We start from the raw sequence: 72,089 nt of genomic DNA, 5'->3' as shown, positions 1-72,089 counted from the left end.
ATGTTTTATTTACTTTTTAAATATGGTAACTTTCTGTGTCCTCAGTCCCGCATCATCAATAACATGACGGGATTCTATATCTTCATCCTAACTGACAAGTGGCACACCTTAAGAATTACCAAAGACATTGTGATAATAGGAATGTCGAACAAAATCTCTGACAGTTGGTAGACAAAACACGACAATTGCTGGGAAAGCAGACAGCATTTCACACTGAAATAGCAGGGAAGCAGAGCCATAACCGACATCCGATGAAACTGCAGCTGGACTGGACAGCAAAGTGTTCCTTTGCTGAACTGTTACCTCTGCTGTATATGTAACTTAGTTTTTCTATGGTGCCACACTGCATACACGTACTAAACATTTAACAATTAACAGCAAGGAAAGGAATATATTCATGGCGGAGAGTTCAGCAATCCACCTGTGGTTCTCCACTGTCTGATTCTCTTGCAAGAAAAGTTGAGCCAAATTCAAATTCTGTTCTGTTCAATTGAGCCACACACACCACTGAATCTGATGTCTCTGAACTGAACTTTTCCTTGAAACAAAGAAACATTTGGTCACCCTTTGCAAAAAAAAAAAATGCATTTTGCCTTCACAACCTTCAGAAAACTGAATGCAGTTGAGCTCTGCCTCTGGAGTAGGAACATTTTTGCGAAAGAAAATATCATTGCTGATATAGATTGGGTAAATATTGCCATTCATGATCAATTTATAATTTATTCACGACATAACTCAATCGTGATGATATTGTGGATGCTGCTCTAGAAGTGATATGCATTCAACAGATGTGTTTAGAAAAGCGACAGCACAATCCACTCACATATATTCAGATATGTTTTCTGGAGGAATCCCAGTAGAACAAGAATATCAGTACAGCTGGGTATATGTTGTCAAGTTAATGATCGAACCATATGACCGAGCATTGGGAGGTTGCGGAACTAATGTTGATGTAATTCATATATGATTATTGCAATTCCAATAGGATGCTTCCAAGCTTAGAGGCATGTGGTAGAATGAGCTATGGCTCAGATAGGAATTGGCATGGAAGGTAGGGTCAGGTTTCCCTGTTAATTGACATTAGCTAAGTTGCCATCACTTCCCACATCCAATATTTTTTTAAGATAATCATACTTAATGAAGCTACAGACTAATACAACTGATAAAAAAAAAGCATTTAGTGATACCTGTTAATGGCCCAATTTCATCATCATACGTTTGACTCTGAGTCTCTGAGTGAAGCACTGGTCCTCGACACCCCTGGTCACTCTCCCCTTTCTCCCACAGAGGCTCGACGTTTAGCCGTGTCCACTGCCCACCCACTGCCCTCCTAATAAGACTACTATGGGTTTAGCTCCAACCAAGGAAGAGCTAGCCGGCCCTAACAAAGCCATCCCCCTAGAAGTGAGTGAGAGCTCTGAGTATCTTGCTCTGGGAAATTCTTAGGTATGATCATCACAGAACAAGATTTAACATTGCATATGCTTTTAAGACCTCAGAAATCCCTTTTGCAGATGTAAACATATCTTGTGTAAAATAAATAAAATATTCTGGCCAACTATTAGACGTCACTGCAATCATATCTTCTCTCGGACCAATACAGTACTATCCATTTTTATTATTCACTGAAATAAACTGGCCTGTTCAGAAAAAGAAGATCAGTTCCCAATATATTCTGCATTGTCTGCCTAGCTCTATTATCTTATGTTATTGCCGTCATATTGTAACTAGTGCAGACCACATTTATACTCCATCTAATTTTACAGAGACGCATTAAATTTCTGGAGCCTTCGGTATGCTAAACCTTTTCCTCTCCTGCTCTTTTCGCTTCCTAGTGCAATTTCCTTTCATTTGTTCATTTATATTTTACAATATTCTTTCTTATTTTCAAGTCCCAGAGCCGAGGAGAGCCTTGCCTTCATGTGAGCAGCTAGTATTAAAAGTACCGGTAAGACACCGGCTCAATGAAATACAAAAGATGTTCTGCACTACATTTTTTAACCATATTTTATTACTTATTTATCTGTCTCGATTCATCTTTCATTTTTCTTCTTCCCATTTGGTAAATCACGTGATTTTCTTGCACCATGTCTCCCCATTTTTTTTGTTTACTCTTCCATGCCTTTGTTTTCCTCCTTATCGATATTTCTTTCCTTTCTGCTTTTTTTCTTCCGTTCTCCTCCCCACTCTCCAGCAGCCTCATTCCCCTGGTCAGGCTCAGCTCTGACAGCTTTAAGCTGCTCTGTGCACTGAGCGTCTGGCTGTGTTAATATGATTTATAAGGACAGTATAATACCAGGCACATTGCAGTCTGTCACTGCAGTCTCTCTGATTAAAATTCTGCTCCCTCCCCGACTGCAGCAAGCCACAAATGGAATATTCTACATAATTTTGGCAAATGCTTGTTTTTATCACCCATTTCTCCGGCATCAGGTGACCCTCGGATTCAAAGCTAGTGACTCCCATGCTGTCTTTTAGCTTTTACTGGGTCACGTTTAGTATGCCCCCAGACCATTTTATAGCCTTCCTCTTAGCAATTGTGATGCTGAATGAGGCTTTGCACTAGCTTATTCTGCCAATTCTGCATTGAAAAGCTACACTACAGAGCCGTAGACAACATTAGACATAAGGCGTGATAAAATACAGAGTGACCGAACACGTCGATATAATTACTTTGTAAGGAAGAGGTTTAAAATATATATATTGTTTGACAAGTCCAGTAATTATAGCCATTCTTCTAAGGATTCCCTTCAAAACACTATAAACTGCTGCTTGTAAAATATTATCATTGGTTTCCACTGCAGGTTAAAAGACCGTGGAACACCACGTTTGATCGATGTAAAATGGCCGGTTTGGCAAACATATGCTTTGGAATTAATTTAAATATTATTTCTCACTATCATCTCTCACCTGTGTTGATGCATGGATTTTAGGAGACATTATTATATAATTTTGCATACATTCTGATGTTTTGCAGATACCCCGTTTGGTGGGTTGACTATCTAGCCTACATTTTACAGACTGACCACTACAAATTTAAACAAGGATCAATAATTATGCTATAGCATGTGTGGAATAAGACAAACACTGCTAATTATTTAATGCTTTGTTACCTGCCACCATCTTTAAAGATTTTTAACTTAGCCCTGAATCCAAAAGGTGTTTTTTTTATTTTTGAGAATCACACAATATTTCTGCAATATATATCACCCAAGTCTTTAGGTTTTCTTTTTTCATCAATAATTCAGTCTAATTTATTTATGTATTATTGAGGGCTTCTCAAATATATTTTATACAAGTTTTGCAAGAGATATTTTTGGAATAGCTACCATTTTTCGTGATCATCATCCAGAAGGTAAGAACATTTTATTCATTTATAGAACACAATACTATACTTGGGAAGGTTACTAGGACTTCTCCTTTTAAACTTTCAGAGCAAATAAAAGAGTTGTGGTAGCAAGAACCAACACCATCTAAATTTTAAATTAAAACTTCTCAAGAAACACATTTAAGCCTCTGCTCGCATCTGGAAATGGTGGCTCCTATGAAAATTTAAAGGGACCGCATAGCTATTAAATGCTTTAAAATGCACGTGATGGCTGGAATGTTTCTCTAATACACAATGTTTCCAGACAGATGCATATTGGTCATTTGTATGTGTATTGTATCTTACCTCAATCTACTAGACGAACACCCTGACTCCTTATCATACTGCCTGTGGTAGTAGAAACGCTCATTGGTGATCACCTAGCCGGAGACTCTCAAGGTCAATGGAGGAAAGGACTTCATTGGGCAGGAAAAAGACACCCAAAATGTCATGACTGATAACAATATTTTTTCCATGGAGCTTCTCCTTTAAAAGAAGCAGAAGTGCTGTGTCCTAAGATCATCACACTATATAAGTTAAATAAAGGAACTACAAATACCGGAAACATTTTATCTGTTTAATGCTTTATCTAAGACAATGAAACATTTCACCTAAGAGCCAGGGATCCAGTCAGATATAGTGTGTTCACCACACCCTGAAACTTAGTTGACAAAAAGGCATTGGACAACAGTTTTAATCATTCAATTTGATGATTAGAACAAAGGAGCCATCAGACGTGATTTTGACTGGACACCTTTGTCCACCTGCTTGGCAATCCAACAAACAAGTTTCTAAAGATCCTTCTGCAGTTTTGTTGAGCATTGGAGGTTTTATCAAATTAGATCAAACTCATTTTCAGATCCACTAAGACCTAATTAGTGATACCGTTTAAGAAACTACTGGTTTCTGGAATGGATGAATTACCATTTGTAGCCTTTGATCAAGGTCTCCAGGGCCTTCTTCATTATCAGACAAGTAATGCTATGTGCATTAGAAATAAAATAGAACAGAAACAAAATGCTCCGTAGAATTTTCTTCCGCACGTAAACACATAAACTAATGTGTTTTCACAGGTATCTACAGTTTACAATCCATCCAGATTAATAATCTGCAATATTTATTGTGTCATAATTATTTTGTTTTGATGGCTTTTACTATCACTCTAGACATGGCATGGACATGTAAGTGCACGTTACACGTTGTTGCTGTAATTTATATATGGGGTGGCAGGAGACTGCTTAAGTCTTTGAATATAGTAATCCATTCAGAGAGCAGATTTGTTGATACAGCAGATTTGTAGACGACCTTCTGCTTATCTGGACTGAACTCAAGGATTTACTAGCACAGTATGTCCAGTATTTGAATAAAAATCAATCGAATTTACATATTACAGATAGGAAATTGTTTATCTTGATTTACAACTTCTACTGTACTTCAGAAAGTGGTCACATAAAATGAACCAACAGTAGTGGATACCCTGCCATGGCATCTAATTCTCACCAAAGATATATTTGTGGGAATCTTGATAAAAATGGCACTTAGCACCACGAATGTACAGTTTTAACAAAATATAGAAAGTTGTTATTGCCACATGAGTACCAATAGAAAAACAATGTAAACTTAGCACTCAAGAAGCCCCACTTTTCTTTACAGATTACAATAAAAGGCATAGCAGTATCACTTGCATACAGAGAAAGAATTAATCTGGCTCTGAAACTTTAAAAAACATCTATGTACTTTCTGAAATATATGGAATCTCCTTAAGCAACTGGAGGTGGCTGCTCAAACCTAAAGGCAGACACTCAATCTGGTAATCAAAAGTTACTGCAGGAACAGCCTCTTATTTCTACTTACAATTAAGAGACAGGATCCTAATTATACCTGAACTAGATGCCTCGTTTTATTATTGTTGAAAAAAGGAGTCTCTCATTGCAGGAGTGAGAAGATGTCCTTATCCTGCCTGCTGATCAGTCTAGGGGAGTTGGGCTCTTTCAGCACACTGACAACCTGGCCAGTTGTTCAGGGGCATACAGACATTGAGCACTGCTAGGACCATGTACCTTCCTTAAGATCCCAAAGGAGAGTAAAAAATGGCTTCTTTAAAAAGCTCTTGTCTGTTGTCACTCGATGTCTTCCTATACCATTGAGCATAGCTCACAGCTACCCAGATCTGCCCTGGATGCTGGTTTCACAGCTGCTTTACAAGCCCCTGGGCAGACTCTGGATTGCTGGATGCTGTTTATAATAGAGGGTAAGGGTCTGCCCAGCTGAAGCTTACTTTAGGTGCCAACAGCAGCAGGCCCCACCATCATGGGCGTAGGAACCCCTAAAAATCTGGGGGGGACAGCATTTCCCCCCATCAGATCCGCACTTTGTCCCCATCTCTCACACTATCTACCCCCTCTCCCCCTTCTCACACTATCTACCCCCTCTCCCCCTTTCTTACTATCTACCCCCCTCCCTACCCTCCCTTCTCACACTATCTACCCTCTCCCTACCCCCCTTCTCACTAGCTACCCTCTCCCTATCTCCCCCTTCTCACTAGCTACCCTCTCCCTACCACCCCCTTCTCACTAGCTACCCTCTCCCTACCGCCCCTTCTCACTAGCTACCCTCTCCCTACCGCCCCCTTCTCACCAGCTACCCTCTCCCTACCCCCCCCTTCTCACTAGCTACCCTCTCCCTACCCCCCCTTCTCACTAGCTACCCTCTCCCTACCCCCCTTTCTCACTGTCTACCCCAGGGGTAGTTTTTTTTTCTGCAGTGGGCCACTTCATCAGAATTGTATACGTGCGCGGGTCGTACTTATTTTTACTGTGAGAAAATATGGCCTTTAATAAAATATGCAGATTAAAATAAAGTAATTGATTACTTTTCCTCTCACTGATTTCTGGGCCTAGAAAGTTTTGTGACTACAAATTCAGGATTCTGGATAAGTAAAACTTAAATAGTTCTATTTATTCTAGGGATGCACTAAAATGAAAATTCTGGACCAAAACATTCACGGTTCACTTAGCCAAAACCGAAAATGACCCCCCGCCTTTAAAAATAATAATAAAAACTCACATTTTTTATAAAAGTAGGTAACACACCACAATTGGACAAAAAAATTAGCAATATGACTTGGCATGATAGGAGTGTGATTGCTAACAGCAATCACACTCCTATCATACGCAGACAGCCAATACATGCTGGTACAGGGTGGCTGTAAGTGATGTGCAGACCCCATACTGCTGGCAGCATCCATAGACAAGGGGGGCAGCTAGCTAGGTTTCAGCATGTACTGGCTGACTTGGCATGATAGGAGTGTGATTGCTAACAGTACAGAAGACCCTCCCACAGGTAAGTAGCAGGGCTCGAGGTGCGGACCGCGTAAGATCGGTTGCCCTGGCTGCCGGTCTTACGAGGGCCGCACCTTGAGGTCTCGCGGGCCGCATTTGCTGCGTTTTTATTGGGGGGGCTCCTACGGCCCTGGGGGGGGATTTCTTCATTATCTGTCCCCCCCACATGAGTTCCTACGCCCATGCCCACCATATAGGTGAAGTAGTCAGCCGTGTAGGGTGGACTGGGTAAGGGGAGGCTTGCCTAATGCCCTATGTTTAGTTTCACAGACTAGTTTCTGCGCACTTCATGCACCCATTCTCCCAATGGCTAGTCTGTTTAATTAGGTACATGGTACAGTTTCACTCAAAAACATAAGAAATGCATATGATAGGCTCTCTAGAACATATGTCACTGATAATATATCTGGCTCTCAAATGGTTACACACTAGCAAACGTTAACTAGTTTATAGGTACCCAGTAAGTAACAGGTTCAGCTCAGAAGGAGTTAATTTAACATTTATAGCATTCAACATTAATACACAAGGTCAAATCTATTCAGATGTTATTGGAAACATTAATGTTGCTGAGAAAAGAGTGCTTGAGAGGAGGGAAAGCTGGAATGGGAATCCTTTTGTCAAGCTTCAAAGCCCCGGGAGTGCTAGAAGATACGTACTCTCACACTGCATTGGTTTTTAATTAAGCTGTTAAGGTCATTGCCAACAAATGGTGCATAATATCAAAAGAAAAAAAGAAGAAAGAAAAAGTTAAAGGGCTTCGTGTTGGTAAAATACACCAGATTTTAAATATCTATACTCAATACAAGACATTATAGTTTGTTCTTCTATGCCACTCTTTCAGTAAATAGTGACCCATCTGTGGCCGCAAGACCCCAAAAGTATAATCCTTGCATGTGCCAGATGGGGTGCATAGCATACGATCTGTGGCACAAGTGGTAATGCTAGACATCAGCCAGTGCTTTGAAAAGACCCCTAATAATCAAGGTAAATATTTGAGTCTTGGATTTGAGCCTTAGATTTTCATGTCAATTTTTAGTCTTACTCCATTACTGCAGACAAATGACCATGGAATGACCACGCTTTACATTACATTTTCTTTATAAAGTGTCAGAAGTTTCTGTACCCTTATTACAACAAGTAACATTACAATTGACAATATACAATGTGAAGAACCCTGTCTGATCTTCACTGTTATTATTATTATTATTATATTTATGTGTACCTTGTTTGAATGTGGCTGCAGCTCCAGCCTTCAAAGAGACGATCCTATAATCTGGCTGGGGCTCTTAATCAGCCAGCACAGCCCTGTCTGCCCAGACGGCACCCGCACTACAGGGGGGATAACACAGGTGGGGGAACCCATTGTATCCCTTAATCCCCTCACTTGATACATCCCCTGTATACTGATGGGATTTGTGAGGGGATGTGGCTGATGGGATTTGTGATGGGATGTGGTTGATAGGATTGGGGGTTGGGTTCGGTGCACAGTGAATGTGTTTGCAATAAAGAGAGTTCTGTTTTTAACCTCAATGCATGAAGTCCTGTCTCATGATTGAGGGAAGTGCTGGTCTGTGACTGCTTTCTTACTGGGAGAGGGAAGGAGCTGACGGGCGGATGTGTCCAGTCTGGGGCACAGGACGATCCGTCACATACAACATTTACTATGCATGGTAGGACATACTGGTACAGATCCCGGTAGATGAGCTCCAACTTGTCTGCCTAACGTTTCATTGTACCAAACAAACCCATTTTATTTAAAATAAATACAGTCCCAACGTTTCTGCATAGTTTTCTATGATATCATAGCTATGATATCATAACTACGTAATGAGTCTTATTTGGAGCTCATCTACAGGGATCTGATTGGAGGGGCTTATTAGTATATTACCAGTCTATAGCAGTCAGCCCTTTATTAGAGGGTACCCTGTGACGACAGGAACTGACTGTATGGGACATATATCTAGCATTCTATTCTTTCCTCTATCACTATTTTAGTCTATGAAATAAAAGTTATGTATTATACTTGCAGGACTCCTACTATTATAATTTGATTGTAACAAGGTTCACAGAGTCTCAAAGGTTGGAAAGAACAGATGGTTTATTTCACAGTGCATGTTGTAGGCATTATGAGGATGGTTATATGCTTCTATGAACAGGTGGGATTTTAGTGAACATTTTAAATGAGAAAAAGTAGAAAAGAGTCTAAAAGAATAAAAGTCTCCAGCAGAGAGAGAAAAGAGAGTGGGTTAGGCTATAGTAGGTTAACCATTCCAGTTTGGAGGTCAGTGAGAGAGGGAGGATAGGACAAAAGTTGGACCTTAGGGGATGTAGGACCTAAGGGATGATTCTTCAAAATTACAGAAATGAAGGGGAGTGGGAAATAGATGGGGCAAAATAGATGGTTTAAGGGTGACAGAAATAAGCATCTGAGGGTGGCTGCTGACAAGGAGAGGGATTGAGGTACCGTATTAAGTAGCTTCATGAAGGAGAGAGTTATGCCTTATGTTTTCTATTCTGTTTTTAAAATGGTTGGCAAAGTCTTGGACAGAAAATCTGGAATGGGCAGGGGGAGGAGTGTTAAAAGTGGAAAACAGACTTAAGTTTGGGAGAAATTAATGAGATTTTGGAAACAAAGCTTTTTTACGCCGTCACAGCAATGGCAGTGTTTTGACTACGCAAAGCCTTCATCAAGTTGTATAGCTGAAATATAGCCATTTGTCTTTATGGTGTGATAAACAATGCAATAAAACTGTAGTATTGTAAAAGTTTTTCACTCTATTTGATGTTGGGGGAGTTGGCAGAGCTTTAGTCTGTATGAACCGCTTCACATGGTTCTAGTTTACATTTAATATTACTATTTTTGTTATGGTTTACATAATCATTATGTTTACATAAAATTTTGAAATGGCCAGTGGTATCAACCAGTTTGGTGTTTAGGTTCTCTGCATGAGTGGCTGTTACTTTAGCACAGGCAGATCCCTACATATGAAAAAGGTACTCACTTACCCACCATGATGTTGCTTCATTGGCAGTAAAATGCCTGAATGAGGCGAGATACATGTCGGCACCTTACTTTAATTCAAGAGTTATCAATTCCTATGTTATTACCTTTCAGGGGGGCAATGAGTTGTTACTGGCTAACACTACTTTCCCCCACAGTGTTGTATATATAAATTACAACAAGATATGTGACACATACAGGGTGAAAAACATGGGATTTTGAATGATGTTCACAAATGGCCATAGTTTAGAGAATAAGACTTACACTGGTAGTTAGTGACAATATGAATTAAATTGTAGTTACTGGTGAAATTAGCTAAAATGATTAGGATGATCTCATACAAGGATATGTGTTGTACAGAAAGGATAGAGAAGGCAGAAAAGGAGGAGCGGTTGCCCTTCATTAAGTAAAGGTAAGGAGGAGAGACTGGAGACAGTTTGGTAAACTTTAGAACCAAGAAATAAAGTAGTTGTTCACTGCTTGTTGAAAAAAAATAGCTAAAATGTCAATGAAAGGTGAAGTTATAGTTATGGTGGACAAACCAAAGACATCCTAAAGTCTTTACATGGATTGTGTCTTCGGCAATTCATAGAACTAAGGAAGGAGAATGTGCTAGATGTTCTACATAGAGTCCAGGAACAATAAAAATATTCAAGAGTAAGAGAAAAAGAAAAGCACTCTGGGACTCTGGAGATGTGGCACAAATATCGAAGCAGAAATGGGTAGCATTTAGGAACTATAAGCAAACTCAGAATGAAGATGAGAGCAAATATGAAGCTAAGCTTAAGGAGGGAAAGCACATTATTAGATGCACCAAAGCACATACAGAGGAGAATATTGCCAGGTTTTCAAAAAGGGTGATACAACATTTGTTTGTGGAAGGAGAAAATTAAGCAATAAATAATTAAATTAAAGATAAAGATCGAGGTGACTGTCTAAATAAATACTTCAGCTTAGTATTTACAGAAGAAGATGAAGGGGATGGACCTCAGTTAGAAAGGAGAAACAGTGGAATATGTAAAGCACGTGTGTTTATAGAGAAAATGGTTGAACTTGAACTCTCCAAAGTAAAAGTTATTAAAAGAGCTTCAGAGTGTCCTGGTAAAACTGTTAGCAGACCCTTCCAATTGAGGTGCCACATCATAAAAAAGGTAGCAGGGAAGACTCAGACAATTACAGACCAGTAAGTCGTGTGTCAGCAGTTGGGTAATTAATGGAAAATATTGTTACAGCATGGGATTTCTGCACTAATACCAACTTTTTCTCTTGTTATCTACATATTATTTCCAGTTGCATCAAACATAAGCCAAATCGGAATATGAGTATTTACAATACTCTATGTTCTGTAAGTACCATTTTGATTGTATTCAGAAATCTAGTTATTATTATCATGTATTCCTTGAATATAAACATATCAATGCCAATAGGTCAAGCAACACCACGATGTGTATATAAGTACTCTCTTACAGCATCTGAAACTAATTGAAGAAGTCCTAATCTACCAAGAAACTCCATTAGAATTACTTTTGACATTTCCTTTTAAGAGGAAGTATATAAATAAAGATTGCGTTTGGCTTCATTAAGTGTATAAAATGCATGGTCTTTCCCGACACTCTACTTTAATATACATAGTGTTAATCTTATAATATATGCAATATCTTCCCATAAAGTTCTGCTGGTTACTGGCATACCCAGGCTGTGCCGTAATCTAGCCTAGGCTGACAAGGCCCAGGGAGGCACGTCAAGTGGGACAGCAGTTCCTTTGCTACAAAATCAGGGGCTTAAGCCGATTGTAAGGGAGACCCAAAACGGACCCATTTACACTATGGAAGGCTGTGAGGAGCCACCAAAGCATCATATCCTGCAAGGACAGCAGCAGCGGAGTGGCACTGCCCTGGGTCAGGCCTAGGGTAGTTCCTATATGTCTCTGCACCGAGGGGCCGGGTAACGAGGGGAGAAAAGTTATAGATTTGTACTAAATGTGTCTAAAAGAATGTTAGTTTACCACTCATATTTCAACGTGACCCCAGTGACATAAATTCCTCACACGCAGCACGTTCCGTCATGTTACCCACGAGACGTATAACCGTACATAAAAAATCAACACTTGATAAACTACCAAGGTCGCCAAGTGAATATCTGTGGGATCCATTCCATTAGTGGGCACTAAAATTATTAACAAAATCAAGCTCTAAAGTAAAAATTCCCGACAAGCTACATCAATATGTAATTTGTGGTCTACAATTCCCATGGTCAATAGGCTTCCTCCTGTAGAGAAGCTGATCAGACCCTGCTGTATGAGAAATGTATGCAATAGGCTTTTCCAGTGTGTATAAATTACGTTTCTACCTCTCCAATACAATATACAAAATAATCCCAATCTATACACAGGACACAAAAGGGGGTATTACCCCAATACTACTATACAAAAACATATTGTGTCACCTAACCAAATCCCCATATATAGTTTTATTTAAAATAGAAAATTAAAATATAATGCAACAAAACAAAATAATTCAAAAGCCTTTTGGTCCAATAAACTTCCTTTATCTGCAGAAAGCTGCCATTTTCGCCAGTTGTGATATTTTGGTTCACTTCTCATGCTCACACATGATATTGAGCTGATTCTTCATGACAAGCTACATTTTTTAAAAACCGTAAACAACACAATATTTAATCTGATACTAGTTCACCTTTAACTTATTGGGTTTGATTTATTTATTTAAGAAAACTAACTATATAATTTGGTACTTGGAACTGTATAATAATGGTTAACAAAGCAAATTGGACTTCGATGCATGGAATGTTTCATCTACAATCGATTTTGTAAATCTAGGCTACTGCTATCCAATTTAATAAAATGTCAAATTAAATTAGAGATTTTACGGTCATGTATATAAATACTGTTTACTATACTGATGATCATTTATCCTTATTTAATACTAATTTGGGAAGTGTTGAAAATTTACCATGAAAGTCCATTAGGAATAATTGCAACATTTCACCCAAAGATAAAAAAATTATATAGATAAAAATAGATAGATATTTTCCTGGTATACCCTCTCGTGAAACATATTTCTAACCCACTGTACAGTGCTGCTGAATATGATGGCGCTATATAAATCAACAAATAATAACTGATTATAGCTACCTAATGTTAAGTCTACTTAAGTGGGAACAGAGCTGCAAGAAAAAACTATATCTTGTATTCTGTATATATCAAAATGGTTGCCTGCACACAGGTTGCCATAGAAAAATAACCATGTAAAGTCAAATTCTATTATAGCAATTTTGTGTATTCATGGGAACACAATTTGTTGGCAGAGCCAATCAGTCCATCTAATCTGCTCATGATTTCCCGCTGTAAAATCATTATTTTGTCCTTGGTCTATATGTTTAAATTCCTTCTATGTCATAATAAGGATTAGGCAAGTAGTACTACAGTGTGAACCCTTTACAGACAAAACATGTGCAACCAAATGATGCCCCCAAACCCAAAAGCAATTCTTTTTGAGACAGATTTTAGTTGCCTGGTTAGGTGTGCCTAATGTAGGTGGCCACTTGGTGGCAGTAGCAACAACTTTTTACCAATGGCTCTTAAAAATGAATGCATTTTTTTCCTTCCCTTCGAGTAAAAAAATACTAATATTTCCTTATCAGGGGTGACAGTGGCCTGGTTTTATAGTGCATCACTTAACTATGTATGTTCTATATATAGATTTTTTTCATCAATTTCACTGTCTACCAACACAGAAGAAAGGAAAAAAATGTTTTTGTTATTTCAAATTAAAAATTTCTAAATTGTTGTATCGTTATATTTTCCTACTTAAATAGAAGACAGAACTTCTATTTTGCACTAAGAATAAAGACCGCTAAATTCTAAATATGAAAAATAGCACAGCATGAGAACATGTCACATCATCTTCCTGGTAATACAGTTAATTGAGAGCAATTAGTATCTAGGCTTCTTATCAACAAGACAGTAGATCATATTTATAGAGTGCTTTAGAGCAACTGGGATAATGGAATATTTCTGATGAAGTAGCTCATCCTCTTCATTATATGTCCCAAGGGAGCCTTGTAGCCTAAATTTAAAGAGGAAATACCACAAAAATATATATATACGTCTCTATAAGTCTCCTTCTTATAATTCACTGTATAATTCACTAATGTGTTGAGTGTTATATAATTAAGCAAAATCTATTAGATTGCATCTTTCTGTTTTCTTTAAGCAAGGGTTATTGGGCTTCACTGTCATCATTGAAGAAAGTAGCGGTAACAATGAAGGGTCCTGAGTGCAGACAAACGCTTACTGAACAGCTCCAGACTGGGCAGTTTTCTGGGGGCATTAAACACATTTAGTGGCTTTAATGTATCCTATGCCTTAAGGGCAGACGACCAAGTGTTTCCTTCTCTAACATATTCAACACTTAGCTAAAAGACTGAAAAGCTGTCAATCTATCTTTCTGGATCGCATATCACTACACTGGGGCGTACCTAGAGTATTTGGTATCCGTGGCCGACCCTATATTTGAACCCCCATTAAAATATAAAAACACTCACGCTCTCTCGTTAACTCTCTCACACACTCACTCTTACTGACGCTCTCTCAAGTGCTCTTATTGTCACCAACGTATTGGGCCAATAAACAAGGACTAATAAGACTGCTTTTCAGATGTTTTACCAAAATCACTTTTTCAGTATAACCCCCATAATTATATTGTAGTTATCTAGTAAGTAGTTATACCCTAGTATACCTTGATGTGTTCTACCATTTTAATCTAACACCTGTTCTACACAATATTCCTGCATGGAACAGAAGGACATTGTTTAATTTTGCTGCAAATTTTTAAATGTCCAATCTTCCTACAGCTGTTTTTCTACACTTATTGGCGAATAACTGTGACATCTACAGCCAACACGCATGTCTCCAAATGAGACGTTGTAGAGACTAGTACAGTGAGGACATTTAAACATTCATGGGATAGGCATATGGCTCTCCTGAATCTAAGACAATACCAAGTACTGATTAGCATAGGCGTCACTACAGGTGGATTGGGGGTTCAATTGCTCCACCTAGATTATTCTTTGCCTCCCCATTTTGCCCCCCCCACCAGATTTAGGGGGGGAAAAACAGCTGCAGGACCAAATGGCAGAGTGTCATCTAAATGTATGGGCACACTGGGCAGTTGCCCAAAGGCCCCACATTCTGGGGGCCCCATGGGGAATCACATTGAAGCCCATAAAAAAACAGTGTATCTGGCGTGGCCTGACCGCGGAGCTGAATGGCGGCTTAAGTGAAGTGCTCTCCCTGCGTGTCGGCTAAAAAGCGGCGATACAAGCTTTCCACTGCGGATTTTTGTGCTTCTACAGGTGGGCTTGTTCCCTGGGACACCCCTGCGATGGCGTCTAAACATGCCAAGCGAGGTTCTAATCGCTTACCTCAATATTTTGAGAAGCGGGCGCGTGCTGGCCTTCCATCCCACGATGGTGACGAGGCCTCCCTCGTGTCTTCGCAGCCGGACCTTGCCACTGACGACCTCTCTTTGCGGGACGATCAGCAGGGAACCCCTGCACTTCTTCAACAAATGCTGGAGAATTTGAAGACTTCCATGACTGACTCTATCAAAGACATGCTTTCTGATTTTAAACAAGATCTAGTTCAACTTGGGTCACGGACCGATCACTTGGAGCACAAGTTTGAGGAGTACACTGGGGCCTATAACGAGCTGGTTGACCGCCATAATGATCTGGCTGACACCGTCCTCCAACTTCAACTTAAGATGGCTGATCTAGAGGACAGGTCGCGACGCAACAACTTACGGCTTCGTGGGATCCCTGAGGACGTCCCAAATAGCTCTCTTGAGGAGTTCGCTAAGGACTTTTTTCATTTTCTTGTGCCGGACCTACCTGCTGCTGATCTGCTTATGGATCGCATACACCGGCTCCCGAAACCGAAATCGCTCCCGGTGTCGGCGACCCGTGATGTGATCCTTCGGCTTCATTATTTTAAGGCGAAGGTGTCTATTTTGGCTGCTGCCAGGAAGAATCCATCCTTTCCTGCGCCATATGACAACATCCAGCTGTTTACGGATCTTTCCGCTGCGACATTATCTGCTCGCCGTAAGTTTACTTCACTTACCTCGCTCTTGCGCCAACACTCCATCCAATATCGTTGGGGCTATCCGACGAAGCTCATTTTGTTCCGGAATGGCGTCCAGTCGGTGGTGCTGTCTCCAGCGGATGGTTTCAGACTTCTCCGTTCGTGGAATGTCCTGTCTGCGGCTGATGATCTACCTGCGGCGGCTGTTTCATCTTCTCCACCGCGTCACACCTCCACGGACTGGGAATTGGTGAAGACTCGGCGCCCGAAGCCTGGACAGTCTCCGGCACCATGACTGCGTCTTTTGCTGTTCTGGTCTTTGTTGGAGCCCCCGGGTGCCTGTTGACTGCTCTGAGAATGCCTGGATTCCGTGAGTGCAGCCGCGGGGCTGCTTCGTGATCTGTTTTTTTTTTTTTTTATGTTTCTTGTTTATTGTTATACATTGTGCCTGTAGGTTTCCCGTGCCTTTGGCGTACCATGGGCATACAAGCTCTTTCTGCATTGCACACGCAGACATGTGGGGGGTTTTTTTGGTGTCTATCGACCCTTTGCCACATTATACACACACGTACACTTATCTATTTATTTATTTCTTTATTTATTTCTATTTTTATTTTATTTTTATTTTTTTTATTTTTTTTATTTTTATTTTTTTTTATTATTTGTTTCTTATGTGTCATGGCCCTTTCTTATGTGTTATATGCCTGCCCTGTGCCTTATGCTTTTCTTTTTGGCGGCTCTGGACGTACTGGTCCGTTAAGGTATCACTCACACACACGTACATCTTTTTATTTACTTTTTCTTACATATGTGATGGCTGGGTTCCCTTGGTGCTGGGGGCCTTTAGCGTGCTGGTTTTTCTGATTGTGTGCCCTGTGGGCTTCTTGATGCGGAGCTCCTTGCCTTCCACCTGATACCCTTTATTGGGCTTCTGCTCACTGCATTACACAATACACGTACACTTACTTTATTTTATTTTATTATTATTATTTGTTTCTTATATGTTGTGGCCCTTTTTTCTGTGTTGTATGCCTGCCCTGTGCCTTATAGTCTTCTTCCGTTTTTTGGCGGCTTTGCACATACTGGTCCATTAATGTATCACGCACACACGTAAACTTTATTTTTATTTTTATATATATATTTTTATTTTATTTTTATTTTTTTTATTTAATTTTTTTTTATTTTTTTTTTTTTTTTTTTATTTATATTTTTTTTTTGTTTGTTTGTTTTTTTTGTTTTTGTGCCTACCGGCCCTTGGCTATATTACACACACACATACACTTCCTTTCTTTTATTGTTGTTATTTGTTTCTCATGTGTAGGGGCCCCTTTTCTCTGTGTTGCATGCCTGCCCTGTGTCTTATCGTCCTCTTCTGGTTATTTTTTTTTTTTTTTTTATTTTTTTTTTTCTCCACATGTCTCTATTGTGTTTTTGCCCCTTTTTGGCATTTATGACTCAGGGATTTTTGCCTTATCTGATAGTTACCTTTCACTCAGGTTACGGATGCATCTCCATAATGTTTTCTTGTCACCTGTATTGTTACATCGCTGTTATTTATTTGTTTTTTTGCCGACACGCGGGCTGCCTTCTGTTGGTTTTGTTGCTCCCCCTTACCGGAGTGTACTGCGGCGATCCTTTTTCTTCGCCTGGCAGTTCACACCGTTTTGTGGCTCTCTGACGCCTTGTCTTTGACGGCTTGTCTGAGCCTTCTTCCTCTCCCGCTCTCTCCTTTTCCTCTCACCTTTCCTCTCTCTCTCTCCCTCTCTCTCTTTTTTCTTTCTTCTATTTTCTAAATGAGCCTTACCGTTCTCTCGGTTAATGCCAAGGGCCTCAACACTCCTCATAAACGGCGCATGTTTCTCTGTGAGCTTAAGTCTAGGAGGGCTGACGTTGTGATGGTTCAAGAGACACACCTTCTGAAATCTGGTGGCCGCTGTTTTAACTTTCCTGTATATCCTACTGAATACCATGCTATGTCTGATACCAAGACGGCCGGGGTGGCTATGCTTATCCACAAGAATGTCCATTTCCAGCTCCACTTTAAGCACTCTGACCCTAAAGGTCGTTCCCTCCTACTCACGGCTGACCTCAACGGGACTCCGTTCACGCTGCTCACTATTTATGCTCCTAATGACAACCAACTGTCTTTTTTGGAAAAAACCTTCTTGAAACTTCAAAAGGTCCGAGTGGGCCGCACAGTTGTTGGCGGGGATTTTAACCTTCCTCCTGTCCCGACGTTGGACTCCTCCGCTACCATGTCCTCCAGATATTTGAAGTCGCTTACATTGCAAGGCAACCGTTTTCACCATCTTCTTCACCGCTGTGGACTGTTTGATGCTTGGAGAGTTCTTCATCCCCTTGGAAGGGACTATACGTTTTACTCTAATCCTCACTCCAGCTACGCTCGCATCGATCTTCTTTTGGTGGATAAACTTACCTTACAGTCTGTTCGCACCGCCTCCATTGGCAATATCACGTGGTCCGACCATGCGCCGGTTTGGATATCCCTTTCACACGGGGGCCTCGACCTTCCACCACCCCTTTGGCGACTGAATGACAGCTTACTCCAGCAGTCCCCTGTCTGTGCGGAGACCGAAACCGCTTTGCTCCAGTATTTTGAATCCAACGCGACACCAGACCTGCAGCCTTCCACGCTCTGGTTGGCCCATAAAGCAGTGATCCGTGGCCACTTTCTCAGGATTGCCTCTCAACAAAAGAAGGCTCGGACGCATTCACTTTCCACTCTCACCGCCCAGCTTACGGCTCTCGAACTCATTGATAAATCTTCTTGGTCTCCTGCTACTCACGCTGAATTGCAATCATTGAAAGATGAAATTCATGCACTTAACCTTCAGCATACTGAACTTGCTTTGCGACGGCTTCATCAAACATATTACTCCAAGGGCAACAAGGCTGATACTCTGCTGGCGCGCAAGCTTCGTTTACAGTCGTCATCCTCGACGATTCACTACTTACAAACGCCAGATGCAGGTCGGATCTACAATCCTAAACATATTGCTGATCAGTTTGCGACTTACTATGAATCTCTCTACAACCTGGGGTCCCACCCATACGTGCCGCAGCCACAAGACCAACAGATTCGACGTTTCTTGGAATCTCTTCCTCTTCCCCAGCTTTCGGAAGACCATTGGGAGGATCTCACTAAGCCCCCTACAGTGGATGAAGTTACTTTAACGATTGCTGCTCTCAAGTCTCATAAAGCGCCTGGACCTGACGGTCTGCCTAATTCCTATTATCAAAAGTTTAAGCATATCTTGGCTCCTCACCTCTGTGATTTATTTACTCATTTGATGGGGCCTTCCCCGCTTCCCTCGGAGATGGCTGCTGCACATATTACTACGATACCCAAGCCGGGGAAGACTCCAACTGCCTGTGCAAATTATGGGCCGATTTCCCTTTTAAATACAGACACTAAATTGTATTCTAAGATTTTGGCTGACCGCCTGAACCGTCTCCTCCCGTCTCTGATTAGTAATGACCAAGTCGGCTTTGTCATGGGTCGCCAGTCATCGGATAATACGCGACGGATTACAAACATCATTCATCTTGCCTCCTCTCGTCGTCAACCGTGCCTTCTCCTCTCCTTGAATGCGGAGAAGGCCTTTGATAGGCTCCACTGGGGCTTCCTCATGGCCACTCTACGTGCGTTTCATCTCCCGGAGGCCTTCATCGCAGCGATTGACCGTTTATATGTTAGTCCTCATGCGAGTGTTCGTGTTGCTGGCTTCCTCTCCCGACCTTTCGACATCTCGAATGGAACTAGACAAGGCTGTCCCCTCTCGCCGTTACTTTTTGCGCTAGCCATGGAGCCTCTGGCTGTTGCGGTGCGATCGTCTCCGAATGTCAAGGGTTTTTCGTGCCATTCTGTCGAAACGAAGCTTGCCTTGTATGCTGACGACGTCCTGCTAACCATCACAGATCCGCTGCACTCTCTGCCGGCTCTGCATTCTCTCCTTGAGGAGTTTGGCACCGTTTCCTATTATAAAATCAATTGGGGCAAGTCCCAGGTTCTGAATCTTTGTTTCCCTGCGGCGGTGATTGCCCAAATATCGACGATGTTTCCGTATGACTGGAGATCCGATTACCTTACTTACCTGGGGATTCGTCTCACTAAATCTGTTCATACTTTGGCTAAAGTCAATTACCAACATATCTGGCGCACCGGTAGGATTGTCTCCTTCAAGATGAACTCTTTACCGAAGTTGCTCTACCTGTTCCGGACATTGCCGGTTCCTATATCGCCTACCCTCCTCCGTGAAATTCAGTCGACTGTTTCCGCGTTCATCTGGGCCGACAAGAAAGCCCGGCTCTCCATTCGTCTCCTTCAACGACCTAAAATGCTAGGAGGCTTGGGAGTCCCAGATGTTAAGAAATATTATCTGGCTGCTGCCCTCACACAGACTCTCCAGCTGTTCTCTGCTGCGGCGCGTGTGGCGTGGGTTGACCTTGAAAATGCTTTCGCTCGACCGTGGGCCCTGAGGGACTTACTTTGGCTTCCGAAGTCTGTCCGTCCACCGCTGCCACGTCTTTTACCCACCTCGAAATTGTCGCTATCCTTGTGGGATGAATACCGTACCACTCTTGGGTTTCCATCTACCTTATCTGCATATGCGCCCATTACGGTTTTACGCTCCTTACTGCCTCATGTCTCCGTTGACTCTTGGCTGCAGGCTGGTGTCCTGACCATTAACCATTTTCTTTCGCGAGGTCATGTCTGCTCTTTCCAGGAATTGAAGGCGGCCTATTCCCTCACCAATAAAGATTTCCTGCAGTTTCTACAATTCCGTCACGTCATTCAGAAATACTGGAAACCTACCCTATCTACGGCCTCCATGCCTCCTGTTGTTAAGCTTTGCCTTCAGGCTCCCGTTGTCCCGCATGCCATCTCCGTCTGCTATGCTGCTTTGCTGGACTGTGCGCCCGATAGTAAGCTTCCGTATATGGAGGCTTGGGAAAAAGAGCTTCAATGTTCCTTTGATGTTCAGGATTGGTATACGGCCTTGGATCAGATTCGTGGTGTGTCCAGAAATGCTACCCATTTTGAAACAGATCGTAAAGTCATATTTCGCTGGTATTATGTCCCTGCCAAGCTCTCCAAGATTTTTCTGTCTACCTCCCCTTTGTGCTGGAGATTGTGTGGCCACAGGGGGACGATGGCTCATATATGGTGGGACTGTCCTCAGTTGTCTACTTTTTGGTCTGAAGTCTTCGCACTCATTAATCATTTGCTCCCAGTTTCTATTGTCTCCTCCGTCTCGGTCGCCCTCCTAGACATGCTCCCTTCTGACCTAGATTCACCATGTCGTAAACTCCTCATGCATCTCCTCCTGGCTGCTAAGAGTTGTATTGCTAGGAAGTGGAAGAACCCTTCGCCTCCATCCATACGTGAGGTACTCTACTCTGTAGCCACTACCCGTACGTACGAATGTATGGCCCACTCGGCCATGGGTACCTCTCATGTTTTCCAAGCTACTTGGGATAGGTGGGATGATTTCTATCTTACCTCTTTTCGTGGTACCCCTCCTGGTTTTCTGCTCCACGACATGCGTACTCCATGGAGCTTGAAGGCTGTTCGTTCGTTTTAGGCTCTTCTCTCTCTTTTCTTTTCTTTCTTCTTCCTTTCTACTCCCTCCCTTCCCTTCTTTCCTGTTTTCCCTTGCCCCTCCTTACCATGGACAGGTCATACGAGGTCCTTATTCCGGTGCAGCTTGCCACTGACGGTATACTCCTTCCGTGTATATGGCTGCTTTGTTGTTTATTGCATTTACTGTTGCTCCTTTGATCATCGACTATGTATTTGTATTGCGCTACGTTTTCCTAGCTACCTGGCCAGGTTATGTTACTCCGCTCGGTGGTACGTTATACTGTATTGGTCTGATGTTTGCGGATTTCTTTACAGTCTTATCTTTTGTTTTTGTCCATGTATTTTCTTTTGTTTGTTATGAAAAATCAATAAAATTTCAAGTGATAAAAAAAAAAAAAACAGTGTATCTATAGGGGAGGGGGCGAGCAGAGAGGCCACCACACCTGGGCCGGTCTTCAGTGGCTCACCAAGGCAGCTGCATGATTGTGATCTCCCCAACCACCTGATGAGCAGGACTGGTTGGGGAGATCAGAATCCCCCTTTAACCAGCCCAACATTAGGGATCGCGAGGTCTGTGTGTGTTTGTTTGTAAGCTGGTGTGTAAGGGCAGTGTATGTGTGTGTATGGGCCGGTGTATGTGTATGGGCAGGTGTGTGTGTAAGAGCAGTGTAGGTATTTGTGTGTTTGTAAGCTGGTTATGTATATGTGTGTGTGTGTAAAGGCACGGGTGTGTGAAGACAGCATATGTGTATACATGTGTGTGTGTATGGACAGGCATGTGTAAGGGTAGTGTATGTGTATGTGTGTGTGTATGGGCAGGTGTGTGTAAGGGCAGTGTATGTGTATGTACCGGCAGGTGCATTAGTGCAGGTGTGTGTAAGAGCAGTGTAGGTATTTGTGTTTTTGTAAGCTGGTGTGTATATGTGTGTTCATGGGCAGGTGTGTGTAAGGGCAGTGTCAATAAAATAACCTCTGTAAAACAATAGCTGAGGGGGCACAATTTTCCATTATTGCCTTGGGTGCAAAAGCAGCCAACTACAGCTCTGCTCACAACAACCAGGTAGAGCGAGAGCCTGTCGCTCTGTCTCTGCACTTATTTGTAAACAATAAAGAAAAGCTTTGGAGAGTTTTCCTCTTTTTGTTAAGTCTGAAAAAACTTTTGAAAGTTTGTCTTTTAAGTATTCTGTTAATATAATAAAAAAAAAGGTGGTAGAACTTATTAGTGCCCCCCAGTTTTGACTGTGGTATCTTATGTGCCCCCCCTATATATTGTTCCTAGCGCCACCACTGCTGATAAGGTCGGAGTATTTACATCAGGGAAAATGGGCAAACGAGATGGGGTGAATGGTTCTTATCTGCTGTCAAATTCGATGTCTCTGTTTCTTCATTTATGCTGCTTGCTTACTTGTAATAAATAAATCAAGTACACTTGGTAGCCGATCTAATTTGGTTTTTAATGTTTGTTATGCTGGAGTTATTATTCCTTCCTTCTCTGTCCTTTTTTATTTAGTAAAATACAGAGTCTCCATCAAACAATCTTTATGACATGTAGAATTGTAATCTTCAAGTGTATCTGATAAAATCTAAACAGTGTAGATGACAATGTGAGAAAGTGCGTTCTTCTTGCAGTTTATATTTTACAAGAAATGTTATCACAGAAGAAACCGGAAAAAAAACTACAGAATTTCTGGTTTTTTAGTAATAAATATATAAAGGAGAATGGAATACAGATGAATACATGATATAAGGGCCTTCCTAATTATTTGAGATATAATTTCCCATTATATTATTGTTAAGAGTAAAATACTAATTATTGCTGACTTTGCCCTGCATATTAATATGTTCCATGAACCCAATCGGATTTTCAAGGGACAGTTACTTTAAATGCCATAGAAGTGGTTTTGGTTATATCCATTTGCCACTATATATAAACTTTTATCGAAGACTTGTATAACTGAATTATTTATGATCTTGAATATGACACAAAGATGTGAGACATATATGATTTAAATATGCAAATACGATTTCAACTTTTTGCTTCTATATTTTGGGGTTTTTTAAGTTTACTTTGTATCCATTACTTTTTATCCCCCTAGTTTACTTTGTATTCCCCTTTTTCATCCATTATGACTGGTGCCTGGGTCTCCAGTTGCCCACACCATTTTATTATGCACAAAAAACTTCTACGGATAAGCAGAGTCAGACTGAGTCTTTTAAACTACGGTTAAATCGCAAGCTCTTCTACGTCAATAGATGAGAATGTATCCCTATGAGTGAATTATTGGTTATACTCAATCTTTTTTAGCAGAATGGAATTCATAAGGAGATCCAGCAATGTTGTAACAATTTTTTTTTTATAATTTTATAATTATATCTAAAATAGTTGAACGATATGGTCCTAGTATTCTAGAATTGGGCTGGTAAAAAATAAAAGTATATAGTGAAATGTCACTTTTTTCATTGTTATTGGGGGAGGGAGCTTTCTGCAGATCTAAAGAGTTCTACTCTGAATCCCAGACAGTGCTAATATATGCATAAAAAATAATTTTGCTTCCAGAAGCAATGACTGTATAATTAAGACTCCTAGATTGTTTCTTTATTTCTTCTCTCTATTTTCTGACCATAATAATCCAGCTTTTAGTTGGGTTTTGCAGTGGTAACCTTTAATAGCGAGGAACAGCCGCCAAATGGTTGCTATGGTGTCTGGATCTAAGTAATCTGATGGACTGTGAAGTGTTAATTATTCCCCAGTGACCAATCCAGTTTAAAACTGTCATTAACTTCCCTGAATTATGCCAATTGCAAGACATTCTTTATGGATAGATAGAATGTGGGACATTTAAATGGGTCTACATGCTGTGCTAAGCAGATGTGTCTGTGGCATGCCTTGTCTCCTAATAACAAGTTTCACTCTCACCAAAACGTCATAGGTAATTCCAGTACTAAACACATTACATGGATTACCAGATTGCTGCCTGAAGTAATTATCCTCTGTTATTGCCTGTTTTTTACTATGTAAAAGTGGAAGACATATTTCTACCAAATTTCAGCTTCATATACTGTTAATTTTAATTTTTATTTGTCCATAACGCCTATGAGAATTTACACAGAAGACACGTGAAAAAATACTTTGTGATCTTGTTGGGTATTTACAATATATATATTTAACCATTTATGATGGCCACCATTGTGGCCGCACATACACACACATGTATTTACACATACATACTTGCACATACTTTCAATGCATACCGACATTTTAAAAAAAAAACAGGGACATCTAGGGTAATGGTCGCACAAGACCATGTTTGTAGCTGGTCATGAGAAATGCTGTATTCGATCATTGGGTTTGGGATCTATAAAATCCTGTGCTATAGCTGCCTGGTGGCAAGGTAATAGCGTATAAAAACAAGAATACTCCAACTTCCAACTGTAAAAAGGTGCAAGACCTAATTTAATAATCATATCCTGTACTTTAATTCTGCAATGAAAATATAACAATATATTAGTATAATTTATATTTATTATAGCATATAAATTGAACTGGTGTCACTGCATAACCAAAACCAATTTGTTGTATGGATTTTAGTCTGCCAGCAAAGGTGAGTGTGAGTTTGGGGGGAAATGTCTTAACCCTATAGCTGTTAATTTTTATTTGTCCATAACGCCTATGAGAATTTACACAGAAGACACGTGAAAAAATACTTTGTGATCTTGTTGGGTATTTACAATATATACTGGAATATAATATATGGAATATATTTGTATAATTGGAAATACTCTTGGTGATATGATATATATTACAAAAATAACATATAATTATATATTTCTATTAAAAAAATTTCCTTTAACATGCGTCTGTGAGTAATATTAAGTGAGTAAATCATCATGGGCATCTCCGGGCAGGCAAAGGGGTGCACATGTCCCCCCCTTGGATTTTCATCTGCCCTTCTCCATGCTCTAGCCTCCTCGCGCTTACTAGTTGCCCGTCTCTTTTGGGGCCCCAACGCCTTGTTCCTGATGCCAGATCAAATTTGTTCAGAAAGGGTCGGAAGGACCCGGCACGGGGATGGAATGGAGCAGGTCCACATTACATTACCAAGGAGCAGCAGAGAGGTAAGGACAGGAGGTAGACGGGATGTATGTTAGTTTATGAGCATGAATGTCTATGTGAGCATGAATGTATACGTGTATTTGAGGATGAATGTCTATGTATGCCTACCATATCTTACAGCCTTTATGTCTTATATTCCAACATGCCTGCCATCTCTTCACTTTTATATATTATATTATATTAAAAACATCATACAATCTACAGGTATACACAAGTACATCTATTGCATATACTTAGTAATGAGGTGAGAAGTGAGAAGTTATAAGAACAGTGGAGTTTCACCCTGCTAATTCTCTGCCCCTTTCCCTGTCTTCTATAACCATTCAGACCCAAGGTATAGTTACATGCACATCCTGGGGAATAGATATTTAGATATATAGAGACTGTTATCTCACCCTTTAAATGATTATTCTTGTGTGTTTTCTGAAAATGGCTGAGAACCGCCTAGTGTTGTGCTCAATCGTATTGCATAAAATGGGCAATTCACTGAAAAGCTCCGGATAAATGGATCTAAACAGGGAGGGACGAGGTTTAGCTTCAAACTCTATTCTTGCTAGTCTAGATTACAGCCATACTGCTCCGACACCTCACACTCATTATCTCCTCATACAGCTCGCATTTTACATAGCATGAGGCATACAAGTGTTCATTCGGGGCCTTTTATAGGGTTTACTACCATCAATTTGCCAAGTAGAAGCAGGTGTTAAAGTCCAATTGATTTCCCTATAACCATTCTGCATCTGCATCCAATATGCCTGTGATAAATTATCCAAAGCTATACATTAACAACGATTAAATTGCCCATGACAATGAGAAAGCAAAGTCTTACAGTACATGTAAATTTGCAAGTTTTGGGAATTTCTAGAATAAAGCACTCATGAAATTCAGCTTTGATACAATAACTTCTTAATCTCTTTTGGGATAACATTGCTTGTGTTGCATTTTGTTGGCTTCTACCACAAATTAGTATGTAGAATGGCACTCACCTGCTGCAGATAAAATTCTTTAAGCCTCAGCAGTAGTGTTGGGAAGCGATTTGCCTGGAGTTATATTATAGCATTGTGCCTCCACGCAGCGGTAGTTAATCTGAGGATACAGTTTATGCCTCCTTCTGAGATCAGAATTAAGATCAGATATGAATGAATAAAGACATTGATCGCTATTACTCATGAGTTACTTATTATTCATAAGTGATACCGAGTCTCATATTTGCTCCTTATAATATCCCAACAGAATTACCAGATGACCATCTTATGGTCTGTTTTGCTGAGTGCTTGCGTTAAGGATCCGGAAAGTGATAATTTGCGTAAATAAGGAAATTACAGGTATTTCAATCTACATATCCTAGGATGCTCAGCTATATTTTGACTGGCCTGGTATAGAAAACTTCTTGAAGCTTACTTGCCACAGAAATCATGGCTCTACAGGGTGACCAGGGAGCCCTGAGGAACAAATAGCAGCAGGGGCAAGGAACAAGTTCCAAAGGAGACACATCAGATAGGTGCCTTTCAGAGGTTGTTTTTGTGGCCATGTTCTGGTGTCTAATGATGTGGCCAAAGTGTCAGGCATAGGGCAGTCCCCTGCTTAAATACACTACCATTTATGATGGCCACCATTGTGGCCGCACATACACACACATGTATTTACACATACATACTTGCACATACTTTCAATGCATGCCGACATTTTAAAAAAAAACAGGGACATCTAGGGTAATGGTCGCACAAGACCATGTTTGTAGCTGGCCATGAGAAATGCTGTATTCGATCATTGGGTTTGGGATCTATAAAATCATTACATGATATAATATTACCAGATTCCTTTACAACCCTTAATGTTTATTTTCCATGGTATTGTTCAAGAGTACCTATGTGCTATAGCTGCCTGATGGCAAGGTAATAGCGTATAAAAACAAGAATACTCCAACTTGCAACTGTAAAAAGGTGCAAGACCTAATTTAATAATCATATCCTGTACTTTAATTCTGCAATGAAAATATAACAATATATTAGTATAATTTATATTTATTATAGCATATAAATTGAACTGGTGTCACTGCATAACCAAAACCAATTTGTTGTATGGATTTTAGTCTGCCAGCAAAGGTGAGTGTGAGTTTGGGGGGAAATGTCTTAACCCTATAGCTGTTAAGTGATGCAACGAAAAAACCCAAATTATTAGTAGTTTCAACACAAACAATCGGCTCATAGGTCCGTAACCTCTGTCCACAGACCCGACTGACAGCATCAATCAATATGATCTGTCAGCTATTTTACACATAAAATAATTTATTTTTCTGCAAACCATAAAATTAACACTCTATTGATTCATACTGCCAATTTAATTAGGTTATATTGAATATTTCTGCCTTATATAAGAAATTACTTCAAATACTATACTATGAAAGAAAATTAACTTCTGCATAGACCATGAGCTTGCAAATGTCTCCATCTCCATCCTGCGTTGAGTACTGCTGCGCAAGCCAATGGCATCTGTTGAGGGCAGACGGCCCCATGATCTGTGGACAGTAAGGCTGTTGAAGGCGGGTAGGAGAGCTCATTTTCTCGAATTCTTCCTATAGTGGCAGATGGACCTTTGCTCTCATGTATAGTCTGGCTTTGCCTAAGAATCCTGAACTGGCAGCGATGAACACAAAGCATTTGCCTGGGATACACAATGTTCTAGCTGGAGAGGAAAGGGGTGGATATGTTTAACCATCCCATCTCCATCTGGCCCCGACATGAAAGGACTGTTTGCCGTGGTTCTAAAGTACATCTGAAATTCTGATCTCCTCTTTCAAGCTCTAATAAGATGTTCATCACAAAAATCTACTTCACAGTTTATAAGTTTTGTGCATTCAATTTCACACGTAGTAGTTTAAATGAGAGCAGAATATGAAATTACCAGGATCCTTGTTTATATGGGGATGTTTATGAGAAAATAATGCTGCAGGCATGCACTGAAAATCATGTAGATCTGCAATATGCATTACCTCGAGTTGCATGAAATCAAACAACCAGACACCCAAGACTAATGAGAAAGCTTATGTATATACATTTATATATATATATCACATATGATTTTTTTTTTCGTTTCCATCTAAATAACTTTGGTTACCGGTTCCCTGGCATATATCTAGACCAACTCTACTGAATTTAAAAAAATATATACGGTAAATGGAAATAAATAACAGATAAATAAATGAGAAAATAAAATGTATCCAAATAATAGATTGATAACAGGATACATTGTGGATGTTGAAAGACATCATCCCCTATAGGTTGTTATGTTCCAGCTCTTTTCTGTCAACTGTAGTAGCCAAACAGAGGTCGAAGATTATAGCAACAACGTAGTCATTCATCTCTAAACAGACTATAAAGTAATTATGTCCACAGTCACTGGTAGGATTTTCACTTGCTATAGTCACCATTCCCATTCAGTTGACCCTCCAGCTACTCAGATGCCACCAGGACTTCACCACATACCAGACAGTAGAATCAAAGAAGGGTCAAGGCTAGGTGGTTATAGTCTATAGATCAAACTAGGTTATCTAGGTCAGAATGTTATTGAAGGTGTAATTGAAAAAGGAGTAATTGATTTCAATTGAAGTGCTTCCATTTTAGTGACTGGCTCATTCAACCAGCCGAATATCTGACAATGGCTGGTGGTATGTTACAACTCCTCATAAAGGTAAGCGTGTTTTTCTTTTTCAGCTCTGTTTATTATTGCCACCCCAGCCAGGACTAACATCATTTTCATTTCTAACAATATCAAACACATTATTTATAAGTGCTCCGTTGGGAAAGATGAAGCCCCTATGTATGTGCCCCTGATGATGCCCTTTCCAGCAAATCACCCATGTGTATTAATGTGTGAAAAAACACACACATATATATATATATATATATATATATATATATATATATAGTAACTAGATCTAATAGAATAATTAACGTTTTTGAAAAAATAATGTAGTACTAAAATTACAGAACTGTGTGCAAGATTTAGTCATCTGCTCTGGGCTTGTAGAAGAGGCAAGTGAGATCTGAGTGGTCCCTTGTCACCTGTTCAGCTCATTTGCATGACTAAGATACCCAGATATAATGTTTGAGGAGCGACAGGTAAGTTAATGAAAACAGATCCATGCCATTGCCTTGTGGAGTTCTACTAGACCACCAGCAAAAATGCAGAAATCCTGTGCACCCTGATTCATGGGGACCTAGGTAGCAAATGTATATTAATTACATGAACTCATTTGAACCAAGTTATTCCAAGATTTGTTAAGAAGAAATTCTAGTGGTTAAGCCTCATACTTGAGATTTTCCATTTTAATTAGCTGCTTATGCCAAACAAGCTGTGGGTTTTAGTACTCCAGAGTGTCTCGCTATCTTCCTGCTAATCCTGTCTGTTCAGCATTTTACCTTCCCTCAATCCCCAGAAAGATATAACACTAAGATAATGATATGCCCCTGACCCCCTCTCTTACCTGATTGCACTGACAAGGCAGAAAGACAATATGTTCAAGTCCTCAATAGGACAGACTGAGTTGAACGTACTGCATACTCTATGCTAGAAATTGCCCAGAATGGTTTCCTTTGTTCTGCTATTACTAATATATTTTGAAAAACATATTCTCACACTCTTATACTTTTGCAAAGTGTGGCGGCATGAATCTAGCAAGGGACACACACAAAGGACAGAATCTGTCACACGAGTGACAATAAGGGTACACGGGAGGTGCTATCGGGCACCAGTTGCCCAGTCTGGTCCTGCAATTAAGGACATAGTGGATAGACTGAACTTGATGGATTTATACTTTTTTACAACATATCAAATGATGTAAATAGTTGCTAATCCAGGCATCACAGACATATAGGACATAACGACAGAGTTAGACCTTGTCTGTAAAATCAAATGGTTGTCTAGAAGTGTAAGTTACTGGAGAATGTTACTTAATGTTAAAATAATCATTCCTATGTAAAACTGTTTCTCTTATCTGTTTGTGCTGACTTAATTATTTATGTTTTGTTTAGTTATTTATTTGCATATAAAATTTTACTAGTCATTAGATTTTTCAAATAGCTAATTAATTTTGCATATTTAATTAAAAATGTAAATATATTTATTTAGAAAAATGACACTGTAAAAAAATAGCTTAGGCAAGGCTAAAAGAAATCCCTTTATTTATGTAATTTTTGGGCTCTCTTAGCCTGGCAAGTCTAGTATATGTATTGTAAGAAGCCCTGCATAAATTGTTGGTGCTGCATAATTAAAAGATAATTTAAAATAAGGAAATGTGTGGAGTACTAAAATACTGAGAGAGTTGGGGGGTATTAAAATACCTTTATCTTTTACCTTGAGTATAGTCTAATAATTGAAGACACTACACAGACCCCTATATGTCTCGCTCTGCAGGATAATGGACGTGTTTGCAGAGAAGCAGATATCTTTATTAATACACAGAATAGATTTTTCTGTTATTGTTACGATGCTCGTGGCTTCGCACCGACATATCTTCCCCTAATGGAGAAAACACGATTAAATGTACCGGAGTAAAAGCTTGCCCTGTATAAAACTATTGGGGGGGGGGGGGATCAAAGAAAATATAACCTTTATTAAATGTATTTAAAAGAAATAAAGAATTTATATTATGTAAGCCTAACACTAAGCTTCAAAATGAAATCTTATCCTCATAAAACACAATGTATATGAATGGGAATGTAAACATATAAAGCACAAGAATGAAACGGTATCTTGTAGGTAAGAAAGAAGACAGCATCCAGAGGATGCTAAAAATATCCTTCATTTAATGGCCTGAAAATAAAGCTTTTCTGGGTGACATTAAGCTGCGGTTGATTTCTCAGTGGAGTCTAGAATAAGCTCATACCCTTCAAAACACCTTTCTTTTTATGTCAGTAACACAACTTAATAATAGTTTTAACTTGTTACATGTTGTTACCGCAGAGTAAAGTCTTCTAGTATAGTAAACTTTTAAAGAGCATTGTGACGGAAGCCTCCATCACTGGGACCACTGGAGAGGCCTGACTGCCAGCCTCCTCCCTATTGACTACGGGCCCTGGGTTTGTAAAGGCTTCTGTGGCTACCCAGTATATCATCTCATCACTGGCTGAGGGGATTATCTCCAGCAGACAGCCAGGATCTGCCACCAGGGAGTGACCGCCATTGTTTCAGTTTAATGTTGTATAAATCAGTCTCCCCCCCCTAATGTATTGTTAATCTCGTTACTGCCCCTGTTGTCTCTGGGAATTTTTTTTTTCTTCACTAGCATGTTTGAGGAAAATCGACACATACTACCTTATGAAACTGGGCACCATCAACTCAAGTCAAGCAGTTGGCCATACGTCCAAGTTTAAATTTATTTGAGCCGAACATTAATCAAGCAAGCCAAATTGGAACGTATTCATTGCAAATCAGGAATTTAGTAGTCTGTGTTTATATAAATAAGTAGATGGCGGCGGTACAGGCGCAAGTGCATTGCTCAGTTTTGCCTAGTAAAAGTTTCCAGTGACCCAATTTTGGGGTTGTTTTTTTAAAGACTGCGTGGCAGGTGCACAGATGAAATGTTGAGTTGATGACCTTAGTAAATCCCTAAGTGATCTTCTTTCTGTAGCTCAGGTTCGCTTGATGCTATGGAGCACCCTGGGGGTTATGTGACATTAACTCAGAGCTTAATGAATAGACCCCAAAGTGCTTTGGATCCTGTGAATATCACCTAAGAAAATACTCCCAAAAGAATCCAATATGTCCATAGCTGAGACATTCAGTTAATTTACTTTTAACTATTTTGACTCTATTTTTTTAGAAATGCATTCAATTTTCCTTTGACATTTAAAGCAAGCAACATTCATGCTGATGTAAATAAGATACCCTGGAGCCAAATCTTTACTAGAGACTCTTTCATATGTTCACAAATGCCAGTAACTACTGCAATTACAAACGTCCTTTCACGTTTCTCTTCCTGTGACTTCAAACTTATGATCAGAATCATGGGCAAGCATTGGCCCAAGGGCTAGCTCGGGGAATAATACGCATCAGCTAGTTGGAAATGAAAAGCAGAAGGGACGGCAATTCACTAATGAAAAGAATTAAACTACTAGCAGATTTTATAATATCATTAAACGTACACAACTGTGATCATCTAGTGCTCTTTGGGATTAGTGTTTAACACATTTATAGCATAGCGCAATTATTTTTAAGTACCTGCAACAAAGATCTATGCCTTTTTGTATCAGAAGTCATAACCACTTAAGACAATTAGAATTTTTTTATAATACTCTAATTTAAGACCTGCAAGACACAATGTCTTGTTATGAAAATATATACAAGTATTCAATTAATAATTTCCCTTTTTAATTAATTTTGAGTCTCTCAAGTGAAACATATCCAATAATATCCAATAGTCCGATGTTACATCTTAAAAAAATGTCTGTTAAAGGAACATTCAAGCTTAAGAATATATATCGGTAAATATATATTTACTTGTTAAGCCTATGCTTTTTGGTGAGTTGTAGTTGACATTTGCTCACCTGTACCCTACTCCACATTGTCCTATTGCCATCCTGAATTAATAATTTGTCTCTTTAAGAAATATGCATATTTTATTTATGCATGTGGATAAGAGATATTAGCAGCCGAACCAAATTTGTATGCTCTAAATAACCATTTACCAATCTCTTCCTAACCAAGCACCCCAAGGAAGAGTCTTTGCCAAACAAGTATCCCTAGCCTTAATTAATAAATAAGTAGCAGAGGTCCCAAGTTTGGGCTTCAATGAGATTTGTAGGGGCCAGAGCCATGTGGTATTTTGTAGTCCAAATTAGACTTGTGCATTCAGATGTGTACAAGTCTAAATTTTTATGAAATTTGCCAATTTTGTTCCTCCAATCGGGAGAGAGAGTGTACGCGGAAGCTTCGCCCTTTTGAAGAAACGCTCCAGGAGGCCTGGTAACGGAGCTGATACCAGGGAGAAACGGATGAAGAAAAAAGACAGAAGAACAAGAAGAGAAGAAGCGAAGCTGCGGAAAAGAAATGGTTTCCGGGTTGCTCTTGTGCTGGGGCTGGTTGTAGGTGGTCAACCAGCCCAAATTAGGGGGTCTTGGTGCGAGGGGTAAACTTGTGAGTGCCGTCCCTGGGCCGAAACTCCTGTGTGGGTACACCGGCATATGAGAATAACAGGAGAAGGGGACTTTGCACCATGAGCAGAGCTCCCAGAAGGAGGACCAATGTTCCAGTGTTTTATCTGATGTCGGGTTTTATGCATTCAGCATTTTGGTTTTATGATATTACAATATGCTTTACAGTCATCTAGAGGTTATTCTAGATATATAATAATAATTACAATAAAGAAAAAATGTTTAATAAACACATTTGGGCTTGTTAACCCCACTTTTGCTTTTCCAAGCATTAGGGGGATGGCAGACTCGGTTCAGACCCCTGTCATGAACTGCTTAAAAAAAATCACACTGGTTCCTAGGACTTTCTTTCTAGCGCCTACATCCTATATAGAATTATCATGTTTGTGACTTTTAAACAAATTTGCAATTGACGTAAAATGAAACAGTTGCTGAGATCAGGGGAACCCCATTGCGTACATGTAGCTGAGGTTCAGAAATCCTGCATTAAACACTGAAATGAAACATACACATTTTAATTTAACCCCTCAGTGTCAGAGGAGAGCCATCTGTTTCATTAAATTGTATTCTAGTTATTAGTGAAGGGCAGTGGATGCCCACCTCATAGCAACCATCTTTGTCCTCTCATTCCCACGACCCCCCACATTGCACATCTATGTCTATATACCAGTATGTATATTTTCATTCCAAACAACCGCCAAGTACAAATATTACGTTAAGATATAAATTATTATGTTATGTTAGCGATATCCTTACTTTAGATACCATGTTTATATCCGCTTTTGAAGAACAATTGCAACAATTTGCCTTACATTTGATATGATTATGTTCACCCATAAGGTGTGTTTATAGGGCACATATTTGCACTACAGCTCCCATAACCCACCACGATAACTAATAACAAACCAGTTACCTATAGCAACCATACTCCTACCAAGGCTCTTGCTCCGATATCACCGCAAGTATCTCTGGTAAATGTAGTTCCAGCCTCGGTAACTTTCCATTCGTTGCGCCTCTCACTTGAACTACGATTCCCAGAGCGCTCAGCGCGAAGCTGTTGTTGTTTTGGGACAGCTGATTTCTGAGTGCGGGGGTAAGAGATTTTGTGATTATTGTGTAACTTGTGTTTGACTGGTGGTTTAGTTGGTCATTTTAAAGACGGTTTCATATAGTCGGTGGTTTTACCCCGTTAAAACCAGGCAAACAATGGCGGGTGTTTACCTCACTGTCTTGTAAAAGTATTGCGTAGTAAATTTCTAACAGCTCGGGGCCTGTGTTTGCTGCACACGGCATAAGCAGCATAGTTTGAATACTGTAGAAAAATAGCTGCCTTGTTGTCCGTTAAAGTTCGATTGTTTTAAGTATAGCCGCCCTGATAAAGGATAATGGCCATTTTTGAGAAAGTATGGTAGTACGAGGAGGTTTAAAGGAGATGCCGAAACTCACAAAAGAGAAGCTTATGGGTGCTTGCTTGTAATTAGGGTCATAGTCCTGTTTCAGACATCTGCTGTTTATTGTGTATATCACATTGTGGGGGTTGTTAAAGTAAGTTGTCCTAAATAATATTGTGGCCTTTTTATGACAAAAGTGTAACCGCCAGGGTCTTAGGTTATTGCAAATCCCAAGTGTCTCCAAGCAGGGACATCAAACAAATAGTATGCTTGATGTCCTCCATGACAGGTTCCTCTGTCACTTGTGGCTTGACATTCCTCTTCTGACTGACCCTCTCATGCCACTAGGGTCTGGTGCAGAGACTTAAGCAAAACCTGTCAGCTGGAATTAGAGGACAAGGAAAAGTCCAGATTAGATAACAAGAAAATAGTTGTGGCAATAAGAATTCTTGAAAGATGAGTTATGTGGGGTGCGGAGGACAACTGAAGGATCCAAAATCTACCTGTCTTCTCCTGATCTCTCTTCATCTCTCCTGTCCCGTATTACCAATTGCTTGTCTGCTATTTCTTCATGGATGTCACAACACTACCTGAAACTTAATCTTTCTAAAACTGAACTCATTATCTTCCCTCCCTCCATCTCCACTCCACTACCTGAATTCTCTATCACCATTAACAACACGACTATCTCTCCTACTAACCAGGCCCGATGCCTTGGGGTCATCCTTGACTCAAACCTCTCCTTCATCCCTCACATTCAGTCCCTCGCCAAATCCTGCCGCTTGCACCTAAAAAACATCTCTCGTATCCGCCCATTCCTCACCCAAGAATCCACAAAAACCCTCGTTCATTCCCTTATCATTTCCCGTCTTGACTACTGCAACACTCTTCTGGTTGGCACTCCACTGTCTCGACTCTCTCCTTTACAGTCTATCCTAAATGCCGCTGCTAGGCTCATCTTCCTTGCACGTCGCTCCTCTTCTGCTTCCCCCCTCTGTGAAACCCTCCACTGGCTCCCAATTACCTTTAGAATTAAATTTAAGATCCTGGTACTGACATATAAGGCCATCCATAATACTGCTCCTCCGTACATTTCTGACCTCATTAGCAAATACTCTCCTACTCGATCCCTACGTTCCTCCCATGGGCTAAGGCTCTCCTCCTCACTCATCACCTCTTCCTTTTCCCGTCTACAAGATTTCACTCGAGCTGCCCCATATCTCTGGAATCTACTCCCAAGGAACCTTCAGCATTCTCCCTCCCTCCCAACTTTCAAGAAACATCTAAAAACCCACTTCTTCAGAGAAGCTGCTAGAACTTCCTTGTCATCGATACAACCCCCACAATACCTCTCACCCTTTCTCTATGCCTTATGTTTGTCACCCCATTTCCCTCTAGATTGTAAGCTTGCGAGCAGGGCTCTCTCCACCAAATGTATCGGTTTGTCTTAGTCTGTCAATTCTTGTCTTGTCATATCCCTTGAATTTATGTATTGTATTAAGCGCTGCGTAAACTGTTGGCGCTATATAAATAAAGGATAATAATAATAATAATAATAATAATCCAAAATGAGCCTGCACCTGTCACAAGCTTATGTTGGCCATCAGAGAAATGGGAGGAGGACAGGAGAAGGACACGAAAGAACAGGGGACAGCACAGGAGATAAACACATATGAAATATCGGATGGGGAAATTTGCATCCAGGCTGATTATATTTTACTACTGCAAAGAACATGACATGGCAATACTTTAATTATACGGTAATAGCCGTTTAGCACATAAAATAATAAAGACAGTAAAAAAAAAAGTTATTTCTAGGAGGGGTCTGTGCTATAAACAATTCTGATGTTGCACAAGTGTTAAATACTAAAGAGAATTTGGGACAGCATCTCTTTATCTCCACACCACGCCTCTACGGTCTATTATTACACCACAAACCTAGACTCTATACGGCCAGAAATATTCTCGTTTAGTGGTGTAATTATAGAATACAAGCTTGCGAGCTCTTTAGGTAATGTATCGGTTTGTCTTAGTCTGTCAATTCTAGTTTTGTCATACGCCTTGAATATATGTATTGTAAGAAGCGCTGTGTAAATTGTTGGCGCTATATAAATAAAAGGTAATAATAGGCATTACTGTCTTGATTGATTGGTTTCTTGAGTTGTTTACATTCGCTGTCTTTTTCCTATTCATCCGGTCTTAGTGCATACCACCTAAAATAATTAGCTTATTTCCATGCAAATCAAATTCACAAATAAGATAGGAATATTTAATGGGCTTAAAACAATTTGCACATTCTTTTAATTAGATTGATGATGGTTCTCTAGTCTTCTTCCTATACAAGATAAAATCATTGCGCTAGACCTGTCTTCTAACAATGACTGATTCTATATCCAGTGGGTATACTAGCTGGTAAGGTGGGGGAAGAGCATACAAGGAGATACCTATGATCCAAATGCTCTGCAGGTTTTCGTTCGTGTGCCTAGTGGGTTTCCTTTTATTGCTATCTGGTGATAATGATTATATATATATATATATATATATAATTTGTGTGTGTGTGTAAATGTTTTAGGCAGGTGTGAAAAAATGCTGTGAAGTAAGGATGCTTTCCAAAAAAAAAAAAAGACTAGGTTCTTTTTATTATTTAACAAGATGCAAAGTGAGTGAACAGAAAATAAAACTAAATCAAATCTGTATTCTGTGTGACCACCTTTGCATTCAAAACATCTGGAAACCCCCGTCTGTCTTGAAATTGTCGCATAGGAGAGACCGTGTTGATGCAGTATAACTACCCTGTGTCTTGCAGTGTTCAGTCTTGCCATGGTGTACAACTTTTGACATTAAACTGTCATCAGCAACCACACCTAGTGAGTTTGGCTGTTCCTCGCCAAGTTTTATTCATCCTACACAGTTGTTTCAGTTAATGTTTGTTTTTCAACCTACATATTACATAGATGATCATTACCTGTTTGGTATAATTGTTTAGTTATACACCTGACTACCTAATGCCTACAACATCCCTAATTTTCTGCAAGGGTTGCAATAGAAGAATTGATGCCATTTTGAGGGCAAAGCATGGTCACACCAAATATTGATTTGATTTAGATGTTTAGCATTCTTACTTTACAGCATTTTCTCCCCCTCTCCCTCTCCCTCCTCATATATATATATATATATATATATATATATATAATCTCTTTTCCTATTTGGATCTCAATACTATCCCGTTCCAAATAACCGATAAACATTATATTACGTTTTATGAGGTCTCTGCTTGTCCCGTGAAAGCACTGATTGCAATTGACTGTATCAAGACTCACCATTATAAATCCAGTAATACCCACTGAAATGTCTGTAACTAAATGTCTGTCAAAGGTTAGGGCATTAACACAATAAAATAATTGATTTCATTTAGTTAATAGCTCCCAGTGAGAATTGGAGGTGATCCAGGTGTCAGACACCTCAGAATGTATTTAAACCCCCATATGCAGAAGGCATGCTCTAATTCATGATTTTATTGTTATATGTTAAAACAGCAGTAATGGAGCCACACATATGTATTAGGTAATACCGTAAAGCTAATGTAATATTGTAAAGAGAGGAATATTGAGTGATGCCTTCTACAAGAGTGCTTAACATAAATGAGCTCAAACTGACTAATTGGTTAATATAACACTTTACTGCTTTCTGTACATTTCTGACTTTTTAACCCACCTCTCAGTGATTTAAGACGTTTTAAATCATTGCTTACTTACTTATTTTCATCTTATGAAATATATGTATGTATGTATGTGTATAACCCAAACACAAAAAAAAGCTTTTTCATAACTTTGCAGAACCTTTCACATAAAACCACTTTGCAGACCGTGCGAAGGCTGGAGAGTCTCTTTGATTAAGAGTGAAGGAACGGTCATGTTTTTTTAAGTGTAAGTTAGTGCTCCCCCAGTGCGGGTTTCTGGGCTGTAATTTCTACAGGCAACACCTATTGAGTATATTAAGTATTTAACTTCACAGTATGTCACATAAGTTTGTCAGCTTTTATTGTAAAAGCTTGTCTCTAATATTGTCGATTTAGTACAACTGCATTGGGAAAACAATGTCTTGTGTCATCATTGTTATATATTACTATCTTCACAGGTTAAGGAAATTCAGAACCATGGATGATACCTCTTATTCTCAACCAGATGTCAACTTTCTGAATGTGGCTTATACATATGTCCCCAACACCAAGGTGGAATGTCACTATACTCTTCCGCTCGGCATGAAATCTTCCAAAAGCGACTGGATTGGCATCTTCAAAGTGAGAGAATCTGCATGTAAACCTGATGCATGGGATGTGATTTACTTTGTTTCAGAAGTAGTCACTATGTTGAATGAAAATGTTTGCAAATATATGGATGGTTGTTTTAAGTATCCCACATTTTTTCTCCAATAGGTAGAAGCTGCATCCATACGAGATTATGATACATTCGTCTGGGCACTGTCTCCCGAAAGCTGTGGAGGTGGATCATCCACTCACTGCAGTGTCCAGTTTCAAGGTTAGGAGATATATATGATTATAGCTTTCATTTTTGTTATCACATATCAGATAAAATATAAATATAAAAATGAATATATATCAAGGTGATCTGGCATTTGATTGTAATGAAGACTAGCATGACAGGTTAATAAAACCTGTTAGAAGTGGATAAACTATTGAGACAAGGCAATAGTTGACCCTTGATACAAAACATTCAACATGTAACATTTTTCTTTAAAAAAAAAAAGAGTCACATTAGCTGAAATGGTGCAACTTTCAATTCACTGCCAACTCGAATATACTTCACGATAGCTCTGCTTAATTGACCAGCTCACTGTGAGTTGCAGTGGAAAACTATTCAGAAAAAGCTGCCTTGTGTCAGATTGGCAGTTGAGTTTTTTTGTTTTTTTCTTAAAGAGCCCTCCAACCGGAAAAAAACAACTGTCCCAGGACTCTCAATGAAGCAGTCATCCAACTGCTGCAGAATGAATTTCCATAGTACTTCACTGCATTTCAAATGAGCTCACACTACTCAGCTGTAACTTAAGTTTGATTTACCAAGCACTGCTACGTTAAATGATTTGAATAACCCCTGTAGCTCATGTTATAACTTGGGTTTTAGTGGATAGACCTGCGTGTGAGTTGGTTGAGGCTCTGCTTATACCTCTAGTGCAATGCAAAAGGAGACAAACATGATAAACTATCTTGTATATAGAATTGGGGATGCTCAAGGCTGTCACTGTTTCTCTTTAGTTACTGCATTTGTAGATCACTTATGTAGTACTAATGCTTTCTTTTCTGGTAACCTTGTCTTCACCAGCTTATTACCTGCCACCGCCAGGAGAGCAGCACTATAATTTTCGATATGTGGATCGTCAAGGTGTAGTGAGAGGTTGTAGCGAACCATTTGTATTCAGTGAGCCACATCCAATGGAAGACCTAGTTACCTTGGAGGACGAGGAGGCATCTTCAGATATGCTCCTAGTTGTTCCAAAGGCCACCTTCCTGCAGGTACTATGAGAAATGCAAAGTTATAGTATTGCTGCATATGAGGGCACATTTTAAAAGAAGCATTTATGTAGCTTGAAATATATATATATATATATATATATATATATATATATATATATATATATATATATATATATATATATTGGACTGTGCCAAAGTTTTAGATAGATGTGACAAAATGCTGTAAAGTAAGAATGCATTTTAAAATAAAAACGTTATAGGTTTATCGTTTGACAAAATGTAACCGAAGAAAAATCTAAATCAAATCAGTATTGGTGTGACAACCCATTGCCTTCAAAACAACATCTATTCTTCTAGGTAGACCTGCACACAGATTTTTAAGGTACTCGACAGGTAGGTTGTACCAAACATCTTGAAGATCTAGCCATGTTTCTTCTGTGGGTTTAGACTGCCTCAGTTGCTTCTCTCTCTTCACATAATCACAGATAGACTTGATGATGTTGAGATCGGGGCTCTTTGGGGGCCATACCATCACCCCCCAGACTCATTGTTCATCTTCACACTGAAGATAGTTCTTAACACACTTGTCATGCTGCTGGATAAAGCAGGGAGTTTGAAACAAAATTGTTAACTGAAACAGTTGTGTAAAAGGAATAAAACTGGGTGAGGAACAGCGAAGCTCACTAATCGATTGAGCACAGATTGAACAAGACACAAGGTACTTATACTGCATCAGTAAGATCTCTTCCAGGCAGAAATTTCAAGGCAGACAGTGGTTCCAGATTGTCCAAGCTCTTTTGAAGACGCTCAAAGAAACAGGCGATGTTGAGGACCATAGACACACTGGTCGGCCAAGGAAACGTAGTGCAGCAGATGAAAGACACATCATGCCTACTTTCCTTCACAGTCTGAAGATGCCCAGCGGTGCCATCAGTTTAGGATTGGCAGAAAACAGTGGGACCCTGGTACCCCCGTCTACTTTCCAGAGAAGACTGTTCACAGGGCCAAGCAACCCAACTAATCACTAAAACACAAGAATGGGAGTGCGGAAACATGGCAGCAGGTGCTCTGGACTGATGAGTCAAAATTTTTAATATTTGGCTGTTTCAAAAGGCAATTTGTTTGCCACATGCAAACATGTACATGCAGTACCATCGGGGCATCATGCTAGCAACCCAAAACATACAGCCAAAGTAATTAAAAACTATCTTCAGCATAAAGAAGAGCAAGTAGTCCTGGAAGTGATGGTATGGCCGCCAGAGAACCTTGATCTCAACATTATCGAGCCTGTCTGGCATTACGTACAGAAGAAATGTGGCTCCCCAAGCTGTTTGGAACATCCTACCTGCCAAGTTCCTTAAAAAACTGTGTACCTAGAAGATTTATGCTGTTTTGTTTAGGTGATCACACCTAATGTTGATTTGATTTCGATTTTTCTTCCATTTACTCGTTTTGCATTTTGTTAAATGATAAAAATATAAACTATTAACATATCTACTTTTTGAAAGCATTCTTACTTTACAGCATTTGTCACACCTGCCTAAAACATTTGCACAGTACTGTATGTATGGGGAAAAACGTGAACTGTGTTAACCGGCAAAATAAAACATTGTTTTTTCACTGTAATAGCATGGATTGAAAATTCACTAAACTGTACGTTTCAGTTCGATTGATAACAAAAAAAAAAAATGCGGGCAAATGCCTTAACTTAGAGGAATAGCTGAGCTGCAAAACCTCTTAACTGTTTATAGGTTCTTAATTTGTAAGGGATCAATATTTTGTACATTTCTGTAATCACAGCATCAGCTGGAAGAATCTCAGCAGGAGAGGAATGCTTTAATGAGGGTGAGACTTGCTTTGGAGGAAGAGGTAAGCACCCTGCTGAAACGAGTCAAAGATCTCGAGGTGGCTCTGGAGAATTCCGATAACAAGTGCACCATTCTTAACCAGCAATATCAGGTATTTCGTCTATGTATTTATTTTTTATATTTTGAACATGTTTACAATAAACAGTGATATGAAAGGGGATGGGGCTAGCAAAGACACTGCTGTTTGATGATATGAACTAGGTATGCATGTCACTTATTGGGTTTAAGTATACATGGTTTCGTAAACCACCTATGTGGGGTTTAGGTTCCTGAGGCCACAGTATATAGAAGAAAGTGTGCCTTGCAATACTAATCACATAATGTTGATGGTTGATTAACCCTTTCCATATCTGTCTGTAAAATACCACAGTATGCAGATTTCTTAGAACACACTTGGGAAAAGGAAGAAGAAGAATGTTTAAAAAGCCTGCGGAAATTCCATCTGCATAGGTTGCCAACTGTCCTTTGCCTTGATTGTGATGGGCTCTGGAGACACAGCGCTGTACTGACTGTGACTGTTTGTGATCTTGTAGGATGTGTCCATGAGGGAGCAGGTTGTCAAGGAGGAGAGGGACATCCTAAGCTGTGAAGAGGCTAAACACCGTGACCGAATTTCACAGCTGGAGGGAGACATTGAGAGTCTGAACCAGAAGATGATGGAGAAAGATAAAGAGATAGACATGTAAAAAAACCTCTTAAATATTTTTGAGATTCCTTTTTGCATTGGTGTTTTAATCTTAAATTTAAATTTAGGTTTATATATATATAAGTAGGAATGACATGCATAGTGCTAACAGAAAATAACCCGGCCCATCTAATTTGTGCTTTTTTTAATCCCTTTTTACTTATTATGTAGGATAGCTTTCTTGAATTCCTTTATTGTCTCTGCCTGTCCTACTTCCCCTGGAAGACTGTTCAGGTTATCTACTTTCTGCAAAGTAGATTTTTACTCTGTTCTATATATTTCTGTCATATATAGAATCTCCATGCCCTTTTCTAGTTTATTCACGTTTAAGTTGTTAGTAAAACTATATGCCATGTAGGTAATAGAGAGATACACATCGACCCAAGAAAGATAAATGCGCTACATACATAATGGCTACATTACTTACATGGTAAAGGGAGAGTGATCCTCTGATCACTATCTAACAGGTAGGTGATGAGCAGCATCCACACAACAGGTGGTACTGAATGTGATGGAGAGTACTCTCATACACAGAGAGAGGTGAAAGCTGATCATGTGTGTTTATGTTTGTATGTTTCTGATTAATGTGTTTACTTTGATGCATGTCATTTGCTTTGAAAATACTGTATTTGAGTAGCTGCTGCGGGTGGCAGTATGGTTAAATGTTAGTATCAGTGTGCATCACCGACAGAGGATGGTCATTACGGGTTGGCAAAGGTTTGGCTGAGGGTAGACAATATGAGTGTCCGTCAGCGGGTCTAAGAGTGGTAAGTGAGTTCGAGCTTGTGTCAGTTTAACGGAGGTTGGTTAGCATGTTTGTATTCGTGTCAGTCTGGCTAAATGTACGTGTGTGGGTCAGTCTGATAATACGGTTGCCCATTTGGGAAACATCTCCCACGTTTGTAAACCCAAGAAGCAAAATTCTCCACTGTAAAGGATAATGAATTTCAGGCCGATAATGTTATAATATTGTACCGTGACATTGCAATGCCATAAAGTATGTTGTGTCAGAGCAGCTTAATCATTTAAATAATGTGCACAATTGTGCCATTTCAAGAAAATTTTATTCTTTTATGTAAAATATAAAAGCTGTTATAGGAAGTTACTTTATATCATTGCTGTCATATGGTCATTACTGGAGATGTGTTGAATTCGATAAACTTTGTGCTTTCTCCGTCACTTCACAGTTTGGTGAAACAAAAATCTTCTCTGGAGGCAGAAAAGGAAGAACTAAATCAGCATGTGGCAATTTCAGATTCGGAGACCAAACGCTACAAGGTCAGTAAACAGAAGGATTGTGCACAGTCTGGATCAAGTGAAAAATATTAGCGATCCCGTGGTCACATAAATGTATCATAAAGTATTTCTTAGAGCAAATCCTATGGAACTCATTTGAACCGTTGTTATGTATTGTGTATTTAGCAATAGAATATGAGTGCACATATTTTTGTATATAACTGCAAAAAAATGTTTATAGCAGTTTGTGTTAATACCTTTTCAAACAATTTAGTTTTTTTAGGACACGTTTTCAAGATTCTGTGCCTCTCTTAATCAAATTCAAAGCAATACCCAATAAATGTATTTATGTGAATGAACAGAGGAATTCACAGGCAATTTAAAAGCTTAAAAGGTGTTTGATGACATTGTATGCAAGGGGTTAAAACATCACTGATTGGGTTCAGCAGTCTAATATGATGTCATTATTTAGAAGCACATATTCCTTGGCACTGTACAATTTTATAGGGTAGGTAACAAATTTGACATAGTGTAGCATTCCATGGAATAAAAGGTAATGTGAGGCCTGCTCACGAGCGCTGATAGCCTACGTGAAACCGATAGCTTCTCATTAGCCAATGAGAAAACTAAATTATATTTATTCCTCCCCCTGCCATTGTCCTATATGCTTTTTGTTTCTCTGAATGCAGTTTGAGGACCTTGGGATAATACTTGATAGTGATTCGATCCCATTCAGCATTGTGAGTGTAGTTTCTATGCCGCACGGGAAGAGGCCTGGCTAAATCCAGTGGGTAATGAAGCAGAACAGTGGAAGACATAACTCCGCTCAAACCGCCTGTGATATGCACAGGACAGAAAATGCTCTTATAATCAAGGATTAATGTGCTCTCTGCTCTGCTCATCAAATAAAATCTAATTTTCGTTTTACCATTCAACAGCCCTTTGGTTCTGTTTTAAAATCTGCTGAAAATGTCATAACTCGAAAGATTAAAATGGCGATTCCAATTTATTTCAGTGTCATTGTAACAATGAACGGCAGTAAAATAATAACTTAGAATTCCATCAAAACAATTTAAAAAAAAACAAAAAAAAACAGCGCTCCGAGAACCAAGCTGCTTGGCAGTATAATAGGACTGCCTGAACAAAACGAATGCAATTTCATTAAAAAGAAAATTTCACCTAAAGAAAGTAAACAGGGCAAGATTTTTACCTAAATTAAATAATCAAAACAATCAGTGCATTTCTTTTGAATATATTTGGTTTAAAAATACTTGTGGCAGGGTCAACATCCTCTAATCTAAGCGCTGCGTCAATTGTTGGCGCTATATAAATAAAATAGAATAATAATAATCTCTTTCCAAAAGTTCCTCGTTTCCCCTCATCAATCTTTTAAGGCTACCTGAATCAAAATCAATCGCTAAACAATAGTTAAGAAATAATCATGCAGCTCCTGAGAACAAGGGGTTGACACCTTTTCGTAGTCATATACATGTTCCGGGGATTTTTAATATATGTTTACAGATGAAAAAGCCATATACATAGTTAACAGCATTATTATTATTTTGATTTATTTATTATTTGTTTTATATAGCGCCATCAAATTCCCTAGCGCTGTACAAATTAAATACCTTTTATTTGTGTGTGGAACTGTATTTGGTAAAAGCGACAGATCCAATTTAAAGGGACAATTGTTTTTTTTTTTAAATTGATGATGCATGCCTTCCCTGTGCCTTTGCATTGTGTTTTTATGAATGGTTTGTAGACAGTACCCTGTGTTGTGTAACAGGCACCAAATCACTTCTTACACAAGCAAAGAGGATCGACTGTAAGCTCTTTTTAAAGCCCTTCAAAGGTTTGGGGGCTTGACAAGGAGTGCACATTGTGACAATTGTTTTCTTGTTTATATAGCTGCAGGTGGACACGCTCCAAGAGAAGCTCCGTTGTACAATAGATTCATTGTCTGCAAGCCAGCAGAAGGTGATGTTATTAGGCGAAGAGCTGGCCTCAGCCTCTTCCATCCGTGACCGGACCATCTCTGACCTACACAAAAGCCGCCTGGAGACTGCTGACCTTGCTATCAAGTTGTCCGACCTGAATTTGAAATTTAAGGAAGAAGTGGGTCAGTGGTGGCAGGAGAAGACAGCCCTCAACCACAGCATGGAGGTACACATTGAGAAGAACAAATATGACATTGAATTGGATACGGCTGGATAATTGAATTTGTGCAGGAAAGGAAAAAAATAATACTAACACATGACTACTAACATGTCCCTAAAATGCAAAACATATAGACCTCTAGATCACTATTGTATTGTATAGTGATTATAATATAGGTATAATCCTCTGCTGCCATCGGGAAACCATTCGTTGGCAGTCCAAAAATAACGATCTTCTAATCCAGCATCTGTTGAGGAATTTAAAACATATCAATGAAACGAATGCAAAAGTGCACATAATAAACAAGAACATTGATAAGCTTAGTGCGTCGGTAAAATCAGACATCACTGATTTTCTTCCAGGCAACTGGATGTGGACTTCTTAGTTTTAGTAAGCCTTGCAGTGTATCTAAGGGTAACCTCTTCATTTTAAATTGCGTTTAGTGCCTACAGCCACTGTTGTTGGCATTGGCGCCCGAGAGGCTGTGGATGTACTCTTATATAGAAATTTAAAAAACACACAAAAAGCATACCTCTTAATATTCCCCATTTCCAGGCTTCACCTTGCCAAACACTGTACCTTTTTTGGGTACAGAGGGTATCATTGGCTAGTTAAGCAGATCAGAGGATCTCCCTTAACCGGACTGAGGTCTTGTATAAAGTAGGTGGGTACTCCGCTCCTACCTCTATCCACGTCACCCCACCTACGAAGGCGTCAGTACCTTAAGTGCAGAAGTACGTATACCACAGTGATTATTGAGCTATTAACTGCTTATTTCAATTTAGGCCAAGAGGGACCAGATCATAAGTTTAAAAGTAGAAATGCTGAACCTGGAGAGCAGCCTGCAGGATGAGCGGAGCCAGAGACAAGCACTGCAGCGCAAGTTAAACCAGGAGAAAGACGCCAGTCAGGTACCTCCTGGAGATCCTGAGCGTTAGATATTATTACATTGCAACAAGCATGGCACCACAAACCAACAAGTTTAATAATATAGAGAGAGTGCATATAGTACTGTGGAAATCTGATTTTTTTTTGTCACATATAAATTCTTTTATACATATTTAAGTGCCATTTTATGTGATTTACCTTGCTGGGACTTAAAGGAGCACAGCTTCTGTTGCATCCTATTGAGGCTGTGCTGGCTTGACACATTACGCTATATTGTTAATGGGCAAGTTGGGGGGATCAGAGATCTCTCTTATAAGTGGGCCATTGAGCAGCACACTAGGGGCTTCCAGTGGCTGCCCTGGACATGTCACCATAGACCTTTGTAATAATACATCGCTGGTCCACCTGACACATACAGTACATGCACTGTCTCTTTTACACATGGTACAGGCCAAGCTGGAGGCCACACTTGAGAAATATACAGCATGCACTAATCTTGTTTAAATAGCCTTTTTAAGTCCTTAGTAAAACCATTCATCGCTTTACAGAGAGTGTGCAAGATAAATGGAAAAGCCTACCATCAGAAGTAGTAGAAGCTAACACGGTGTGGGAATTTTAACAAGCATTTGCTAGACATAAAGCCATCATGAACCTAACAAAACCAAGAACTGATTGAGGCCTTAGGAGTCTTTACATCAGGGCTAAATGGGCTGAATGGTTCTTATCTGCTGTCCAATTCTTTGTTTCTATTGGGAATTCAGTATTTTGTCTTGTTCAGTATTATTTTGGTGAGAGAAAATGTAACTATATATAAATGTGGGGAAAATCGACAAAGGCCCACGTAAAAAGTTGTGTTTATTATTTGAAGTTAAAGAGTTTTTTGTTGATTTGATTAGAAAAAGCATTGTGGGAGTGTAAACCACAAACAGACTTGATGTGCAATGATACAAAATACAGAGAAACATCAGCAGTAATAAATTCCCTCTGTTTTTTTGCTTGTAACATAAATAAAGTCAAGGACTCTGACTGCAAAATACTTAATGGCAAGCACTATGCCTACAAGTTGTAATGTGAAGCGTAAGTGTTTTAAGGTCTGTTCTGGCTTCCCTCCGCTTGTACAGGTGCAGCTGTCAGAGAGCAGGCGAGAACTCAGTGAGTTGAAATCGGCTCTAAAAGTTGCACAGATGGAAAAGAAGCAGCTGAGAGAAGAACGTCAGGTAAGATGTTTACAGCCTGTCTTCGTGATATTACATGTGATCATCTGTTCATTAGCCACGCTGATGGATACTAGGTGCCACACTCGGCTAACCACAGTGTAGAAAGAATAAATCAGATTTTCCAATGTCTTGCTATGTTACATATTATCAGTAAACTTGGCTGCTATGCGTGCAACTGAGGACTTCATCTAACATTGCATGCAAATCCAATGTTAGCCATTCACTCTTACCACATATGTTATGGGCCTTCTATTTTGCTCACGTGAAAGGCTTCCATACAATTTCCACATCACACTTTTTTTCCCCAATGCGTTTAAACAGGATATAATCCAGTATGTACAGAGGTTAGAGGAGCGCCTTGATAAGCTTGCTGATGACAAGTGGAAAGAAGCAAAAACTTCTGAAGAAGAGACATCAGGCCTAAGTATGCATTTACCCGTGTCTATATGCTCATCGTTCTTGATCCGTACTATTTGAGTGTTCCCTCATTTTTTCCTACTTGAAATTACTTTGAATCTATGATGAAGTATGAGCAGGAGCAGAACATTTTTGTGAGTGATCAGGCCAAATCTCTAATCTTTAATTCTGTAGGTGTCTATTCACTAAATGGAGGGTATTTACTAGGGAGAGCTCAGCAAGACTCGCAAGCTAAACCTGGTCTTGATCCTCTGTATTTGCCTAGTTCAGGGAAGCCTACTACATCATGAATTGATATATATATGCCTAGGTTATCTGCACTGCCTGTTCTCGGTTATAAAACTATGAGCAGCTCGGTGAACACTTAATTTCCTGAGTACTTACTCGATAAGCTCTGTAGGCTGTTCATAAACTGTTGTATTTTGTTGAGGACTTAGTGAATAGACCAAGCTAATGCAGACTTGCACATAATAAACCTTTTTCCCAGTGTTTGAAGGTGTGTTATGTGGTTAACCTGCATATATTGGCTCCCATTCAATGCCAGTTTGCTCTTATATTTATTACATAGGTCCTCCCAGCTCTCCAGCTTTACTTTCTGACTCAGAAGAGGAGAATGAAAAGAAGAGCCAACCTCAACACATCGGCACCCGTGCAGTGAGTGATCCGCAATGCCCACCTTCCCAACCCCTGTTTCCTGAGAAGGTGGTGATCAACCAGCCAGCTCCCATTGCTTGCCAGTTACAACCACTGCCCGAGGACAACCCTGACTCTGTGAGTATCAATGTGCTCTCCCACCAAGCTGGCATTTATATGCCGTAAATAGACTTTCCATACTCTGATTAATAGGCAAGGCGGCTCTTTTACAACAATTGGTGGTAAAGGTCAAAACAATGCCTCTCTAATACCAGCAGCGGTGAAATCACCTCCACATCCGCTGTAGTTCTACCAAGAATATAAAGTTAAGTAGATCAATTACTGACCTAGTGTTGTTAAGGACAGAGACAATCCGATAGGTGGGTAAAAATGCTTTGATTGGACTAATAACATGATCCCTGCCAAATAATAATGATATATTGTTCTGGTTAATGAATCCTATTTTCCAGACTATGGTCAGTAGATTTTTTTTTTATTATTATTATTGTTTTCACCCCCCCCCCCCCCAATCTTAAAATTAATACTTGCCACAAAATGTGTGACTATGTCTATGTGTCATAATAATTGTTAGTGTGTGCCGATATTCCCCACTGTGCGGCTACACAAAGTAAGTTGACAGCCCGGAAATAAAGAGTAACCATGTTTGTCACAGAGATGCAATAAAAAAGTGAACTCTTCTAAGGCCTCGGGTTTTTCACGTTTCCCTTGTAGCGAGCTCCCATGGGCAGCGTATACCTGCTAACTGCTGACAGCTTCGCAATGCACTATGTCACTTTTACCATCGCAACGATGTCTCCTACTTGCCCCCACTCCCTCATCTCTCCAATCTCACAAAGGCAATAGATACAGCATTAGATACTTTAAAGGAATCAAAGGCAGAGAAAGCAGAGCGGTCAGAAACTCCCTGTGCGGCAAATTAGGATCTTCAGGCGTTCAAGGAGCGCACAAAGATCAAGATGCAGCCTGTGAATTACAGTGCAGAGCAACGTATCCTATGCTTAATGCCTAGAGCTCTAACTTAAAGTAGATGTATATGGCGAGGGGGGGGGTAAACTACAGGAGTGTTTTATTGTAACGCTTTGGCTGCCAAATCAAATGTAATACATTTAATCCCCCCTAACAGCACAAGAGCTGATTAGTCCTTTGCCAGGCACAAGTTATGTTTTGTTGTTCATCTCCAGCTGGAGCAGGAATCATAGATCTGTTCATGTTGGCTTCTCTTACAGTCTGATCCCATCTGCTCTGTAATTTGTGAATATCATCTCCAGTACACGCACTCCTCTGCTATTTGCGTGTAGCCAATGCTGTGATTTACATTCCAACACGCCTGTCTGCCATTGTATTGTATAAACACCACGCGGAGCGTCCTTGCTGTATTGCAAGTAGCCCGAGCGCGTTAAGCCTGCTGACACAGAATGCATGAGCACATATAAGTCTATAAATCTACTTTGGGCTGTGTGGGGTGCGTTCTGGAAGTACCAGCTGTCAAGGGTCAAATGAAATGTACCTCCATGCCTAGTTAGTTTGCAGGCCCATTAAGCAGGTTATCGCAATTTATTATCATAGGCAATGGAATATCTGCAGCGTATATCTGTGTAGCGTGTGCTGTGGCCATCTGACCCGTACAGTAATGGTCCTTTGTATTGTGTGTGAATCACTGTGTAGGACAGGTGTTCTTACCAGTGCTTTCATCTGATATTCTCCCATAGGGCCACAGTAGATCTAGGCTGGCAGCATGTCCTGCATTGCCTTGTACAGTCCGTCAGTCCTTGGTACTGTCCTATATACTAGGAAAACCGGTTCCAGAACCATGTGGAGTCCAGAAGTGTTGCACAAATTCCTTTGTTAACTTTGAGATCATGTACAATCTTAAATCTAGTAAAGCGATTCATTAACTGTGTATTTCAGTATCACCTATTCCCGTGGTAGTTGGCAGTCGAGACCCTTATAAATCTAAGAAACCATAAAGACAGTTTACTTTATTGTTGGCTCTGCCATGACCACTTACAGAAACATCTCATATGTACGCCACCGCAAGGTTTTTGTGATTTGCACTTGTGGGTTGAGTCTCTTTTGAAATCAGTGGGGATGGAATTTAAAACAACTTTGAGGAGGGTTGTGAATAAATCAACCCTTGCCACAAATTAGTACTAGCTAATCCCGGAGATTAAAGAATTCCCTCCTCTGTGGTTCGTATTTCTAGTACAAACTTGCCTGTACATGTCATCTCTGTACACATGGTTATGTTCTGTCAGACGGGAGTGCAGGAGAAGAACCAAGCTCTTATAGTGTGATCTTATTAATTGGTTTTAGTCTTTATTTATGAAGCTCATATGTAGTTTGCTATTACTTATTTTCCTGAAAGACTTGCTGGATATGCCATGTTTTGGGAAATAATAGCTATAATATATTTCTGCTCAGGAAAAGGTTACTTTCATCTTGTACAGGTCACAAGTTTGAGGGCCTTGAGCAGACAATCATCGGCAGTAGAACGAGTAATACTGAAGAGCTCAGTGACTTTAAACGTGGCGCTGTCATCTGATGCCACCTTTGCAGACAATTCATTGAATTTCTGCCCTACTGGATCTGCCCCTGTCCACTGTAAGTGCTATTATTGTGAAGTGGAAGCATCTAGGAATAACAACAGCTCAGGCTCACCGAGGAGTGCTGACGCATGTAGCACATAAAATCACCTGTCTTCTCTAGCATCACTCGCTACAGCATTCCAAACTGTCTCTGGAAACAACATCGGCACAAGCACTGTGCGTCAGGAGCTTCGTGAAATGGGTTTCCATGCCACACAAGCCAAAGATCAGTATGCACAATGCCAAGAGTTGGCTGAAGTGGTGTAAAGCACTGTATTCAGAGCAGTGGAAACGCGATCTCTCGAGTGATGAATCACGAGGATGCAGCTCCGGGATAGATGGTAGCAGCAGAAGAGTGGGGAGAGACTGATGTATCGTGTAAACGTTGGTCGAGAGAGAGGGAAAAAAGCAATTTTTATTTTAACGACAGGCACATGCATTATTTGATTATGCAATATTTAGGTGCAATTCAGTGATGTTTGTTGCTTCTCTTCTCCAACCATTATCCAAACTGTCTCCAATGTCTAGTTGGTTCCTCAATCTCTCTACTATCATTCATCTTTTTTCTCTTCTCCCTGCTTGCCTTCTTCCACATTCAGTCTCTATCCAATAATAATAATATTCATTCCCTTCAATGACAACCCGGAGTCCCATTTCAATCTGTCTGCTCATGGCGTGCAGGGAAAAAGAGAATAAAAGGGGAGGCTGCATGTTGTCAGAGGACCCAGAATACTGCAATCTGTGACTAGAGCGGGTAAGAAGACATTGGAAGATGGGACGGATAAAAATAAAAAAAATAAGTACATTATAGTTAAAAACAAATACAAGGGACACCGCAGTGATTTATGAGAGAGAGGACAGAAGACAAAGATTGCAATAGAAAAGAGACTATGCATTCGGTGAGGAGGAGGAAAATGTCACAACTTAAAATTTACTGTAAAGCCTAAATACTGAACAGTAAATTATCTCATGCTGTCCACAGGGCTGTCAGAGTAGGCAAACAGAAAATATCATTTCAAGCGTAGTCACGCTTTTTAAATTCTATATGCAGAAGGGGGAAAATGGAATTTCTGCTGTGTAAGCAAACTATAAAATGTATAGTGACGTTTCACTCGAATTTCCACTCTCCAATAAGCTGCTGGATTTTTCCATTCTCAAAAGCCTGGCGCAGTGTATGTACGTACCCACAAAAGAAAAGCGCTGATTTGTATGAAGAGCATATCTATTTTGACACTGATTGGACGCTGTGTTTCATGATAAATTAATGGCTTTTAGAGAATGATTTAAACATATTGTCTTATATATTTAATACACAACACATACGTATCAACATAAATCAAGGCTACACCGTGTTTCGGCAAGTGTAAATGCACCGCTCTTCTACTCCGGAGAAAAAAAAAATATTATTTATCCAACAATATGGAAAAGGTATCTTATTACCTATTTGTCACTTTAGAGCTCATTTTATCACCCGGTTTTGTCATAATATCTGTCTCTTTTTATTGCCTTGCAAGCAGCAGAAAGCTGTCTCTGGCTGGCGTGTGAGAGAGGAACAGTACTAATGTTGGCTCGATAGGGATGTAAGTGGTGAGAACGGATACATTTAAAAAGAGGTTAACGGGTAAAACAGAGAGAGCTCATCCAAAACGGGGTAAGTAGTCGGCGTGCAGGAGAGTAGCTAGGCATATATAGCAATCATGGCAGCACATGTAAAGCAGCATGCGGCACGTATAAACTCAAATAAGGAACCCGTTTATTTCGTTATACATACATCACTCACCTCTTCAACCGGCCAGTTAACGGTGTGAAGGGCTGTGCTTTCTTCCTGGAGGGGATGGTAGAGAAATGCAACAACCTTCAATCAGAAGCGTTAGAGGCTCATACAGCGAGGGGAGTGAAACGTGCACGGGACAGGCATTACGATATCCTGAATTTAAGACGAGACCAACGACTGATTAAGGTCTGAGTCTCTACATCAGGAAACATTTGCAGACTAGATGGGCCGAATGGTTCTTATCTGCAGCCAAATTCTCTGTTTCTATGAGTCGGCACAGCGCCTCTGGTTAACCTCTGCCTGGCACTATGTGCTACAAGGACGGCACAGGGGGCAGCTGGTGGCAACGTCCCATTTCTTTTGAAACACTGTAGCCGATAGAGAATTAATGTGAACCCGATTCCCTTTCACATACTGAAGCTAATGAATAGTTAATAGGATTTCGAGTCCCTTAGGAACATTGTATCCTCATTTGGGGTCTCCATCTGTTTTGTAATCGTTGGTAACATTAATAATTATTATAATTTTAATGACCTTGTATGTAAATTCCCAAACTTTTCTTGTACTCATTGTTTAGACTTGCTTGCACCAAAAGTATTATAGATTCTTTTTTTTTTTGCACTTTCTTGGATGTCAGGCATTGAAGTTTTCTATTAATGCACCTTAATTGATTTATTCTCTAGATGTGACAGATATAGTGATAAATTATAGCTTTGTGGTTTTTAGATATTGGGGTTAATGGAATGATTATCTAATTATACTTTGAATTTATTTGCGCTGTTTGTACATACATTTCAGCTTATCAGTCAGCACTATCTAAGGTATGAGACACGTTGAGCTTTGTGCTTCTTTTCTCCCATTTACTATGCGTTTATAGCAGCGCTTTCTTGCACATTATCGTTGTAATGCGAGTCGGAGGCGTCGTGGGTCTTCAACGCACCGTTTCCCGGGGCGGATCCGTGGGTGTGCGGCCGCCGCGAGAAGCATTGGAGGATTGTTGGCGCGCAGCCCGTTGAAAGACGTTCCAAAGCTTAGGGTTTGGGAAGCGCTGTAGATTAATACGGCACCGGTTACATGTGATTGTGACGTCTATATGTGGCCTGTAAAAAATGGTTGATATGGCAACCCTAGGCATTGCTCAGCAGTCAATAGACATTGCCCTCTCCTCTCTACCATGTAGCGTTGTTAAATAGTCATTGATTCTCGGCGTGCATTACCATCAGGTGCGCCGTATGCACAGTAGGCGGCTGATTGAGAACAGTAGAGAGGCGATAGAAGTGCTGAGTTTAACGAGGGACAGGCAATTTCATTTTTGGCTTTTATTACCAATTTCAAGTCCACATCCACTATTTGCATCGAAGACAGATTGTAGTGGAAAGCATCGAAAGGAAATACATGGCTTGCGGTGGACATGTTATCAACTTATGTGGCTTAGAGAAAGGGATACGCACGCTGCGGAATATGATGGCGCTATATAAAATAATAGGCATTTAAATATATAAATACGTTAAGAATAGAGAAGGGAAGTATATTTTAAAGCAGGAGAAATGAAAGGGAAGACAGTGTAAGATTAGAGGGAACGGGTGTGCTGCAATGTATCTATACTGAGGGCGGTAGAGGGAAATACATTGGATAGGCATCAGAAGGCTGTTCTTACTGTGAGATAAAGTAAAGGTTATAAAGTGGGTAAACACCCAAAGCTGCTCTTTTCCGCTCGCCCGTTTTCCTCCAAAATATCCATAAACAATATATTAATTAGAGTAGGAGGATGGATCATGTGCATCGAGGTGCCCAACCTTGTCCTTGCCCACAAACCCAGGTGGAGTACACTGACCCGTGTCACCTGAGTGGCTTATTAAAGCGATTCGAGGATGATGGCGGCTACATCACTCCACATTCCTCCACATTTAAAAACAGGTTGCTGCTGCTATAGAAGAACTATATATTCCAGTGGAACATGAATTATCATAATTCAGTCTATTTTAATGACTATAATGCGTTTTTAACATTTAAGTGTATTGCGATCCTTTTGTGTATTATTTATTTACCACTTGGACTTATAGAATAAACTTCTTAGTTCATTTCACAATATTTAGTAGTACATTCCACTGTTTACATCTAATGAGATATTATTTGGCACGACACAGACACATATGAGTGTTTTAGAGGAATACTATGTTTTTTTACCCCATCAAACATTTAGTTGCATGGACTGCATGATACTTCAGCGGGGAAATGTTTGAAGCGCTTGCATTGTATGGATTTATTCACGGCTGCAGGACTTAACTCGGGAGCTCTGCATTCTCCAAAAGGAAAGCTGGGTTACAATGCTGTTTCTTCTGCATGTGGTTTCAATGCTCACGGTTATAGGAGCCGGTGGGCACCCAGGGGGTGACTTAAGAGATAAATCAGCCCTGGGCTGTGGAGCAAGAAAAAAAAAAAAGGTAACGGAGGTTATAGGTTTAACTATTTCACAGCCAGGAGGTGTGGAGTACTCTGCCGTAAATGGTTAATACTTCAATGCTTTTGGATGGTTCAATACCGAGTATTATTTAAAAAATACAGTAGACCTAAGCAGGCTTTCTCCTTACAGCTTATTGTTTTGATACGGGTGGGTAAGTACAGCAGTTGTGATACAATTAGAGTCCCGATATTTGTACAATTAAAGTCAGAAGACAAAACGCGATAAATTCCTTTTTAAATTTACATTTTGATTTACGCAGAAACAAGATGCTTTGTGTTATATAAAAAAATATGTATGATTTTTGCTCACATTAAACATTGTTTGAATATATATATATATATATATATATATATATATATGATGTTGTAAAGTGCAGAGACAACAATATGATTTGGGGGTCCATATCGCCCTCTAATTGCCTGTGAAAGCACGATTTATTTGCAAAGGGACCAGCGGCACCATTGAGCGGATACATCAGAGGCAGAGGAAACTTTGTTATCCGTGGATAGTGCCCTGTGACAGCCTGCAATAACAATAACACATAAAAAAGCTTTTGTGTAGAGAATGACAGAGAGAGCGTTATGTTGTAGGAGATAGAAGCAGTATCGGTGGTTTGTTAGGACGCGATGATCGGGCTTCCTGTGCCATTCCGAACTTCGCGTTGTAATATTCCGATGATTTCAGTAAAACGCGTCGTCCCCTCTATAGCTCTCTACATGTTTTGGAATTCGGTTCTAACGGAGGAGAGTCGCAGCCTGCGCAGCAATATAAATTTGCCTCTCTCCGGTGGGAGTAAAAGGGACTTTTACAGCCGGAGGCCATAAAGATGGCAGGAGAGGAGAGGGAAAGATGTACGGCATTGTCAGGCTGCTTCAGAATCAATTTTCAGCATCATTAGATTCTTTTTTCCTGCAGTCAGAGACGGAAAAAAGAAAAGGAATAGGGGTCCATGGAGGGAGGAGGAGGAGGCTGCGCAATTTGCAAGTGTAATGGATACAATCAAAATGGAAGTTGTGATGAAAGCAAACGGGGAGTAGTGGAGACAGGTAACACCGGAGGGGAGGCATCATGGGAAGACTACAATAGAGAGAAGGAAAAACATATCGCTTACCGGAACGCATATATTGGGGAGCGTGTTAACCCATGCTTTGCTGTGTTACTGTATAATGTCAAGCCTGGTATTAGCCAAAATCATGTGAGCAGCAATAAAAAATATAAAAATAGCTTCACATTTGGAAAATGTTTAAAACCTAAACAGCAGAAGCTTTGGATGTAGCTGACAGGCTACCCAGACCAGACATAGACACATAGTTCTCATTTAAAACACAACATTGTACGACTTGATAACTTGTCCCGTGCTTGGGTGGAACCTCCATAACTACCAGATGAGTGCAGCTCCTGATTTATTATATCTAATATAATATATATCCCTGTACCTGGATATAAAGCAAACATTATATGTGTGTGCGCGCCACATAATCAGTATGCCTATGAGCACCCCTAGGAACCTCCCCAGATAGGCTACCCAGAGATCTCCCTCTTCTGGGGGCAATGGCCACATCCTGCGCCCCAACCCGGAGAAAGAAACTGCCCCGGAACAGAACAGAGCACAGCAAACAAAATAAAATATGTATAAGAACTGCATATACGGACAAATATGTTAGTCACTTTATTTAGTGACATCATTCTGCAGCTCTATACAATATAAATACATATATGTATATACATACATACATACATATTCTGTATATCAGAGAATTAGTCAAATTATTTGCTAGGCCGGTTGCTTGACATTTTGAAATGTATAATGGATTGGCATGACTGTAACGATAGATCTCCCATCTCTTTTTTGCAGTGGTAATACCTGATCGTGGAGTTGCTGCAGTGATGTGAAAGTCTGTGGAGGAACTGACTATTAAGGAACGCGTTCACCATCCCAGCTCTCATGGGTTCTTTGTGATTTAGTAGCGGAGCAAACTATTGCCTATCTTGCAAAACCTTCCACCAACCTGTACTTGGCTTCTTATTTAGCGTTAAATGCTGCCCGTATCAAAGCCTTTTGGGCTTATTCAGTCTTTGAAGTTCTGTTTGATCATTCCCAGTGCAACTCTAACGTGCCAACTGGTCATTTTGATCTCTCAACGTCCTTTGGTTATTCCTTCGGCTACCAGATCCAGGTTGTTGTCGCAGCTGTAGCTTTGATGTGGCTCAGGATTTATATTTTGTATTACTCCTTTGGTTAGAGTTTTTGAAATGTATCCCATGCTTGCATTGTTTAAGAACATGCGACTAAAGCGTCTACTGTTCCTTAAGATCAGAAAGTAACAAAGAAATTGTAGTCTAGATTTTGTAAGATTACTTTAGAGTGCCTTTATTCTACCAGAAAACACCAAAATAGTGATAGGTTTTGTTTGTAGACCTTCCATAAGGCTCACCTTTCTGGTGGTGTCCATCTTGACCTGATTGTCACTATTTTTCCTTATTAAAGAAAGCTGGCGCTATCAGAAGGGTGTCTATCAGGACAAGCGAGTGATTCATTGACAACAAAAGGCACACAAAGGTTTGGGGCCATGTTTTGCCAAGAGAAAGTAGGTCTTCATATTAACTATAATGTCTCCGAAACTCAAAAGTGCTATAAAATTAACAACGCAACATAGTGAGATGAAAATATCAAATTATGTATTGAAGTGCTTGAAGCCAAGTGCCGATCGTAGCTAGATTTCGTTTCAGATGAAAAGCACTGTGTTTGCTTCACTTTCCCTCCCTTTTTTCGCAACCATACAGTATTTTATTAGGTAACAGACCGTGCGGCGTACTTCACCTGGCTACTACCTCCAGAGTAAGTGAGCCACAAGCTTCGTTTGCATGCGTTTTGCGCATCTCTGCGTTTCTCCCTTGTGGACGAGTACAACAATGAACAGCGATGACAATTGTCCTTGGTGTAAGAACCTTTGCCTGTTAGACCAAGTAGGTGCAAGCATTAGCTCTGTAGATAAATATTATGTGCCCAGCTACCTGCAGTCCAGATTCAACAATTGCTTTTTGGGTTTGCCAAGAAAAATCGGCAACTATCCATCGTCAAATGCAGTTAACGTTGGTCTTTTGAATTGGGCCACTGGCTCAGGAGCATTTTGTCATTGGAAAGGTCCTTGGTTCACACCGTCGATGTTATCGTCCCTTTTTTTTAGGCCGTGCCCTGTCTGCTCAAAACAATAGCCGATTTTGACATCTGTTTTTTTAATAGATGATGATAAAGTTCTTTATGAGATGTATCCTACATGTGGAGACTATATATTTTAGTAATTGACAGAAATGCCCTTAAATACCTAAATACAGAGAAAATGTTTGTTTGTATGCAGTTAATATTTTCACCAGAAATCATTACTTATCGCATGCAGTAGAATTTGTGATTAATTGCTTCTGTAGAAAACATTCAGCTCCTTCTTTTGATTTACACGGGCAGTAAATACGCCATAAAATGCATACAAATCCTAAGTATGGGTCATCAATCCCCCGACTGCCATAATTAGCCCCGGGTTTGCGAGTCTCATCCAGTAGACTAGAGGAACATTTTGTGCTGATCTCCAGATGACAAAGACAATGGTTATGTCATAAAAGGACAGAAAAAGATAAGTCTCATCCTAGAAACCAAACTCCTTGTTCTTGACTGGTTGCTGCTAAACCACTTAAGTCGTTCCATCGGCTGATTTATTCACCGTCAGCGGGGAGGCATTCGAGGGCGGATAGTCTAGGTAATGCTCGACATGCATAATTCTCTGATTTTTCCCGTGCATCGGCTCAACTGTTTTAGCTAAACCAGCATGGCGTTTTATTTTATCAATGCACCTGCGTTAACTCCTTCACTGCCACACATCAGATTGTTTGCCACCTTGATTTGTTTGTATAAGATAAAGATTTTGTTTAATTTTACACATTAAACAATCTATGGAGTCCAAAAAAACTTTCTAGTGGCTGGTCCTGACTGAGACCTCTGCGCTCGATTTATTCTTGCTGCCTTGACAGCTAATCCTCTTTGATCAAGCTCCTATGTAAATATGTCTCTTCCATGAGGTATAGACTTTATAACCATAGATGGTGCTATTCTAATATAAAAATTCCCATTCAGCCTGATTGTTTCATTAATTGGTCCCTTTAAATATCTGAAAATACAGGACTAATGGAGTATTTAAGTCATAGATACATAGGGATGTATACCATATGTTTATAATGGGGTGCTACGCCGCTGCCCACTGTAACAGAAATAACGGTGCATAACGGTATGCTTCCTAAATCTGGGTCAGCTGATCTGAGCAGTATTATATAAAAATAAAGATGTTTTGGATTTAGTCCTATTAAGGAGAGAAAAACAAATCTTGAAAGCTTTAAAAAATAACTATAGCACGTAAGAAGCAAACATGATGCATGGTGCATCGGGAGCGTTTCATTCACGCGGTTACGTTACCGCACTTACTGAGCAGCATTAAAATAAGACAAATGCTTTTATCAAGCGCTGGGTTTAAAAGGCAGTTTCTGCTGCGCTATTCTTTAGTAGGACCACTCATAAATTGCATGGGATTGGGTCTTCTGCATTACCATCATGTCTGAGAGACTTCCAATGCAGTCACCTTTCACTTTACCGCGTTATATCGTGTGATCGCTTCTGTATAGAGCTTTCAGGACAGTTTATAAGCACATACTCCATGTCTGCTTTGACACATTTTGCGAGAGAAGAGGTACTTAGTCCCTGGCCTCTTGCCCCTCTGCAGATCCATGGCATTTGTCAAAATCCTTTCATGCGCTATTTGTCAACGGTAATCGAAGCAGATCATGATGTCAACAAGTCTTCCCGTAGTATGATGTTCACACAGGGCTTGACAGCCTTAAATGACATATGTATACAGGAGATGTTGCTTGGCTTTCTTCTTTTGAACACATTTTTCTGATATACGTGTTCTGCCATCGGTCACATTTATCATAATTCTTGTAGTCTTGGATAAATCAATAGTTTTTTTTTTTTGTTTTTTTTTTTTAATTCCCCTCCCTGGTTTACCATACAGTAGACATAAGCCTGGCCCTTACGCAGAAGAGACTTTCTAATGCATAGCAAAGTCTGGGAGTTGACAACTAACTCCATCTTTAGTGATTAAAATACAGAACGTTCCAGATATTGCTCGTGTTCTTTGCTTCTTTTCAGATTAATAGGGGGTATTTCAGTTGACACTGCTGGCATTTGTTCCAAAACTGAAAGATTCTTTAGACTCGAGTGAGTTGTTTGGATTATTCCAGTGGCTGGAGGTACCCCGTGGTTTCCTTTGTAAGTTGATCCGAGCCTTGCAGTCATATTAATTACTGCAAAAACACACCTTGGTATATGCTGGCGTAAATTACTGTATAGTTTTATTACACCTTGACGTATCATTAGAATACCCACTATCAACCCCTTGGGAGAGATACATAAAGTATGGAAACTACTGGATTTCTGTATTGGAAATGTGTAGGAGATGTTCATAGGAAGCGGACAGACTCCAGAGTGTGAAAAGACTGAATTTTTTATAAAGTATTTTGAATGCGAACCTATTAACAAAACATTTAAAAAAATAGAACATAGTCATACTGAACACTATCGCAGGTGGGTGACCACCAAACTAGGCTACTGTCTGCACCTTCTGTTGGGTGTCACAGCAAGTAGTGTAGTTCATTCGGACTTTAGCCCGTGTATTGTGAATGAAGTCTGTGTGCAAGAATGGGAGGGCAGTAAGGTAACAATCTGCCCAGAGCCCGAGGGGCATCTTCCTGTGACCCTAAAAGTGGTTGATAGATTGATTAATTGATCTCTGCTTGGTTTTGTCAAACCATAATATTATAGAATATCATACTGATAACAGTTCCATGCAATGCAATGCTACAGAACTCAGAAGCTGACCAGTGGTCTCATTCATTCAAGTCACTTATTGCATTAGACACGAGGTTCAATGATGGATCCAAAGCTGAATATGTGGTTCTTTTACAAATTCAAACTGTAAGCTGTGTGCCACGGGCTGTTTTATTTGTAGGGACGCTAAACTACGTGATACTACCGAACAAAGAAAGTCAGAGTTTTATTAATAGCATTTGTAAAAGGTTTTTCTCTATTTCAGTAGTGAATAATCTCCGTATAATAACCAGCCGCTCAGCAATGTAAATAGGTATAAAAGATTCTATAAGCCTATCCAGTCCAATTGGGCAGTGTTAACGTGCGGCGGCCCTGACCAGCTTAACAAAGGCTTTTTATGAAACAGAAATTTCCCCAGGAATTTAAAAGCCAGTATCGTATTCACCATGCTTAACGGGGTCGTTTAAACCTGGCAGCAGAAGTGGTAGGTGTAATATAATAAAAGGAATGGGAATGTACTTTTCAGAATTCAGAGGGTTTTTTTTATTCTTTATATCATTTCAATTCACCAGGTTTAGGCTTCACTGTCTGCATCAATTGCAAAAGCAAATTAACCAGTTTTATGTACATGCCATCGGCAGAAATGACATTTCTGTGCTTTTTACTCCTCATTACAGAGCAAATTGCATTATCTTTGCACATATCCCATCTTCATGTGTTATAAATACTCTCTAATTCGTCATTTGCACTTAACACTTTGCTTCTTTATAGCAATTTCGGTTGAAGGGTGTTTAATTTCTAATATTACCCCTCTGTTCTACCGACTGAACAATTCATTATTAATGTAATCAGTTCTCTTGACAGATGGCCGTGAAGTGAATGTAAAAAAAAGAAATACCCCCTAAATATTAGAGGATTATTGATTCATATCATAATCTCACCAAGAGCAGACTCCAGTTGATCCTGTGTGGAGGGCTGAGTTGGCCCTTAATTCTGTATGGTTTGTAGAGCAAGGTAACGTTTTAGGAAATTCGGCTTAGTGTGGCAATTGGGTGTAAACGGTTATAGACAAGGGTGGTAAAAAGAGGGTAAACAGGCCAACTTTCTTAAAAAAAAGAAATGTATTTATTTTTTTAAACTCCCAAAAAATGCATAATGAAGAAATGCCAATTGGAACCAGTTTTAGATTACAATGTAATCCCTGGCAATCTTAGTATGGTATATGGTATGGTACAGTATATACTGTATTAGTGCCAACACTGGTGAAAGCCCCTGTCAAAGTTTCATTAACATGATGGGGTATGTATTGGGGCATTGGAACGCAGGTACAGAAATGAAACAATATTAGTGTCTGGAGATGATGTATAGTCTCGGGGTATATTGAGAACAAGACTATGCACCCATAATTCATTTTACCGTCAGTATATAGTAAGCAATCCCTCAATTATTTTTCCCTTTTTTCTTAATTTTCTTTTTTGTGACATATTTTCTCTCTTCCCCAATAGTCTTTTTGTAGCTAGAGTTTAGTACAGTGATTTTAACATACATGGGGTGGGCATATCGCTATCCTGTATCTAAGTAGAAGAGAAATGGCACTGATTAAGGTTTGAATCTTTAAATCAGGAGAAAGAGGCAGACTAGATGGGCCAAGCAGTCCTCATCTGCCATCAAATTCTGTGTTTCTCTGTCTCTACACATATTATGTTTATTTGTGCAGTTCAAGAGAACAAAGTCGTCACTTATCATTTTTGGAAAGCGTCTCAGATGTCTTTATTCTCTCAGGCATAGCGGTAACAGGGCTGTCCCTGAAAGCCAAAATAGGCTAATGCGCCAAGCAGTGTTCCCTCTAAGCTGTGCGCTTGTGCGCGCACACATAGCTTTTTAAGAGAGCGCACACGTCCAAAAATTGTGCGCACAACACTTTTTCCCCAAAAAAGAAAAAAATAATAATTTTTTTGAAACTTTATGCGGCGCGGATATTGTGCGCACAAAATTTTTGCTCTGTGAAAATTTTTGCACAAGAGAAACTTTCTGCGCACGCCAACTAAGAATAATTAGATGGAACATTGGCTCCAAGATGGTAGAGGGCACCACCACGAAGATCTCTCCTATGCTAGCGAGCAGTACATCCAGCAGAGGGCGCCAGAAACATTGTTCAAACGACTATTTCACGTTGGACATTGTTCTTTTATACATCTGTTTCTCTGTCCCGACAAACCTGCTCTAATAACCCGTTGTGGGAAATTGCTTATTCAAGGAGTTTGTTAATCAACTTAATAAACACGGGCAGAAAGTTACCGTTTTTAAACAAGTTTTGATGCTTATTGATTTTTGAGTTGTGGTTTTATTTTAGTTCTGTTATGATTCTTTGAGCGTATTTACTCAGTGTTCCACATTGCTCTTGCTGCGGATAGCTTTATATTTTATTCTGCTGATTTTGGCAGAAAAGCCCCTTTTACTAGTTTCAGCTGCCCCAATGCATACAAACAATATCCTGTCCCTCTCCCTGATCCCTGCTGCAAATGCACTGTATCAGATACCAAGCCAGATCTCCCGCTGCACACGCACGGATATCAGTTCCAGCTCTGTTATTGCAGGCATACATTACCGGTTACGAACATCGCTTCTTTATGTGTGTGCTGTAATTCCAGCTCAAACTGCGAGGCAGCATTAAAGGGACACGTCACTTAAATCCCATGCATATACACATGGCTGGAAAGTTCCATTAGTTTACGACTGGTAAAATTATCTAGCAGACAAGAACCGTTGGTTTTCCATAAATCTAACATGAGATGGATTAGTAACATTTTCCCTATGGGCTATAAAGGTTGTTTTCACACTGATGAACACCAGTGATATTCTTTTTCAGCTCTGTATAGAAGTAAGAGAGAGGTTTTTAAACATTTGTTCGTATTTGTAAGTTCATGCAATGTCTGTGCCAAAAGACATCTAAAAACCTAAGCCTACTCCTGTTCCTGAGAATGCAGAAAGCACCTTGTGGGCACCTTGGACAGGGGGTTCCGGGGGCGCACTGGCTACTGGGGAAATGGCCTCCCATATAGCTTTATTGCTACTCGTGTGGCATATCTAATTTGCAAAAAAAAACATAGCATGTAACCCCACGTATTCAGCTAGTGGTCGCAGGTATGCCATTTTATCGGCCGCTAGCCTTAAGTAGCAGAGTTAATTTTAATCCCCAGTCTGGCCTTGAAAGCAATTCCTTGAAAATCAGAACATTAGAACAGCTCTCAATGTTATTTCAAGTGATAATTCCTTTTAAAGCTTTGTCTAGTATGAAACTATAATGACTACAATTCAGCAGATTCTGTAATACTGCCGCCTACTCTTATTGCTCCTAATATTGGACTAGTGTATGGTTACTCATAGGATAAGCACAGGTTATGTCACTCGTTCATGTCACAATTTGTGTATTTTTTTCAAATTTTTAGCTTTTTTTGCGTACACTTGGTTCTGAGTTAAGTAATTGTGTGCAACGGAGACCATAGATAACGTCTGCTGTGGACAGAGTTCTAGAGTCATACGTGTTTCCTATCCTTTCTCTTCGATGTAACTTTATGATACACATTTACAAGTCATGCTAACTCAGATGGGCAAAGTATATAAATGTGTGTAGTTTATCTGGAATTAAGTACCCACGTGTAAGAAAACACTGCTGAAACTTTTTGAATTTGTACTTTATATCTGCGGTTTTTAGCAATAAAGATCTGTTTTGAAAACCAAATGTGTGAACCTTTAAAAGCAAACAATATGATGTCCTGCAGTCCAGAAATGCTTCATATAACTGCGGGTGTATGAAGATGTCATCCAAAGCTGGTAACCGAGGACTGATTCCATTCTGGTGAAGGTACAACAGCCCGCGGTGATTATGGCATAAAATGCAAATGCGTTTCTGCCAGGGGCTGTGTATAAAGCAAACACCTTTGGCAGGGAGCTTTGTCTTAATAGAAATACCCCAAAATCAAAAGGGTGCACAAATTAAGATTTCAGGTTACCCTCCAGACAGAATTTACAGCAAAAGGATCCGAGGTATCCAGCTGCTGGCCGAGCGCTGCAGCAGCACATCGATTGGTCGACGACTACCAATCCATACCTCCCTACTACTGCAGCTAAAGGGTTAAGTGCAACATATGGCTGTACGCATATTTGTGAGAAGCGTGTATGTATAACAGGTTTAGAGGATTCCAACGTCGGTGAAATTATTACATTTAGCACACACATATATATATATATATATATATATATATATGTAAGCACTATAAATGATACTTTTTGCACATGTTTCTGTAGGTTTGTGTGGACCCTGCAGTGTGGGTAAAATGGCTACACAAGGAACTTGAACTTTTGAATACCGCACCATGGAAGTAACTAGCGCTCAGTGAGCCGCTCTCTCAAGATACCCATGTGTCCCATTCATGCACACCAAGAATGTAATTGAGAGTGATAGAGCGCTGCATGAAGGCAGCCCTTTCTCGCCGAGACTGTCGCTGGAGCCCAAAGCACAGAGAGGGAAGCTTTGTTTTTTGATGAAGGGTTTCTATAAACCCCTCCCTTGTGCCTTCAGCCGCTGTAGCCACAGAACCGTAAAATCAATTTTTATCACCCTTGGGCTTTCATAACTCTTTAAAGTCTTCAAGGAAATTAAACACTTTCCTTCTAACTTCTACATGCTAGCTATAGCACAGGAAGCAGGTTGGCAGCAGATGTGTTGAAAGTCCTCAGAAATAGATATTTTTAGAGAAAAAGAACAATTTGGGTGCTGTGGGTATGGCAGCTGCACGCAAAGACATTGTTCAAGTGAAATATGTTTGTGTTGGTAAGCGGTCACCGTTGAAATGAATGAATCCGTATATTAGTATGGTGTCTGTATCCAGGATTATGCCAAGAGCCATACGGAAGAAGCCGGAGATCATCATGATCCTAATCCACTGCAAGAGCTCTGAATGTTCTAAGAGATGTCAGAGAAATGTTAAAAAACCCTTTTCTATTTACAAATATTTAAATCTATACAAAGTTGCCAGCGTATTTATCATGCGCTGACACTGGAGAGGTACAACAGAGGAAACATAGATTATGACAGCAAATAAACCCATCTGTTTCATTAAATCTGCCCATCCTGAACATCATATGCTTCATATATTCACACACATCCTAGGAAGAGGTTTCTCTGTTTTCTCTGCTTTCACTGGAAGGCCAGTCTAGGAATCTACTACTCTTTATTTTGTGCAATTCACCTTGATTGTCTATCTGCCCATTGCAGGTCATGCCTTCTAGTTAAAATCTTTTATTAAATATGGCATGCATGTTAAAAAGGCATCCAGTAGTTTCTGTTGTACGTAAGAGCAACACCTGTGAATTATATATCTTACCGTAATTAACCCTTTATTCTGTCATGCATTCATTTTTCCTACCGCAAGTCCAGAGGAATGGCTCTGTATACCCTGCATTCTCCTTTTGATGAATCTCTCTCTCCAAGGAGTCTGTGTTGGCCTTAGACATGTTTGCTTATTATATACCCCTATATTATTATTATATTATTATATATGTGGTTATTATATGCCCCTTATATATGTTTTCTAGTGCCAAGAGACGTAACATCTCAAGCTTTTCTTCGCAGTTTTCCCATTCCAGTTATTAAGTGTCTCACCACTGGACATTTTGTAGCGTAATACGTTTTTAAAAATTCATCACATTGACTTAACTGTGCATTATCCAGGGCCGCCTTGGCCCGTTGTGCATGGAGAACTCGCTGGGACTGGCCCCTGATAATGCATAGTTTATGAGGTGAGATGAAATGTTTCACCTGCAGCCAGCGACTGTTACAGTAATATGCTGTACGCTGCAGCATATTACACAAGGAGCGGGGATCATAGGGGCGTAAATAAATGCGATATAATGTGGAACTTTATGTTAAGACTCAATCTGGTCCAAAAATAGCTAATGGCATTTATAATAGCATTATTCATGAAAGTTTGGTTCCACTTCTTACTGCCGCGGGGGCATATCTGAAATCTGATGGATGGATATTCCAGAAGTCGAGGGTAGCCTTTTCCCTAGACTGCGATCAGTTACTTTGGCAGAGAACACAAAGTGGAGAGACTGCCGTTATCCATCAGAGATCGCTGTTCAGGCTTAAAGGAGAGGGAGAGAGACTGTCTGCTGTCACAGCACCGTTCATCAATATTAAAGGGGAGAGGGACTCAGTGACAGCTGTTAAAAAGGAAAAGTAAAGATGGCTGGATACGGGTAGAACAATGTTTTTTGTTTCGGAAAAGAACTCATTTATAATATGTTATTCATACATCCCAGACTAATGCGAAGTCCTACGTAGAGCCTGTATTTATGTGCCACTCTGCTACACATTGTGAATATTTGCGTGTTTGTGGCTCACAGTACGGTTTGCCTTTTATTCACCCTGCTCTGCCCCCCCCCCGTCCTCTGGCTCGCTGTGATTCACGGATTGCTGGTGCCATTATATTGGCGTATAAATTTGCTTTATTCGCGTCCAGCATCATATTTCCAGCCTGGGACTCTGCTTGGCTACAGAATTCATTTATAAACAAATCAATTAAATATTTCTTCCTAATCTGTCACCCCTTGTATAAAGACATAAAGAATGACTGGGGGCCATGGGCACGCAAGCTTCCGGAATCTACACGAGAGCGAAGAAAGGGTGTCAAGGAATCGCACCAAACCAAATAATGCCCGGGCAGCGATCGTTCGGTGGACATCTGGCAAATCCCTGGCTACCCAAGGACTTTATTGCACGTTGCAAGATATTCAAGGAATGCAAAGTCCTCGGAGCTCAAATGGAAAACCAGATAAAGAACTTGAGCGAAACTACATGTCCATTAACCCTCTGAGCGCCAGTGCAATGCGCACTGAAAGGGTCAATTGTACTTTGCCGCATTCATCGGCAGAACGTTATGGGCCGTATGCTTCTGGGTGGTGGAGGCCATAGTATGCATCACATCTTGCGGCTATTCTGCTGCTGTTTTCTCTGTAAGTCTGAAGGCACTGAAAGGGAACCCTGCACGGTATTTTTATGGTGTCAAGCTGTTATCTGGGATACTCTTGGCAGCTCTCCCCACCACCCACCATGCAAAAATAAAAAAGGAACTATCCATGTCAGGTTAATGACGTGAAGCCAAAAAGAAATGACTAAAGCCTCGGATTTTGTAGGTTTGTTTCCCCAGCACCTTGTGGGTTAAAAGACAAATGATTTCCCTTGAATAGTGGGGGGGGGGGAAATCTACAGATTAATGAAAAGTCTCTTTTAAAGGCAACTATGGGGTTAATGTTTCCAGGTGCCTGGGCACCTTTTCATCCCTTAGCTATAAATCTGGCTCATTCCCATCACCTGAGCCTCTCTCGTTATTGATTTCCCTTTAATGAAAGTTAATTATAACACCGATTTAATTAATGGAATCCCTCTGCCGCTTTACAGCTTCCCGCATTAACGCTCTGCCGAGGGGGGAAGGAGGGAAATTCACAATGGCGTGGAAATAAATCAGCGAGAGAGACGCTGGTAAATGCCAGCGCAGCCACCAGGCAGTGGGCAGGCTCGGAGATGGACAAGGGCACGGATTAACTCAATCGCTGCCTGGGATCAGCCACAGACAGCTAGCCCCTGGCTTATTGCATGTCCCAGGCTGATCACGCCACGCAGTTTGCACTGATAAGGAAAACAGACATAGCTGTACTGGTCCGTCTATAGCGTAAATTATATCAAACATAGCTAAATTCTGTAAAATTCCATAAGAAGAATTACCGCTACTGTTTCGGCACAATGCATCTGAGGTATATGACTCATTATTATTATTTTATATAGCGCTATCATATTCAGCAGCGCTGTACAATCATGCATCATGTTATGTACTATGATAGAAACAGAATTTTACATTTAAATACCTATCTTGTCTGCCCCTGATGTCAGACCTCAATCAGTCCTTGGTTGTCATCTTGGATTCAGGATAGTCACATGCTTGTCCCATTCACGTTTAAATTCCCTCACCGTATTAGCCTCTACCACCTCTGCTAAGGAGTTGTTCCACTCATCTACCACCCTCACAGTAAAATAAAACTTCGTTACATTAGATCTAAGCCGCTTACGGACTATGATCTGTTTACAAGCAGCAGATAAGGTGCTGCAGTATGCAGGGCTGGGTGAAAATGCCTTGGCGCATGCTGAAATTAAAATCACGTGATCATGTGTATCCAGCCGGTGGCCGCACTTATCATTTGGAGGCTGCTGGCCTTAAAGCGCCAGGGTCGCTTAGTCACCCCTTTCTGGTACTCGTCGTGTATGTAGGGCTCCATTTTTATTATACTTTCACGGATAAAGACATTCAGGGAGAATTTCCTGGCTTTGCAGGGGAATAACAAAGAAGAAGACGGCAATATAGATATTATACAGAAAGACAAGGTGTGACGGGAAGATCTAAGAGGGAACCGTAATGCTACAGAGACAGGTAACATTAACAGAGAGAAGGGGAAATGGGGAGAAATAAATGAAAGAAATGAAGTCAAATCTTACTTAGTCAAAATACACCAGAAGACGAAGCAAAAGAATAACAGAGAACACGGATAACCGAGGAGGGGGAGGGAAAGTACTACAGGGTACGAGAGATTTCTGATGTGCTAGGGACCCCTACTGGACCATTGCACAAGCTGATCTCCCTGCTTCAGCCTCCGGGGCCTGCCGGGCTTTTCAACATAAAAGCATCCCATCAGATTCTTAATGTGCTGCAAACCCCATCATGCAAAGCTACCTTTAAGACAGAAGCGGCAATTTATGGCTGAAACACAGCTTAGTCCCTCGCTGCCTCGGTAAGTTCCACCAAGTGGTTCTGGCCTCAATTTTTTACACATTTGTGTACTTACACAAGGTTTAGTGAATACCCCACATGTGTTATCAACAATAAACTTCAAAGAACATGACGCATACACAAATCATCATTTATAAAAGCAAGCTCCGTTGGAATTAACAGCCTGTACACATCTAGCTAGAGCATCGCATCCTCCTGTCTCATGTTATAATACCGGGAAGGGTCCTTCCACTCCATGGTGCAGCGCAGCGAATCTAAATTTCTCTTTTATAGCTGGCAGCCAAGAGAAGCACGAATGATGGTCTGTTCTACCACATCTGTATTATGCATTCTTCGCTTATTATTCACTCCTCGCTCCTTCTACAGTCCTGAGAAAACCAGAAACTTTTAAGAAGCCTTTTCTGATCTTATGGCAACAACCGATCAGTGTGACATAACAAGTAATCCCAGCAAAAATGATGAATGATGCAAAACTTTACATAATGAGATCTGCAGTGCAGGTTGCCCTGATCTTCTCTGGTTTCATGCTGCATGGAAGAGTAACTATAGACCACCAGTAACTATAGATCACCTTTGCAACATATACACATACCTGGAGACTTCCCAGGGTTGGCTGCTCAGAGACCCCCCTCTTATAGTGGCGTTGCCAAGATCAGGGGCAGTGCTAGCCCCACTCAGATTAAAAGGGGTGAGGAGTGAGTAGACAGTTGGTTAAAACCAAACGCCACCGATCTGCCCAGAGACCGAACATACTGTGTTCCACCTGCGCCTTCTTGTTGAAAGTCGGTAAGTTGGCAAAATAATACTTTAGCGTCCAGCAGCTGACCATCAAATGAAAGTTCCTTTGAATACTTACAAAC

At 40.1% G+C, this 72,089-nt stretch overlaps 1 protein-coding gene across 1 annotated transcript; it reads left to right on the top strand.

The window, feature by feature from the left end:
- Positions 1 to 39,231: 39,231 nt before the first annotated feature.
- LOC149286581 (calcium-binding and coiled-coil domain-containing protein 1-B-like) lies at positions 39,232 to 52,540 on the top strand. The gene is made up of 13 exons (XM_089493979.1): positions 39,232 to 39,375; positions 39,511 to 39,613; positions 40,415 to 40,605; positions 42,367 to 42,525; positions 42,968 to 43,116; positions 44,307 to 44,397; positions 46,264 to 46,518; positions 47,298 to 47,423; positions 48,522 to 48,617; positions 48,939 to 49,041; positions 49,603 to 49,805; positions 52,136 to 52,289; positions 52,395 to 52,540. The coding sequence occupies exons 1-13, from the start codon at positions 39,232 to 39,234 to the stop codon at positions 52,538 to 52,540; spliced, it is 1,920 nt and encodes a 639-aa protein (XP_089350105.1).
- Positions 52,541 to 72,089: the final 19,549 nt, after the last annotated feature.

Source organism: Sceloporus occidentalis, unplaced genomic scaffold, assembly GCF_023333645.1.
Source record: "Sceloporus occidentalis isolate IW3139 unplaced genomic scaffold, rSceOcc1.0.p SCAF_68, whole genome shotgun sequence".
Taxonomy (NCBI): domain Eukaryota; kingdom Metazoa; phylum Chordata; class Lepidosauria; order Squamata; family Phrynosomatidae; genus Sceloporus; species Sceloporus occidentalis.
The sequence above is the reverse complement of the archived record's forward strand: the minus strand, read 5'-3'. Positions and strand labels throughout refer to the sequence as shown.

Excerpts from the sequence above, each read along its gene's own strand:
- LOC149286581 (XM_089493979.1), top strand. The coding sequence starts at position 39,232 with ATGGATGATACCTCTTATTCTCAACCAGATGTCAACTTTCTGAATGTG. Across the intron at positions 43,117-44,306 it reads AAAGATAAAGAGATAGACAT|TTTGGTGAAACAAAAATCTT; the intron begins GTAAAAAAACCT and ends GTCACTTCACAG. Across the intron at positions 49,806-52,135 it reads CCGAGGACAACCCTGACTCT|GTCACAAGTTTGAGGGCCTT; the intron begins GTGAGTATCAAT and ends CATCTTGTACAG.